This window comes from Gossypium raimondii, chromosome 2, assembly GCF_025698545.1.
Source record: "Gossypium raimondii isolate GPD5lz chromosome 2, ASM2569854v1, whole genome shotgun sequence".
Taxonomy (NCBI): domain Eukaryota; kingdom Viridiplantae; phylum Streptophyta; class Magnoliopsida; order Malvales; family Malvaceae; genus Gossypium; species Gossypium raimondii.
The window spans coordinates 30,558,611-30,630,699 of NC_068566.1; the positions used below are offsets into that span (position 1 = coordinate 30,558,611).

At 32.4% G+C, this 72,089-nt stretch overlaps 3 protein-coding genes, 1 non-coding gene and 2 pseudogenes across 5 annotated transcripts; 2 read left to right on the forward strand and 4 right to left on the reverse strand.

The window, feature by feature from the left end:
* The first annotated feature begins 3,056 nt into the window (after nt 1-3,056).
* LOC105788159 (bidirectional sugar transporter SWEET4) lies at nt 3,057-6,674 on the forward strand. The gene is made up of 5 exons (XM_012614915.2): nt 3,057-3,510; nt 3,725-3,761; nt 4,432-4,813; nt 4,895-5,014; nt 6,231-6,674. The coding sequence occupies exons 1-5, from the start codon at nt 3,315-3,317 to the stop codon at nt 6,408-6,410; spliced, it is 915 nt and encodes a 304-aa protein (XP_012470369.1). The 5' UTR covers nt 3,057-3,314; the 3' UTR covers nt 6,411-6,674.
* Nucleotides 6,675-6,843: 169 nt separating this feature from the next.
* Nucleotides 6,844-11,038, reverse strand: LOC105788158 (protein NLP6). Of its 2 annotated transcripts, XM_012614914.2 has the most exons (6): nt 10,633-11,038; nt 9,580-10,151; nt 9,395-9,442; nt 8,351-9,284; nt 7,250-8,199; nt 6,844-7,174 (listed from the first exon to the last, which is right to left on the reverse strand). In XM_012614914.2, the coding sequence occupies exons 1-6, from the start codon at nt 10,904-10,906 to the stop codon at nt 7,067-7,069; spliced, it is 2,886 nt and encodes a 961-aa protein (XP_012470368.1). In that variant the 5' UTR covers nt 10,907-11,038; the 3' UTR covers nt 6,844-7,066. The 2 variants fall into 2 exon arrangements, with proteins under 2 accessions (XP_012470368.1, XP_012470366.1); XM_012614912.2 differs by having other exon boundaries at nt 6,844-8,199; nt 10,633-11,037.
* Nucleotides 11,039-33,330: 22,292 nt separating this feature from the next.
* On the reverse strand, nt 33,331-35,805 carry LOC105788157 (protein ABIL2-like; annotated as a pseudogene).
* A 3,196-nt stretch (nt 35,806-39,001) lies between these two features.
* TRNAS-UGA (transfer RNA serine (anticodon UGA)) lies at nt 39,002-39,083 on the reverse strand. Its single transcript has one exon. It is a non-coding gene; the product is annotated as a tRNA-Ser (tRNA).
* A 2,724-nt stretch (nt 39,084-41,807) lies between these two features.
* LOC105788155 (subtilisin-like protease SBT3.5) lies at nt 41,808-45,342 on the forward strand. Its single transcript, XM_012614910.2, has 10 exons — nt 41,808-41,963; nt 42,074-42,165; nt 42,256-42,353; nt 42,433-42,588; nt 42,659-43,329; nt 43,404-43,495; nt 43,583-43,825; nt 43,915-44,029; nt 44,123-44,315; nt 44,413-45,342. The coding sequence occupies exons 1-10, from the start codon at nt 41,877-41,879 to the stop codon at nt 44,961-44,963; spliced, it is 2,298 nt and encodes a 765-aa protein (XP_012470364.1). The 5' UTR covers nt 41,808-41,876; the 3' UTR covers nt 44,964-45,342.
* A 1,029-nt stretch (nt 45,343-46,371) lies between these two features.
* On the reverse strand, nt 46,372-48,166 carry LOC105788154 (myb family transcription factor PHL7-like; annotated as a pseudogene).
* Between the last annotated feature and the right edge of the window lie 23,923 nt (nt 48,167-72,089).

The window sequence follows — 72,089 nt, forward strand, 5'->3', positions numbered from 1 at the left end:
TTAAAAAGATGATGAATATTATCCTCTTTTTCTAGAAGAAATTATAGGTTAGGTTTTAGATGATTAATATTCCTTGTCTACCAAAAAGGAAGAAGCAGAGGAGATGTTTTAGTAACAAACGTTTCCACGTTTTATTGCAATTTAGTTTAGAATTAAACTCTTGAGGGATGATTGAAATATGTCAAAATTAGATTCCACCGACTTATTACTCGTGTTTTTATTTCTAAAAAACATCTGTGAGTACAAAATATTATAACTTATATTAACACCCATTTATCAAAATTCTCCTCTCCTTATTTTTGTTTTTAAGGTTACTAAATTATTACAAACTTTAAAATGTTACAAAATAGCCATTAAATCATTTCAAAGTTTTCTTTTAAATCGCTATTGTATGACCACCTCTGGTAGCACCACCTATGTCAAATCAAAACTTTTTCTCTCATTCTCTTCTACAATTGGCTTTTTCATAAAATAAATTTGAATGTCACGAACTTGCGAATCAAAATCCAAATAGTTTTCTTTTCCAATCCCCCACATTGACTGTCTGAGCGATTGGATCTAATGGGTATTGATCTACTGTACCGATCGTCGAATTGTCTCTTCAAGCTCATTAGTCAGACTTTTCAAAAAAACTTAATAGCCTAATGACTTAAATAAAAAATTTTGAATGAAAATTTTTGAATAATTTAATAATTAATTTGTAATTTTTTAAAATTGAATGACTAAAAAATAAAATTATTTATAATTTAGTAACATTGACGTGTAACTTACCTTCTTCTTCTTCTTTTTTTTTATTTTATATTAATACAAAATCCAAACCTTTCTTCATAGTCTCTTTTAGACAATTTGTTGTTTATTCATATGCCACATTTCAAAGCGTTTCTTGCCCTTGTACAATCCAACCTTTTAACCTCAACACATCAACATATTGCATGAAGGAGAGGTGGTAGGATGCGACTGACTCACGTCTCATCTTCATTTCTTGTCTTTGCACTTTTCAATCACTCAATCAAAGTGAAGAAGAAGAAGCAAGAAAAAAGTGAGGGTCCTTATCGGAATTTGATTCATTCAGACCTTAAAAGATCACATCATCCGTAGATGACCAAAGAATATGTTCATATTGCAACATTGAAGGCTCACCATTGATTAGACGAATGTAGGGGGCAGGGACCTGTTTTATCGATAAAGACTTACACGCTTTGGTCACTTGATTATGTACAATGTGTGGTGTAACCTCCCTATTTGTCTGACAAACAAGACCCATCATAACTATCATGGAATATTATCATGGTGGAATATATTAGGTTCTGAATAGATTTTTGTTGGGTTTTTAGTGAAGATCCAATTCTTGGTGCATTGGATCTCCTCCCTTTCTTCTGTGTGAATAAATTCCCCTAACCCTAATACAAACAAAAACATGCACAGTACTAATGAAAAGATGGTATAGATTGTGAGATATGAAATTACTATACAAGTTGGAGCAATTTTGCATCTCAAAAACGGTAAAATAATAATTAATTTAGTAAATTGCTCCATATTGCTTTGAGGAAATGGATGACCTTTTTATCTTGAATTTAAAGTAAAAATATCATGGAGGCTCTTGTATTAAAAGTTAGATTATATTTTATTTTTTATTGAAAATTAAGTAAATTAGTCATTATACATTAAATCAAAGAGTAAATTGATCATTTCTCTTAAAATTTTATCCATTTGTACGATTTAAAACTGATATGGCTGACAAAATAATTAGATAATGACACATGGCATGTTATGTGTACTTCATGCTGACGTACGAGGATCAATTTGAAATAGCAGAAATGGATGCAATTTTTAACAGAATAACCAGTTTGCTCTTTGATCTAAAGTAAGTGAACTAATTTATCTATTTTTTGAGTGAAATGAACACAATGTAATCCAACTTTTAGTACGTTACTAAGGAAAACCGTGTGTTGAACGTGTTTACTGAGATCCAAATCAGCAAACTTCTTTATGTTCACTCTATATTTAGCCCAGAAATTTAATTAGTCTGTAGCTATAGCTTTGCCTTTTATCATCTCCACTATTTCAAAGTCTTACAAGGCTCTTGAATGTGTCCATATCCAATGCAATTGATTTTCTGGAAAAAGGTTGAAGCCAATTGATACTTTGCAACTGATTTGATTGATAGAATTGCGTAAAAGGTTAGCACTATAAGTAGCCAATCTATACAAACATGCCAGAGCAAAAAAGAAGGGTTGAAAATGAAGAGAAAATAGTACCAATATAACAATGAGATGTGGTGTAGTGATTGTTTATCTCATTCCTTAATTATAAGGTTAGGAGTTTGATTTCCATCTATGAGGATGGAGCATATTTTATAATTAGCTGTTTACCTCTTTAGAGAATACTCGTGACGAGGAGACTAACCAATGTTATTGAGTACATTTTTTTTTTTTTGACAAAAAAAGACACAACAATACCAATATATCAATATCAGTATACTACTACATTATCTGCCTAATGCTGAATCTTTTTGACTTTGGGTTTTCTTTGTCTTCCATGTCTGTGTCATGTTCATTGTTAGCTGATCTCTGGAACATTAGAAAGTGTTGAAAGTTCATGGTGCCAAAATCATGTACCTTTTCAAGGTATATTTGCAACGCGATGTTGTGATCATTATTTTAGGATTTATATTTTTTCATTTTTGGTATTCGCATGTTAAAACGACATGATCAATAACATGTAAGGTTAATGTTAGGTGATGTACAACACAAAATGCATGTCCAACTCATATACTTACCATGACTGATCTGTATTGACAGCAATATCAGTCCCAAGGTTGAAAATTGTACTAGTTTATTAATTTATTACTTCACTCAGCCTGATAATTAAATGCAATATTCCCTACAGTATAAATGAAATGAATTGAACCATTATATGAAAAGCATATTTGTCATTCAACCCTTGAAAAGCTTTTCATTGTGCTTATATAGTAAAAGGTTCCAATTGGGGTTTGTTTCACTTATCAAAAACGTGGCTGGCCAAATGTCTGCCTAAGATCTCTCTTGCAAAGTTGAAACCCATATGGAATTTTTGTTTTGGATAAGCTAAGACCTCCAATTGAGTGGAAAATAGCAGTGAATATCTATCATTGGCTTAGTTAACTATTCATGAGGAAATAATTCACTGCCATAACAGTTTTTTGTTTAGAATGCTAAGTGAATCCGTAGAGCTCTCGGCAGAGCTGAAACATTTCGGATCATACATGTCATGCATGTAACCACCAGTTTTAGATACATCAACTCATTGATTCCTCTTTGTTTGTGTATATATATATGTGTGTACAAACTCATTGGTGTCTCATCCAAATCTATTCTCTTCTGAAAATATCCTATTCCTTTGGAACTCTCTCTCTCTCTCTCCCTCATTTTTCTTCTCCTTTCTTCCCTCTTCTCTCATTCATTTCTCTACTTCTCTCCGCCATGGTTTCGCACCTTGTCACCACTATCCGAAATGTAGTTGGAATCACAGGTACGTTCATATGATATATGCTTTTTGGATTGCATCGTATTGATCGCTGTTATGAACTTAATGAAAAAAAATTATAACGATTCGTTGTAATAGCTATTTAAATTCCGAATTTCCTTAAATTTGCATATAGGAAAGGAGATTATTATTATTTTTCACTTTGACTTCCATGTATTTGAAGGCTAAACTAATGTTGTTTCTTCTGTTTCTTTTCCAGGGAATGTAATCTCCCTCTTCTTGTTCTTGTCTCCTGTGTAAGCTTTGACTTTAGCATAATCTTTCCAAAGTATCATTGAGTTTTTTTTTTCCTTAATTTTTGAGATTTTCTCTTGAAGTCAAGAAAAAGAAAATAATCTTTTAATGTTTTAAGTTCCAATCTGAGGTATATTTTTCTTAGATTTATTTTAAGTTATTATTGTGTAGGTGTGTTTGAATTTATTTTCATTTAATTTTATATTTATGATTTTTGAAATCAAATCGATAATCAAACAAGTCAAGCCATCGATTCTTACCACCAACCTGGTTTCAATTAAATAAATTTTTAAAAATTTATAAAATTTGGTTCAATCATTTTTTTATCGTGGTTTAACCAGTTCAAAACGATGCATAATCTTATAAATTCAAACCTTGTGTCCAAATTAATATACGGATTAATCTAATTCAGTTCGAACAACCGTGTCGAAATATGTTTTATTTTTAATTTTATATTATTTGGGATTGTGTTTCTGAATTCTAGAAAAAAGAAAAACAAAAGGGCATTGTTGGCTTTTTCACTGTGAAGGGTAACATAATTAAAGCCAATAATCAAACCTACCATAATTAGTTTTGCTAGTTACAAAGGAATTAGATTATTTGGGTTTTGCTTAATTAACGTGTTAAGTTCATTGCATTATTTTGGCTAATGAATGAGAATTATTGTGGCAGGCCAACTTTTATTAGAATTTGGAAGAAAGGATCAGTGGAACAGTTCTCCCCAGCCCCATACCTTGCAACCTTAATCAATTGCATGGTTTGGGTGGTTTATGGGCTGCCTATGGTGCACCCCAACAGCACCCTGGTTGTAACCATCAATGGCACAGGGACTGCCATTGAGATTGTATACCTAACCCTCTTCCTCATCTATTGCCATGACAAGAAAAAGAGAGTGAAAGTGATGCTAATAGTGCTAGTTGAGATGATTTTTATTGCGGGTGTCACCGCTCTGGTTCTTATCATAGCTCACACTACTCAACGTCGATCCATGGTGGTCGGAATTATAGCTATTTTGTTCAATATCATGATGTATGCTGCCCCTTTATCCGTCATGGTTAGTATCAATGGAAATCTATATATTGATTACCTATTAAACCAATTTTATTATATGATGACGATGATGATGATGATGCAGAAACTGGTGATCACGACGAAAAGTGTGGAGTATATGCCATTTTTCCTGTCACTAGCATCCTTTGCCAATGGTGTTGCTTGGACTGCATATGCTTTCCTCCCTTTTGATCCTTTTATTGCTGTAAGTTACACATTGGGTTTTCACCTTTTTCTTTCTCTTTTCATTACTCTTCATCTCTACTAACTCAACAAGAAAATTAATTATATATCAAACTGAAGAAATGAATCAAAATTGAAAGTGGTACCAACGAGTTTTAGTTGAACTAGTATGGCATATTACATTTCAAAGAATACAACACAAGTTTAAACCTTAAAGATGATATTATTAAGAGAAGTGGTCATAAATCTCAAGCATAGACCATAAAACAGAAATAAAAAATACGGAAATTAAAATTTGAAGTGGTCATACAATCCATTATAATAATAAGTACATAATCTTTAGATAAAAAACAATTACGTGAAAGAAGACTACCTCAAGTTAAGAGCAAAACATATCAACGATCTTATAGAATGTTGAAAGTGATACATACGAATCATTTACTAAATGAAATTGACAAAGAAACGTAAATCTTGATATTTACCAAAACACAATCAACTTATAAATGTTTTTTTGGGTTAAATAAATACAAGAAAAGAAGAATTATCAAAATGATACAAAATAAATACAGTTTATTTTTCTTACATTGAATCACCAAAATATAAAGGCGATTTGGCTTTGTTTTCCACATTTTCAGACACCCTATGATGTAAGATGATGTGATAAGGTGTCTGAAAAAAGTAGAAAATAAAGAAAAATGGTTTTTACAATTAGCGAAATAAGACCTCTTGGATTGGTATGGGTTTAAAAAAGGAGATATCATGTTAATATTAATGTAACCGACTTTCTTACCCAATATATTTAGTATTAGTGGATACATTGTACAATTCAAATAATTGGCATCAAATTACCTCTTTTGCAAAGCCCAACAAGAAATGAAGTCTAGGAGGGAAGGTTGGTATTTTGTGTTGTTTTGGAAAGTTAGGCACCTTTCATTCCATGTGCCTTCTAAAAGAGAAAGGCAAAGGAAATAAGGCCCTTTTTCACTAGGTTCACAAAATCAGCTAACTACCATGTGGGAGGTTACATTAGGAATTTATATTGAATCATATCATGTCATCTGATCAAATGTAGAGTTGTTTGTATTTACTTTTAAGGTTTAGTGATGAGATGGTCCAGTTCATAGATTTAAACACTTGATCTTTTATCAAATACAAACTTTTATATGGGTTTTGAGCTCTGAGATAGATTTGGTTTTGCAAATGATTTAATAGGGTTTGGGGTTTCATAAAATTTGCAGGTTCCAAATGGACTAGGGACATTGTTTAGTTTAGCACAGCTGTTGTTGTATGCCACATATTACAAGTCCACAAAGAGAATAATAGCAGCAAGACAAGAGGCCAAGATGGAGATGCATCTCTCGGAGGTGGTGGTCAATGGTGATAATAATGATCCCAAAAAGAACTCCACAGCACCTTAGAGACCCATCCTTCTACTATATATAACTAGAGAGGGTGTTTAATTTTGTTATGAACATCAATCACCATAAACATGGTGCCATGCAGCAGCTTGTTTACCTAATCATTTTCCCTTTCAAGTCTTCTTTTTCTTTTGCGGGGTAATGTGTGGGCTGAACTATCAAGTTTTAGATTTTTGCAAACTTATTATTATGTGGCCCAACTTTTATGCATATGGTTTTCTCCAATCCAATAATAAGAGGTCCCTGCAAACTTCTATGTTTAAACCTCAGCTGATTTCTCTCTCTCTTCCTTTTCTTTTTATATCACACTAAAAGAAAAACCTTGATAGTTTCTGATATAATAATTATGTTGATTTTTACTTCACTAATTTTAAATTATTATCATTTGACTTGTGATATCAAATTCGCCATCATATCATCATCTGAAAATGAGTGCTTTAAAATGATATGCTAGATTTACAAAGAATTTATGATACATTACAAATAAAACGTCCTTATTCATTAGCAAAGATGACAAATTGGATTCATGGAATTTTTTTTCTTAGTTTCTTACAACTTGAGAAAGCTATTGGAAATAAAATCTTCAGTTTCGCTCGCCCAAAATTCTAGGACTGACTATAAGAATTACACTTTAAATATATATATATACAACTTAATCACAACTCTCCAGTGCTCTCACAGGAACTCCCTAAATTGGCCACCGTGTCGTGAACTGATAATCGAATGATATTGCTGCCTGATGATCTTGAAACATCTAGACATTCCTGAAGGTCAGCATCACAAGCTATCAAAACCCATTCATTATCATCATCCAAATACTTGATATCAAAAGTACCCACCTCCAGTTTCAGCCTCTTGGCCACTTCCTCTTTCAGTTCCACTATCCCACTACTTAAGGAGATCCGAAATCTGATTATATCTTCCCTGTATGTAGCCTTAATGGTCACACTCTTCATTCCATGCCGAGCTGTTACATGGGGTGTTGTCTGAGTGAATGTATGCATTGTGTGCTTGATACCCAGTTCGGAACATTGAGGCGGTGTCCAACTAGATTCTGGTAATCGTTCATCGGCACCGATTTCTGCTACTATTGGACATAGGTTTCTTAAGTCTTTCGAACTTCCAGCATCCTCCACTAACATGCCTCCAAATGGTTCTCGAGGTTCTGCTGTCACAGGGGCTTCAGGCATTGAGAATGAAGTAGATATATTCAGTTCCTCTAAATGGAAGGCCAATTTGGGGGAGCATTGGTCGTGGCTGAAACCAAGTGGATCCTTAGTAGCGGCACTTTCAGTTGCAGGGCTACCTTGGCATGATCCATGAGAAGTAGGTGTCCCAGCACTCTCGTCTCTAGAACCACTCCCTGTTTTGAATCTGTTTGCCCCTTTATCCAAGCTTGGTGAAAGCCCATTATGGTGAGAGAAAAGTTGTTCTTGGATCAATGTCCTCCCTCCCAGCAACTGATCATCCACCAAAACTTGTGTGTTACTTCCTGGCATCTGACATGTGGGCAAATCGTTTTTGTCAACTTGAGGCTCGGAAGGTTTGGAATTTGTTAAGTTTTGTTGATGGGAACCATTCAAACCGGTTGTCCATGAAATGGAACCTACAGCAACTGGGAGTGGACTTGTGGCAAGTGAAGTTAAATCAAATGCTTCATCAGCACCTTGGACAGATTCAATAACATGCTTTAGCTTAGTGAGGGAACGGTTAACTTTGTTGATCTTACGAGATGGCCATCTGGAGATCCCATGCTGCCTGCAGATTCGCTTCATTGTTGTAGGGCAAACTGTAAAGCAAGAATCTCCCTGAGCATAGTCCATTTCAATAGGTATCGGAAATATATATATTCCAGTTTATATATAAATAAATCGGCATCTTAAATAATGCAAGTTAAAAAGGCAAAAAAAAAAGTTTCGGAGGCAGAGCATAACACATACCACCAAGGCTCTTTGCAGCATCTTTGAGACTCCCTGCAAAATACTGTTGGAGCACCTCTAGACTAATCGATTTCTCAGTTTTCCCACGTTTTCTCTCGGGTTTTTTTAGTTCTTCATTCTTTGGAAGACAAACAGGATCTTGGCTTCCACTAGCAACAACCTTGCTTCCATCAGTGGCAGGGTCATGATTATCACTTAATTGCTTTCTCAATGAATCTATTTGCAGATCTCCTCTATTTGGCGAGCTGTTAGTCCCAGGTGGCGACTTCACAGATGGTGAAATTGGAATAAATTCGAGCCTTGAACTAAGCCTTTCATCTGAAGATGCTATAATGATTTCTATAGATCCTTTATTCTCTTTAAGTTTGGTTCCAGGAGCAACCTTAATACACTGGAAATGTTGCTTTATTGTTGACAATATGGAACCCAACAAGGTCTGTTGTTCATTGAAGTCAGCAATAGCAGGAGGCAAAAAAAATTCAAGAACATAATCATCATCTCCAGTGTAAGTACTCTGTAAGCAGATTGCAAAACAGCTGGTTAATCCAAACATGCGTGCATAGTGTACTAAGGGGTACTCAGTTTTGCAGAATTGGGTAATATCAGCACAAAAGCATGGATTATGGGATAAAAATGCCCTCCCAGAAACCCCCTGTCCCTTTTGTAGGTGATGTTCAAGACAAGCCTCCCGGAAACCCCACATGTGAGCATCTACAACATAGAATGCTACGTCAGTCGTGGATATGCAGACTTGTCCCATGCAGCTACCATCAAAGCTCGTACAGTATTTCTTTGAACCACCACCATGGGCTAAAACATTACGATGCCTGCAAGGGACCCAGGTTTGAGCCAAAGGTAGTTTGTGTGTTTCACAGACCATCGTCAAGATCTCCAGAATTTCAGCCAGTGCATTTTGACGACTTTTATTGCATATCTGGTATAAAAAGCATTAGTTTGTCAGCATAGATATAAGAAATGGAGGACCACCACAATAAAATATCAGAAAAGGATAACAGATTTGACACAATAATCAGTGCAGTCAACCTTGGTGCTTGGATGATCCAATATTTCTGAACTTTTCAAATTAGCTGCCTGCATAAGAACTGAAATCATGTGACTGAGGGTGCTTAAGAATGCGAGAAATAAGGTTCTCGGAGAAAGGGGTAATGATTTAGCACTAATCAAATACGAAACTGGTAAGAGACTAGGTAGGGTAAAAGAAACCCAACCTCAAGTGCTTTGCATACTTTATCAACCTCAGGTGCATAGTGAATCATCGGTGAAGTCATTATGAGTTCAAGTACACCAACACAGGACTGTTTAGAAGGTTCGAAGACTGGCAATGCCAAGGTTCCCTGAACGTTGTAATGCAGAGCATGATCACGCCGTGAATACTCTCTGCTGGAATAATACTGCACATTTGGAGTCCATTCCGGCAATTTTTGCCTAAAAACACGGCCAGGAAGCCCAAGCTGTACATCACTCTCTCCATCCACAGAAAACATGTACATCAAAGAAACCATCCTATACTGATGTAACCCACTGCTATGTGGATCAAGGACAAAAGGTTGCCCAGACGTTGTTAAAACGTAACGGCCCCCGTTTTTTACAGGTGCCCAAACCTGAGCTAGAACATGTTGTTCAGTTGATTCTTTGAAGTAACGTAGTGCCTGAGTCATCCTTTGTTTAATTACACAATAACTATCCGGGTTCTCAAGGGGTAGCTGTCCCAGAAATGGAGAAGGCATCCCTCTATTATCATTCTCCTCCTTTGGATATTCATTTCCAGGATTGGGAATACCTGCATTTCGGAGAAATATCAAGGCAATTAAATATGTGCAATTTCCAGCATGAATTCAGTGTTTCAAGTTACGGTTTATTCAAAAGACAAAAAAACACAAAAAGACATTCACTCTCCATAAACAAGTGCTAAAGAAATTACTATAATCATATGGTTTCAAGTTCTTCTTTATGGGGTTAGTTTGGTTGCCAAGAAACTTGGATTGGAACTTAATTATATAAGCGTTATATTCCATTAACAAATTATCTTACTCTCCAGGTCTTGAGAAACCAAATGGAGCTTTTTAAATCCAGATACCAGAAATCATGTTAGAGAGCCAGCAACATCTTGAAAGAAGAAATTTCCTAAGTTTTCAGGATTATCAAATTCAACCAAGGCAGAACAGACCAAAGTTCAAGCTCCAAATCAAGCAAAAAGTCAATAGTTTATCTTAATCAGGAGAAAAAAAAAGAAAGGGAGAAAAGAGTTGAAAGGGACTAACACGTAACAAGAAGATTGCAATCGACGGGGTGAGAGCCAAGCTTATTATTATCATCATCGGAGAAAACCCAGAGAGGAGAACAAGGCTGTTCAGAAGAAGAAGCTAAGATAAAAGGAGAAGTGGGGTTTGAAAGGAAAGACTGATGATCCAACGGCCATGAACTCTCGAGATCGAGATCATCCAAATCCATAATCCCCTGACTTTGTTCCAAGTGGTGGTGGCGATATTGTTTTGAGGGAAAAGAACACGCGTTGCCTTCCACTGGCTCACACATTTTCTAGGAAACCAAACAGGGAAAAAGAACCGGTTATTTTTTCTTAATATTATTTTCCTGTAGAGGAAAGTTGTTGGGTCGTTTGGTGGAGAAGAATACAATATCGAGACAGACCTGGAAATGGAAAAAAAGAAAAAAAAAATTGCAGTGTGATTCATCTTTACTTTAATAATATTTTAATCGGAGGAATCCAATACAACAGTGGGGTTGTGGGCAAGTTGCTCCCATTTGGATTATATTTTATTACCCTTCCATTATCACCTCCTCTTTTGGTCTAATTTCGGTTTAGTCCCTCTATTATACTCCCTCTTTTGGTCTTTATTTTAATTTGGTTTCTCTATTCTTATAATGTTTATCAGTAGGTCCTATGTTAATGGAAAAATATTTGAAACATTGTTTGGTAGGATTAGGTTGATGACAATAATATATAGGGTACGGTAACAAATTAAAAAATAAATATATAAAAGAAATGGAATATACGGCTGTAAAATTGAACATCGATAATGGCAATATAGAACGATCGTAAAGCAATAAGGAAAAAAAATAAAACACACAGATTTTACGTGGAAACCCTTTTGGAAAAAAACCACGGGTCGAGGAGAAGAAAATTCACTAATGATGAAAATCGAATGATACAAGAGGAGTTGTGACTACATCTATTTAAAGGTTGAAAAAACCTTATTCAAATCAATGTAAAATAGATGAAGTGTAGTTCTATACGGATTCTACTCGGGCCTTCGGCCGTCGGCCTTAAACCCTCCACAAATCCCCTAGTTTTACCATTGTATCATTTTTTTAAGAGGAATTTGAGTCACACAACTCAAATAGTGCAAAATTCTAACTATGCTTGTAGACTTAAAAAATTACATTCATAGTATACCAAATACTCACCTATTTTTTTATTAACTTTCTTATAGTAAAGATGATTCGAATAACACTTTACAGTAAAAAATCATATTATAAATGTTACATTTGGTAGGAGTATTTTTCACTTATTCTGGATAGGTCTTATTTTTTTTTTACAAGAATTTTTACTTATCTTTCAATTTTCAAGTTTAAAATTGTATTGGTCATATCTGCTCTTTTTGACACAATATCTAAAACTATTCATAGTCCCTCCTCAACCCATAAATAAGAGGATAATGCAGTTCAGCACACTCGAACTTACGTCCTCTTATATTGACAATATGTCCATATCAATCGAGCTAAGAGACAATTAGTATGATGATGAAAAAATTAAAATCAATTATAATCCTCCAATATTTTTAATGGTTATTTTGGTGTGGTATGCTAACCATCATCACTCTATTGCTTCCGCCAAGCTGGTATATAGATATGAGCAATTTATTATAATATAAATAATAATGTCATTTATAATACTCTTTGTATTTTGATTTAGTGGGAGTTTATGGATTTCATAGGTTAATATGAGGCTAATAAACTTTTACATTTGGAGCAGCATTTAACGCACAATTTTACTCCTACTGCAATCTTAAAGAAAATCTATATAAGTGGAGTGTTATTGGCATGAGATTTTGTTGTTTATGTAGTTACTTCCTTATTTGAAGCATTTAACATGTTTAATTAGTTAATTAATTTTGTTATTAAATTTAGACAAAAATAAGTTATATTTGTCCAAAATATTAAGATATTTGTTAAATTCTAGTATTAGTCCCTATAATTTCCAAAAATTATGAATTTTGTCTTTCTACTTTAATTTGATTAATCTGTCCCTATACTTTCTGCATTGGCCAATTTTAGTTAATTTTGAAATTTTGGTCTCGACCCAAACAAAAGCAGTTAAATCCATTTGGTTAAATTCAATTACTAGTCATGTACTATGTGTATAGTTGTTCATATTCTCCAATTGGATAATTCTAAATCTCTATACCTTTTAAATTTAGAAATTTCAGTTTTGACACAAACAACAGTCGTTAATCCATTAACTAAAATTTGTACTAAGTAATATATGAAAATAACACATATGATAATATATTTGTTGCATCAACTTTTGGAAATCTCATAACTTAATAAATTTAACAAATACGAGGGTTGAAATTTTAAAATTAAAAAAAAAAGTAGAAAGATTAAAATAGTAGAGTTTAACCTTTGTTACTTGACGAATTTATCATATTCTATCCACAGTTTAAAGCCTTTTACTCAAAGTGGTTAACGACTCATCCCCACAAATAAAATAGAAATGAATATTAAAAGTAGGGTTAATGCTTTTATCAAAAGGGAAAATAAAGTAGGGTTAATGCTGCATTTCACTAATTAACAATTAACAACTTGCTAATCTTCTAATTTTTTAATTAGCTGATCAGTACATCATTATTCATTGATTATGTTTTTGACTTTTTATATGACGATTCCATGGAAAAGGAAATTTAATATTGGAAATGTTATAATTAATTCCTTTACATAAACATTATTTTGTTTTTTAAATATTAAAATATTAAGTATTACTAAATTTTGGTAAATTATAAAATATAAATAGTGAATATAATTATCTTTTTATAAAAATAAATATTAATTTTAAAAATTACTTATTTTTTTAGTTTTAATCTTATTATTTTGAATAGTTTTGGGTAAAAATAAATATGATGGTCTAAATATCTCATTTCTGTAGAAATTTCAAATTTTAATAAAATAAAATATAATTTAATATTTTCTTAATAAGTTATCTTATTTAATTATTTTTTGTTGAAAATTGTATATTAAGTAAAAAAATTAAAATGATTATCAAACACATTTAAAAGTCAAATATTATTTAAATGGTGTATTAAACACCTACTTAATTTAAGAATAAGATAATAAAAAATGACGATGGAGGACCCACGACACATGAAATGACACAATTGCCCCTAACAATATTTATGTCGTTCGCAAGAAAATCAGAAAATTTGTTGGTCAAAACATTGACATATCGGTGAAATAAGTGCTCTAATCATGCCATATTATTATTATTATTATTATTGAATATTACAAATTATGAAGGTTATCAATGTCAAATCTAGTATTTAATATTTATAGGGTAAATTACACCAACAGTTACTCATTTTTAACCTCAATGACAAAACAGTCACTCAACATTCAATTTAGTTATTCAATTTTCAAAAAATAACAAATGAATCCTACTAACCATTTTCCATTACAGACGTAACAGAAAGCTGACCTGTCATCTCAGTGGGTAAATGACCCTAATTTAAAATCCTAGTTGGGCTAGACAGTAAAAGAAAAAGAAGAAGCAAAAGAAAAATAAGAAAAGGAGGAGGAGGAGAAGAGAAAAATTCTATAGTGGTAGCAGTAGCATAAGGTTATGGATCGCTGCGACGACGGTGGGGCAAGCTTCACAAATAATAGTTTCAGTGACGAGAACGGTCGAGAGTTTTTCTTCGTTGTATCCAGCCAAATGCACCATCTCGACCATTTAGGAACAAAGCAAGATCCTTTGCTACAATACCCAGTCCAATTTCGAATTTGGGATCTTTCTAATTACTGTCCCGACCCGAAATTTCTCTTGCCGGCATTTGGTTGCCCCTTTGGAGGAACCGCTTCTTTTTTTCCCGAAAATCATGGTTTCAATCGATTGTTTGGTTTGTTTGGATGTTCCTCTTCTTTTGCTTTTGATTTTGTTTTATGCAACTTGATAATATTGGCAATGGAGTTAGTGTTGTTTAGCTTAATCGACCCTTTTGTTTATATCATCATATCCCATGAAGATCTCGACAAATTTGAGTTGTTTTGATTCTTAAATCGCTTGAATGTTTCTTTGGAGGATTTTATCCTCACCGGTTTGGTTGTGGGTACTGATAGTTTGACCCCAAATTGCCTCCAATCCCATTTCGATATGGTTTTTCCAGAGTTAATGGATTTGGCAGTAGCAAAAGACAGTCGGATCCCAACTGTGGTGGCTCCTCTATTGGGGGTTGAAAAAGAAAAAAAGGATAGCGTGGTGGTTTGGAGGTCATCGATGGTGATGCCAAAGATGGTTGTGGCGGAGGTGACGATGGTGAGATTGTTGGGATGGAAAAGAAGAAGTATAAACATATTGGGCCATTTAAGCAAAAAAGTAAAAATATTGAGCCATTTATTAAAAAAACAGAAAATGAAGGATGAAAATAAAACAGTCACTCAACTTTGCCTTGTCCAACGTGGCAAGTTAATTGGCCACGTCACTTGTCCCGTTAGACCTATAATGGAAAATGTTAATGGGTGACTGATTTGTCACTTTTCGATAACGTTAGTGACTGATTTGTTATTTTTTGAAAGTAGAGTGACTAAACTGAAAGTTGAATTTCTGTTTTGTCATTGAGGTCAAAGTTGAGTGACTATTGATGTAATTTACCCATATTTATATATTTTTGTCAATTTAAATTTTTTTAGCTCAATTTGTTTTTAACATTTAAAAAAATCAAATTTGACTATCGAATTCTTGAAAAAAGTCAAGTGATGTTTTATAAACGAGAATACTAATTAAAATATTTAATTTTTAAACATAGTAGCACGTGTGACAATCCAAGTCTACTCCACGCTAATTTTTTTTGAATTTTATGAACTTTTTATATTATAATTTTGGTGTATTTTTATATTTTTTGAATTATTTATTTACTTGACATATAAAACAAATGGTGTTATATTAACATGATGTGCACATGGACTACCATGCAAGTTGTCACACCAATAACGTTAAAATTTAATATTTTAGTCAAGATTTTTATTAAAAACGATTTAACTCTTTTTTTTTAATATTAAGGGTCAAATTTAGCTAAAAAAATAAGGATCAAATTAACAAAAAATGTAAACGTTGGGCTAAATTTATCATTATTCCTTTAATCTTAGTTAATGAAAGTATTATGGCAATCCCTAGATTATATTTTGGATTGCATTTTGATCTCTTTATTGGAAAAATGAACAAATTAATCCCTAAATGTTAGATGAAGGAGTAAAATGATCCCTCCATTAAAAGCGGGATGTTAAATGCTTATTTTGGCCTTTTATTTATAAGGCACAATAAAAATAGCCCTTGACCTTTACTAATTTATTCAATTTGACATTACTCTTTTATTTGAAGTAAATTGATCCTCAACTTTTATTATTAACATGACATTATTTTATCTTATATGTTATGTCAACAATAACTTAAAAATTAGTTAAAATCTAAAAAATAAAAAAATACAATAAATCATAAATAAAATTTATTATTCCAAAATGGAAAAATATTAATAAATATTAAATTTTACATAAAAATTTAAGAATTTTTAAAATTAAAAATCACTCTGTTGTTCGTTGTTCATTTAAATATTTAAAATAAATATATTTCACAATGATAAAAAATTAATAAATAAAACAAAATTTTATCTCTTATTAACTAAAATAATTACTATAAGGTTTTTTTTTAATAATATCATTATAAGTTCTGATCATATTTGTTCTTTTTGACACAATGCTTATAATTACCAATAGCCCCTCCCTAACCCATAAATAGAAGGATAATACGCTTCAACGCCCTCGAACCCATGTCCTCTTGTATTGGCAATAATACACATGCTAATCAAATTAAGACTTAATCGACAATCACTATAAATAATTAACTTGAAAGATTAATGAGTTTCGAATTACTGGTTAAATAACTATCATGTGAGATATTAAGTTGTATTATATTATTTTTATACAATCACTTTTAATATTGTGATGAAGGAAGATCAAGAGATAGCTACACCATTGTCAATGGAGAGTGCTAGGTGGCTTTGAGTGTTCCCGTTGCAGTTGCCACCATAGCTTAAACTCTTGCATCATCTTTTTGAGACTTTAATTATTTTTTTATTTATGTTTTCAAGTTTTGTTTTGTTGGTTGATTGCTTGAGACTTGTTTCGAATGCAAATTGTGGAATTTATTGTTCTTTTCTAGCAATTAATTATTATTAGTTGTTGTAATTTACGAAAGTTATGAATTTAGTCTATGTACTTTAATTTGGTCATTTTAATACCTGTATTTTCAAAATTTCTCATCAAACAATAAATATTAAATTCATTAAATTAAGTTCTATCATTTCCAAAATCGACATAACAAACATATTATCATGTGTAATATCATGTCACTTATTATTTCCTCATATTACTCACCAAAATCCAAATAATGGATTAACGATTGTTGTTTGTGTCAAAACTCAAATTTCCAAATTTGAAATTTATAAGGACTTATAATGATCCAATTATTGGAGAATATGGACTAAATCTACAACTACATGCATGGTACATAACTAGTAATTAAATTTAACCAAGCAGATTAAACCGTTATTATTTGAGTCGGGACTAAAATTTTAAAATTAGAAAATTAAAGGATTAAAATGACCATTTTGAAAGGTATGTGGATTAAAATTGATCAAACCAAAGTATAAAAACTAAATATTTTATTTGAATAGAAAAGTTGATCAAGCCATTAAGAGTGTGTTTGATTATCACAGAGGAATTGGAGGAAAATTTATACTAATTACACCTTGTAATTATAAATAATTCTAATTCTCTAGATTTGTTTGATTAGTAGAGGGTGCTTACATCGTAATTCTCAAATTTATATTTGATAGTATAAATTGTAATGACACAACTAAATAATTTTAAATTCTAAAAGATATTAATTATTATAAAATTATTAATAATATTTGAGAAAAAATCTCTAAAGAAGTAACAAAACCTAAAATCAAGCAATTGTATATAATTCATTAGTCCAAAAAAGTATCCTACAATTCGATTTCTAATAAAATTAGCAATAAATGAATATCCTAAGAAATTTTATCTAATTACTCTAGCAATCCATATTTGTTGAGTTATTCTATTTTTAAAATTAAACATATATTCATTGTTATTATCGATTGTGTAGCCTCCCCGACTCAGCCTGAACGTTAGGCCCGAATCAAGGAGATTACATCGATCACCGAAATGGCCTAGTAGCTATCGAGGTTTATAAAATAGTCATTTTAAAACATTTGCTTGTTTTGATGGAAAACTTTAGTCTATTTCCAAAATAACTTTACAACTTTAACAAAATCCAATTTGGCTTAACTTTCCTACGTAATGGTGACTATTTTTGAAAACTTAATTAATTTTCTATTTATTTAATACTTAAAAATTTATGATCTAGCAATGGATAAATTGATACCTAATCTTAGTTTTAATAGAAGCTGTATTTTATGCATAAATAATTAAATTCCCTAATTTTAATAACCTAATCAAAATCAAAGGTAATGTATGCTGAATAATCCCTAAAAACTTAAATCTCATGCCATAGTTTAATAAAACATTATAGTTTCTAAACAATAAAAATTTTCAAATAATAGATCTAAAATACTATAAAAGACAAAACTAAGTCAATTCCCTCCGAATGTCGTGTCCGCATCCTAACTTGGTGGTTTATTTGTAATGATGAAGAATAAAGGGGAGTGAGCTATGAAGCACAGTGTGAGTTCAATCACAAGAAGATCAGTTCAAACAGATGATACGTCATACTAAATAATAATGCATAGTATATTGCAATCAAATAGCAAATCAAAGAATTAGTTTCTCAAATTAACCATCAATAGTATCACAGAATTCACAATAGTAGTTTCAAAATATTGATTTTTCAGGTCATCTCATCGCTACAACATCTCAATGTTCACCACAATGCCTATGATTATGCATACAATGCAATTTCAATTATCAGAAAAGGGTTCTACCCCACCGTTACACACCACAGTAAGAGTTCCCTAGAACTCCTCTACCTTTAGACCATGCTGTGAACGAACCACTCGTTGTGGATAAACCACTAGTAATAAAAAGGGTGGATGAACCATTGGGGTTTTTGATAAAAACTTATTGCAGACAAGTTGTTAATAGGTTTTGAATACACAACATGTTTGCAGATTAAAGCTGCTAGTACGGTGTAACATAAGGTAGACTGTACATATCATCACAAATACAGATACAATAGACATATATATCATTCACAATTCATGCAATTATATATAACATTAATTCAACCAATCAGGTCATGGATTCTAAAGTTATTCATATTATCAAAGACTTTATTGAAAAAAATAAAGCACTAAAAATAGTTTAGAAACCATTTAGGGACTAAACTGAGCAAATCATAGAATTCAGGGGAAAACTGTAAAACAAGGGCACATGTCCCTATAAAAGGGCTACACGGTCGTGTTGCCAGGACATGTAACAGACTGAGACTGTGTGGTGATTTCAAAATCAAGGTATAAGGAAGACACGATCTTGTGGAAGGCTTTGGGCCATGTGAGATTCAAAATTCTTAGGGTTTTAAAGGGACATGGCCGTGTGAGGGGCCCCGTGTGGTCTACACGCTGTGTGGCTGGCCATGTGGCTCTATTTTGAGGCAAGGTTTGCCTCGATTCCCTTGTAAAAGAATACACACCTGTCACTAGGATCTCAAACAATATTCCTCGTGCTCAAATCTGGTTTGATGCATCTAAAACGAGTCATTCAAACAATAATTTCCCATGGGTTAACATTTATTTTCTAAGATTTATCAAGATTCAACAATATTAACGAAATGAAAGATTGACAAATTGATTTGAAAGATCAAATATCATATAGAAGTTTTACAAAATTTGGGGTCTAAACTTTAGATCGAGATGCACTTACGGAACTTGATGGAATTACAAAGGTTATCAATGATGATTTCAACAATCGGTAGAGAATCGATTTATCAGCGATTGATTTGATATTGAGAGCAAAGATAATTTTAGCAATGGAGCGAAAATTTGATGCAAAGAAGATGATGAAAAATAAATAGGAAGAGAGAAGAGAAATTCAAATTGGAATGGAAAAAGAAACATAATCCTAGTGTAATTAGGGGAAAATGGACTAAATAACTAGGATTTTCAAATTTGAAAAGGTTGTATGGTAATTTCCCTATTCTGTTGAAATAAAATGAAAGAGACTTAGGAATGGAGTGGTTTAAACTTAGTTGTGCTAGGAGAAGGAGTAAGTGCTTAACTATTGGGTTGCTGCCCATTTCTTAATAGGTTTCTACTCCAAATAATATTTATTTTGGTATGGCTTCTATCATAGGTTGCTAGAAATTTAAAAAGGAAAAATATTAGAGGTGTGGTTTGAACTTAAGACCTCTAATGAATGTACAAGCTACTTATCCATCAAGCCTAAGGCTTAATTCTTGCTTATTCATTACAACTAACCCCATATATTTTGGGGTGTGACAAATCTCCCATCCTTAAAGAAATTTTATCCTTAAAATTTCAATCACTTAGCCACAAATCCATTATTCCTTTTTTCAAAACAACCATCACGCTTTTGCTATGCAACTCTGATTCCTATGCAGTTCTATGCAATATTGGGTCTTATGTCTAATACAAAAATATACCTATGATAGTATCGGATGTATCTTGTTCCTCACGACTTCTAACGACATAAACAAGGCGGGTTATCTAGCCTTGATTCCGTTTTCATTGGTTGCTACAATATTTGTGGTCCTATTTTGACCACGACCCCTTGGAGGTAAGTGATACAATCTCTAGTTTTGGGTCTGATTTGTAGCAGGAGGTTGCGCTTGCTCGATCTGCCAAGGACAATCCTTATACCTATGGTCTATCGATCCACATTTCAAGTAGACACCCAATTCCTCCAACACTTGCCCAAATAGTGTTTACATAATACGTATAGTTAGGAGTCTTACCCTTAGGATTAGTTGTAGCAACCCCTTGTTGTGGACTACCCTCCCTAACTCGTTTGATGCAACAAGAATTCGAGTTAGTAGAACTAAAATCCCTCTTTCCTGAGGCCTTATTCTTCTCCCATTTTTCGTGTTCCACTTGTTTGGTCTCTTCCACAATTTTAGCTTTTTCCATTATGGTCTCAAACACCCATTCCTGGTGTGAAGCGACCTATATTTTAAGATCGTATCGCAACCCATTTTCGAACCTTATACACTTTTCCTACTCTATGACGACCATTCCTTGGGCATAGTGGCTGAACTTCAAAATTCAGCCTCATATTCTGACACAGTCTTATCTCTTTATTTTAACTCTATAAATTCAAGTCTGCGGACTTTCACATACATAGTGCCTAAGTATTTCTTTTGGAAGGCCTTTTGGAAATATTCCTAGGTTATACATTCAACATGCGTACCTTTTATAATAGATTGCCACAAATGATAGGCTTCTTCCCTTAACAAGGACACGGTTCCCTTTAGTTTTTATTCTAGAGTACAATCTAAAACTCCAAAATCCTTTTCATCGACTCCATCCAATATTCGGCCATAATAGGAGTCTTCCCAGTAACGCCTTTAAATGTTTCAGCCCCATTCGATCGAAGTTTTTTTGCAACAAAACCCACGACTCCCATTCCAGTTTGGGCTCCAACAAGTATTTGTAACACTCTCAGCACTGCCTGTGTCACGACATCATCGTCGTTCTCATAACCTCTACCACTATTGGCGGTAGAATTTTTAACATACTCCTCAAGAATCGGGTTCTTGCCCTAAACAGTGGATGGCTCTACATGTGAACCCTACGCAGCCTACCCCTACCTCGTCTACCTTGGGTGTTCATAGTGATCTATCAAAAATCTAATATTTAAAGGGTATCTACATGTTTCAAACAAAGAGCTTCAAACATTAGTTATTTCCTGAGTCTTTACAGTCTAACAATCACAGTTTATCTACAGTTTCAACAATGACAGTGACTAAAGTAGGACAGACATCAGAGTCTCGAATTTAATTTTTTGCAAAAAAATCAATTTTCAAAACTTGTGGCATGATTTTTCCAAAATACCCATTTTTGATGCATGCATGCAGACTTATTCAATTTTTCACAGTCCAAGTTTTGTAAATATGTAGCTCTGATACCACCAAATGTAACATTTCTAAATCGATTTAGATGTTAAGCCCAAATCTGAGAGATTATATTGGCCACCAAAATATCCTAACAATGATCGGGGTTTTAAAATAATCATTTTAAAATATTTGTTTGTTTTGGTGGAAAACTTTAGTCTATTTCCAGAAAAATTTTACGAGTTTAACAAAAATCGATTTGGCTTAACTTTCCTACATAATGGTGACTACTTTTGAAAACTTAATTAATTTTCGGTCTATTTAATACTTAAAATTTATGATCTAGCAAAGGATAAATTAGTACCTAATCTTAGTTTTAATTGAAGCTGTATTTTATGCATAAATAATTAAATTCCTAATTTTGATAACCTAATCAAAATTAAAGATCATGCATGCTAAATAATCCCTAAAAACATAAGAATCATCTTACAGTTTAAATAAAACATTACAGTTTCTAAATAACAGAAAATTTCAAATAATAGATCTAAATAATTATAAAAGACAAAACGAGCCGAGTCCCTTCGAATATTGTGTCCGCATCCTAACCTGGTGGATTATTTGTAAATATGAAGAATAAAGGGGAGTGAGCTATGAAGCTCAGTGTAAGTTCAATCATAAGAAGTTCAGTGCAAACAATCGGTAAGTCATATTAAATAATAACGCATAGTATAATCGCAATCAAATAGAAAATCAGAAAATCTTTTTTTCAGATTAACCATAAATAGTATCACAAAATTCACAATAGTAATTTCAGAATATCAATTTTTCAGTTCATCTCATCGCCACAACATCTCAATGTTCACCATAATGCTTATGCTTATGCACGTAATGCAATTTCAATTACCAAAAAATAGGTCCTACTCCATCATTACACATCACAGTAGGAGTTCTCCAGAACTCCTTTACCTTTACACCATGTTGTTGATAAACCACTAGTAATAAAAAGGGTGGATGAACAACTGAGTTTTCTAGTAAAAACTTTTTGCAGACAAGTTGTTAGTAGGTTGTGAATACACAACATGTTTGCAGAATTAAAGCTGCTAGTACTGTGAGGTTAAACCACTCAAATGATACAGATAAAAGTTATTCAAACGGTATGGATAAACCACTCAACGGTGTAGATAAACTACTCAACTTCCTCCATTCATATTGTCTCGCCAATTCTATGCATGTTCAAAACAAATCAATACAATACCATTTAATATGCTTTTAACAAAATTTTATAGTAGCAATCATTATGATTATAATAGTTCGATTTAGTGGCAAATATTATGCTTATAACATATTGATTCAGTGGCAAAAAACATGCTTATCATGTGTTTGGTTCAACGATAACATAAGGTAGGTTGTGCGTACCATCACAAATACAAATACAAATACAATAGACATATATATCATTCATAATTCGTGCAATTATATATAACATTAATTCAGCCAACCAGGTCATGGATTCTAACATTATTCATATTATTAGACACTTAATTGAAAAAAATAAAACACTAAAAATAATTTAGAAACCATTCAGGGACTAAACTGAACAAATCATAAAATTCTGGGCAAAACTATAAAATAGAGGCACATGGCCATATGGGAATTGCAAAATCAAGGTAAAAAGAAGAAACGGCCGTGTGGCAAGTTGTGTAGAAGGCTTTAGGCTATGTGACATTTGAAATTCCTAGGGTTTCAAGGGGACATGGCTGTGTGAAAGGGCTGTGTGGTCTACACGTGTGGCTGGTTGTGTGACCTTATTCTGAGGTACGATTTGCCCCAATTCACTTGCAAAAGAACAGACACCTGTCACCGGGATCTTGAACAATGTTTCTTGCGCTCAAATATGGTTCGATGCACCTAAAACGAGTCCTTCAAACGATAATTTCACACGGGTTAATGTTTGTTTTATAAGATTTATCAAGATTCGACGATATTAACAAAAGATTTGTCAAGAACCGTGAAAGATTGATTAATTGATTTGAAAAAATCAATATGAGATAGAAATTATACGAAATTTAAGGTCTAAACTTTAAATCGAGATGCACTTACAAAACTTGATGGAATTACGGAGGCTTTCAACAATGATTTCAACAATCGTCAGAGAATTGATTATCGGGGATTGATTTGATATTGGGAGCAAAGATAGTTTCAGCAATAGAGAGAAAATTTGATGCAAAGAAGAGGATGGAAAAGAAATATGAAAAGAAATAGGAAGAGAGAAGATAAATTCTAATTGGAATGAAAAAAGAAACATAATCCTAGTGTAATTAGGGGAAAATGGACTAAATAGCTAAGGTTTTCAAATATGAAGGGGTTTCATGGTAATTTCCACTATTCTACCAAAATAAAATGAAAGGGACTTGGGAATGGGGTGGTTCAAACCTGGTTATCCAAGGAGAAGGAGCAAGTGCTTAACCATAGGGCTACTACCCGTTTGCCAATTTCTTGATAAGTTTCTACTTTAAGTAATTTTTATTTTGGTGTAGCTTCTATCCTATGTTGCTGAAAATTTAAAAAGGAAAAACGAGAGAGGTGTGATTTGAACCTAAAACCTCTAAAGAATGTACAAATTACTTCTCCATCAAGCTTAAGACTTAATTCTTTCTTATCTATTACAACTAACCCCCTATATTTTAGGGTGTGACAAATTGATTCATGACCAAGTATAAAAATTAACAATAAATACTATGTAGTTTAGTTAAATTTAATATAAATAATTTATAATAAATACTATGTAAATTAGTTAACTATTTAGTAGCTTATAATGTATAGAAAACCATCTCTCAATAATGAAAATTTCAAATTATTTAAGCCAAATTAGTAAAATAATATATATCTTGAATTTAAAACACTATGATTATATAAATATATATTTTAAAATTAAATCATGCACATAAATATTTAAAAATCTTTAGGGTTTGGATTTGAGTGCAATTGTTTGTAATTACATGTGTAATTACTCTGATTCTCACCCTTTAAGAATTGAAGAGTGTAATTATGGTGTTCCATAATTCAGTGGGAACCACTAATTAGAGTGGTTACCCAAATATGCCACGTGTGTAATTACAAGCAATTACACCAAAATTCAATTATTATATGACTTTTCAAACACATCCTAAAATGTCAACAATAGTAGCATGCAATCCACATATACTTCATAAAAAATCATAAATAAACATATGAAATATTAAAAAGAATAAAAAATTTAGAAAATTTCATAAAAGAGTTTTAAAAAATTATTCATGTGAATTTTCATATTAATGTCATTAAAACTTAACACTTTAGTCAATTTTTCCATAAGAGAGAGAGAGAGAGAAATTGGCCAACTTTAGTGCTGGGCTATTGGGCCGCGCGCCGGTCATCGTGTCGGTGAAGTCCTTAACAATGCTTTAAACTCATTTTTCATACCCTTTCCAAATGTGACCTCATTAAAAACCATCACTGATTTCCCTAAATCTAAAATAAAAGTTGTGACCTAGCTTTCTTTGATATCCCTCCATCGTTGGATCAACACACATTTTTGGTATGTTCCTCTTCCACCTTTAAGCTTCCATTCCACTGTTGAGATCTTCCGACTTAGATCCCAAACTACCTTAACTTAAAAGAATATGAAACTAAACCCATTTTTAAATGTTGTTAGCTTTGCTTAGGTTTGGGATAAGTATTGATTGGCTTTGGTTTGCTTTGGGCATAGAAGTTGAAGGTGGTAGTAAGCAGTAGACGATAAGCGATTGTAACACCCTCATACTCGATTCACTCAATGGTTTCAAGAATCGGAATGTTACATTCATTGCCAAAGAAACTTCGATAAATTCGTGTCAAATAAATATTGTATTTATGTTTAAAGTACTGTTTACCATCTTTTAAAACTTATCAGGTAATTTCCTTATCACTTGAGGCTTAAACTGTAAACTTATGTCTTAAAATATTTAGAAACATATTTATTCAAGGTTAAAGTATTGGTACCTCACTACAGATATCAGTACCTAACTTCAGGTATCGATACTAATTTAAGCTTTAATATCTGAAAAATTCAATTTAATTTAACAAGTATCAATACCTTGCTGAAGGTATCAATACCTTTCTCAAGATATTTGTACTTTGCCCCTAATATCGATACCAAATCTTGATCCAATGTTCTGGGAAAAAAAATTAGGGGCAATTTGCATTTTTATATCGTAAACATTTTATAGTCATTGCAATTTAACTCATTATGTTCAATATACCAAATTTATTATCAAAATTCATTACACAACCACTCATTTCTTAAACATATGATATTTTGTAATGAACCTTATGAACATGCCATTAATTCCAAATTTATAAAATTAACATAATTATCAATATTTTACAAATAAGTCCTTTAAAGGATTTACTCTAATAATAGTTTATCCTCTCTACAAGTCATTATTATTATTAACATTTACCAGTCAATTTGTCAATTAAGGCCTCCTTAATTCATTTTGTATCGGTCACTTAGTATTTCAATACAACATTTGCAACCATCCTTTAAAACAATTTCTTAGTATTATAACTCTTCAATTATTTTCCTTCTTCTCCTCTCCATCCCACATCCTTTGTGTACATGTGTATATATGTAAATATGAACATTTGATTTTGAGTATAGTATGCTTATAAGTAACACTTACTATGATTTTATTAGCTACACGTTTTTAGCAAAGTTGTCCACTTGTGTAACAGTCACTAAATTATTTATATCTTGGCCTACAAAACCTGAATTTATGATCTGCTTTTTATTTTTAAAACTAGACTCAATAAAAATTTTACCATAAAAATTTCAGAATTTTTACTTTAGCCAATCAGTACAGTAAATTCTTCAAGTTGGCCCCTGTTCTGCTGCTTGATAGCTTCGACCTTTCTTTACTAAAAATGTATTATCTCTTAGTACGAGGTTTGGATGATGTTTTCATTTGTTTCTCTTGAAAATAGAATCATTAAAAATTTAAACATATAAATTTCAGTTCCTAATAATTTTTTTTACGATTTTTGATGATTTTCCAAAGTCAGAATAAGGGAACTCGAATCCATTCCAGAATTGTCCCACAAAAACTAATATATCTCAAATTACTTTTCTTTCATCGTTTCTTTCATACAAACTAGACTCAATAAGGTTTAATTTCATATTTAATTCAACTTCTAAATATTTTTTTTCATGAATTTGGTGAGTTTTCAAAGTTAAGACTCTCCTACTGTCCAAATAGTTTTAATGAAAATACTTTTTTCCATGGTTCTTTGCACTATCTTTCATTCAATCATACATAATCACCATATATATTTTTTATCACTATTCAATTTAATCACTTATGTTTATGTTTATATCACATACTCATTTCTTAATCTTAGTACTTTTCAAGATACAAATCACATTCTCTTATTTACCAATTTAGTGTTTTAAGTCTTTTACTTCATCAAATACTTTCTATTTCTAGTATTTAGATTAAAATACATGTTTCATACATCTCGTTTGCAACATATTTAGCTCAATCTATTGAAATACAAGTAGTATTAGTATGAAACTTACCTCATTTGACAATAATTTCTTCTTTTTTATTCATTTCCATTCATTTATCATTTTCACCACTTTCTTTCCTTTTTCTTCTCATTTTCTCCACTTTCATCTACTATTTTCTTGCTCTAAATTGATGAACATATTCTTTAAAATCTCTACTTCATCTTATCTATTTGGCGTCTAAGAAAATTTTTAAGAATTTTGAGTGAAAAGGTACGTTTTCATGGAAAATGACTAAATTGTAGAGAAATGAAAACCTCCATTGCAAAAATCTTACAATAAAATCTTATAATTTAATATGCAATATCTTTATGCCATCATTTCAATCTAATGTTCAATATTTCTTCTTACTTTTCAATTTGATCTAATGGTCCATATTCCACCAACAATCAAGATATTTTTCTCATAATTATCTCATTTAAGTTATGGCCATTTTACCTTTCATGTTTCTTCAAAATTCCATTATTGAGTCACAACTTACTTTTAGTAAAATTGCAATTTAGTCCATCTTATTTTTCCACTTACTCAATTTAGTCCTTGTATGCCAATTCCATGTCATAAAAAATTGGATTATTTTATTCTTAGTCCTTTAACTTACTCCATTTCACACTTTGACAATTTAGATTTTGAATATTTACACTTAAGCCACAAGCTTTTCACATATTTATAATTTAGTCCTTACTTTAAATTAATGTATCACAACATACTTCTTAATTCAAAATTTTCCTTGGTATCACTCAACCTTTCTTTTACAATCCTTATATCCTTATCTCACTTTATCCGAAAAATGAATTACACTATTCAATTTAATACTACTTTTACAATATATTGATTTTAAGGGGGTTACAGTGATGAAGTGATGAAATGTGTTGAGAATGGTGGCTTGGTGGTGGAATAAAGAATTATGTTGAAAGTTGTGGGTTTTGATGGGGATGAAAGTGGAGAGGGCAAGAGTGAGGACAATGAATGAAGGTGAAAGAAGTATGGGTTGATAGAAGTTGAGGATGATGAGAGCGAAGGCTAAGAGAGAGCCATCTAAGGTGGTGAGTTATGGTTGTTGGAAAAGAGTTGGGGAGAGTCAAGAAAGAGAGGTTGGGAGAGAGATCCTCCAAAGAGCCATCTTTGGATATGTTGGTTGATTTTAGTTTTAAGTACTAGAAGGTGATAGGTAAAGAGTGGCGGTGGAGGGAGTTTGAGTTAAGGGCTTTATAGGAATTAAGAACATGGAGTAGGGTGGCTGCGTAGAGGTGACGGGGCAAGTGATAAGAGTGCTGGCAGAGTGGGTAGGGGCATTGGTAGTGTTAGGCTTGGACTAGACTCAATTTTCAGTTCAGATATTCACTTAAGATTTTTAAGATAAAAAATTAAAATTAAAAACAAAACAAACTTAGAATTGTAAGTTGAATATAAGTTCGAATAACAAGATCAAGTTGAAATCAAACAATAAAGCTTACAACATATTCGAACTTGTCAGAATTTGGTCTCAAAATGAAGCCTCTGATTAAATGTAAAACCGTCTAAAAAAAACAAATGTGAAATTGACCCAAAATGTGATCTGACCCGGACAAAATTGGGTTACAACAATATGAACAATACACCAATACACGAGTGTATCAAACACAAGAAAAATATTATGATCTAACCTAAAACCAACTATAATGTGTGCATTCATAGGGTGAATTTAACAAAGTTGTTGCATTTCAAGGTAAATAATGATTCTTGACAGCTAAGTTTTCAATGATTCAATCTGATCCAACTTCCTTAATTCAAAGGATTAAATAAGGGTGATCTGATTCGATTCAATCTTCCAAATATGTTTCCCAAAGTGATTCTTCACTGATGGGCTAGATATCATCTATATACTCAACATATCTCATAAATGCGGTTCAATAAATTGCCAACATCTCAAATACGAAAGCGGTCTAAAACAACTCTAGTGGTGAGGGAGTAGGCACTCTTTTGGCACTCAATTTGCCAGTTCCATCTTTTCTTAACATTTTTATTACAACTTATATATTAATATGTAAATAAATGTTGTTGAGATAAATATTTTATAAATCATTATTATAATAATTCATGAAAAGTAATTGCATAACCAACTAGTTGACTTTAAAACTTAAAAAAAAAATTGAAGTTGGTAAAACAAATTTATTTATAATTAAAATTATATTTTACCTTGCTTAAAAAAATTATATTTTATCTACATATAGATTATCCAAGAAAGAAGTAGTATTGAGATTACCCTTATACTGACACTATCTCCTCGTGAAATTATTTGAAATCTGAACATAGTAATCAATTTCCAAAATCTAACATTATGGTTACTAAATGATTTTATATTTTTTAAACCAAATTTCAAATTTAATATTTGCAAATGATTTTTATTTTTTTAAATTGAAAAACATTTTTATGAAAAAAAAATAAAATAAATTAGAGCGTGAGTGACAGGAGAGATGGAGATGGAGATGGAGCGGTGCATGGTTGCTTAACAATCACATAATTTCCAAGGATTTGATATTATGGACCATTTGGCAGTTGGCATGATAAAACCATGAGGCATCTCGAGATCGCACCTTCAGTACGAAAGGCTTCAATTTTTACTCGAAATTCATCGGATTAGATCAAATCACAGGAGGACAAATGTCCCCACTCACTATATTAAATATTATTATCATTATCTATACATTATCTAGTCCCTTTCAATTTCTAAATTGAACAAATTAGTCCCTCTAAAAAATTGGAGCAATTTAATCTTTGTCAATTTTGAAAGTGAGCAATTAAGGTCAATTAATCACAGTCTTAATGTCTCAATTGTGCATTGTTTTGATTGGCATAATAACAAATTTAACTCTCGATATTTACATATTTTGTTAATTTCGTATTGATTCTAAAAATTCAATAACCTCAACATTTACAAAACTATTGCGGGCCAAATTTGTTAAATCATGACCAAAATTATAGAATGCGTAAATTGTGAGAGCTAAATTTATTATTATATCAGTCAAATTTATGTAAAATTGACTAAAACATTAATGTTGTGATTAATTGTCCTTAGTTGCTCATTTCTAAATTTGACAGAGATTAATTTTTTTAAAAGGACCAATATATTCAATATTGAAATTGAGAGAGATTGAGAGGCACTTTTACCATTATATTAAATGTTTATAGAAGCATAAGTTTAAAGAAATTTTTAGTAACGTAAATACCTTTTATTATTCATAATATGACTAAACTAATATTAAAAAATATTATTCAATAAAATAAGAATAAATTCAAATAGTAATTAAAGCATTTAAAACTTATTCAATATACAGTATAACTTTACTTCATGTAATTAATGCAACATAATATTATTAAAGAATAATTACTAATTAACATAATTAAGTTATTTTAATAGTTCATATATAATGCTAATAAAAATTCTAATTGTTATTAAAGTATTTGTAAAAGCTATCTTATAAATTAAAGTCTTCATTATTCATTTTTATTTTTCTTAACAGTTAATAAATTCATCATGATAATTTGTAAATAATATTTAATCAATAAAATATCATATATTAGATTATTTTAAACTTTTATACATAAAATATAAAATTAATTATTATATGATCAATTAAAATTTGCTATCCAAAGGAATTTATTTTTCTTTTTGTTAATAGAAAATAATAATTTAAATATAAAATTTGAGTTTTATTATTTATAATTATATAAAATTAGAATTCTCACAAGCATGATAAATTTTCTTATCAAATAAATTTTGTAACCAATCCGCCATAAACTTTGTTTAAAAATATGTTTTAGTCACCCAACTTTTAAAAATTACATCATAACCACTACATTATTGAATTGTTACATTTTAATCACTCGTCCGTTGACTTGTATTAAGAAAATGACACCACATATTAATTTAAAGTGATAACATAAACTATAGCTATTGCCTTATATAAATATATATTTGTTTTATTTGCATATGCAACTTTATGAAGTCAGTTTTAATTAATTATAAAGTCTTAGTTAAATTAATTTTCAATTATGTTACTAAACCCAACTACTAATCCAGTTCATCTGCAGATGTTTGTTTCAATTAATGTTTTTATTTTTACACAAAGTCTTTAAATTTTTTAAAAAACATACGATATCATGTTCAAAGAATTGCACATTTTTTATGCTCAATAAATAACTTTAGAGATTAGGTTGCTTTCAAATGAGATTTTTGTGCCTCTTTATATTCAATACTTACAACTATATTTAAGATTTTGACTTAGTGGTGATATTATTTTGAGAATAATTTTATTTGTTCATATAAAATTTAGAAAATATCTCAAAATTTATCATTTCAATAGAAAATAATTTAATGATTATATAAAATTTTCATCGAATAAAGAGTGTGTATAATGGAGACACTCTAAACTCCTCTTCCATACCAACTCTTCAACTAGTTCAGCCGCCATGCAAATGAGAGAAATGTAGTGACAGCAAGAATACTAATATGTTTTTTAATAAATAAAAAGCAGAAGAATACAAGTTTACAACTCAATTTTGGGTTGGTTTTTTAAATCTCTGCAACTTTGGTTTACGTAATACAATTTTTATCTACTAGTTGCATAATTGACATTTGAAACCATATTTTGTGGGAATAATTTCCTACTCCATTAGTTAAGGATAAAGAGAAAGAGAGAGAGAGAGTAGAAAAGTGAGGGCATTTGTCAGCCTCCACTACCTTTTTGATTTTGTTCCTTTAATAGTAATACATAAAATTTTGAGGTTGGATTGTTATATTTGAAAACTCTTTCTCTCTTCTTTTATTATAATGTATTTATTTGCTCCCATAGAAACAAAAGATTTGAGTCGATATGCGCATGCATGTTCAAAAGCTTTATGTTTTTTAAAGTAAAACAATCATATTTGTGTTGAAAGTCAGCTTGGAGGTGAAAAACTAAATGTACGTGTGTCGCGGATTGTTGTTGGATTTCCATTACTTTTAATGTTATGTTACAATAGATTGAGAAACATTGCCAGAGCTGTAATTATATTCACCATTTTTTTCTTTTTACTTGTGTTTATCTGTTCTATTAGTTGTAGTAAATATACTATTTTTATTTGTAATGAGAAAGTAGAAGGATTAACTTGATGAGCCATTTTAGCCTTCTTGTGAGAGTTCACTTAGAAGTGTCCAATCCGGATTCAATTATAAAAATAAAAATAAAATAGTGGTTGTCAAACTCAAAAAAGAAAAGATAGGGGGAAGATCCAGTGATGTAGGTGTCAGTAAATTTTATAAGTTGGTGCTTGACAACGTCAAACAAATGAAGGGATGATAGAAAACGACTCCTAAAATGAATTTGCATGGACCACCAATGGGAGGTGGGTGGATAGACATAATTCTTCCTCACTGGGCCTGCCCATTCATCCAAACAAACAAGTTGATCAAATCTAATTTTTATTTTCCACCAAATTTATGAATATCTGCAAGGTTTCTCCGAGAGTTTTGGGTCAAACAAACCCTCATTTTATTCACCTAAATAATTTCATTATAATTATTATTAAAAATACACATTTAATAAGTTTTAAGGATAATTATTTGTTATATTTACGCGAGTTTTTTTTTTAATTTTATAAACAATGGGAGATTATTATTATTATTATTATTTTGATGGTTGAATTTTAGCTCTGCAATGAGGGAATGTTGGTTTCAACATGTTTTCTTAAGATTTCATGGTTGACAACATTGTATCGAAAAAAAAATTATTTTTAATAAAAGATCAAGATTGTCTAGGGATTTACGTCACGATAGTTTTAAGATCGCATCCATGGTCAAGCTGGTTAGGTCACCGATTTTTGATCCGACCAATTTGATTATTAGTCTAATTTTAATTAAATAAATTCTTAAAAAATTCTTAAAAATTAAAAAATTATAGAATCTGATTCAATCGTCAGCTCAATTGGTTTCTTTATTTTATCTTGATTTATACCAATTTGTAATGAATCGTTTGTCACTCTTGTTCAAGATCAATGTACTGATTAGTTTAAATTTGACCAGTCTGATTTTAACAACTATAGTCAATATTATTGTGGAATTAAAAATGAATAGAATAATATATTAAAGAATTTGTTGTGTAATACATGATGAAATATAATGGCTTAACCTTTTTTCCTCTCAATTATCGTCCAAGAATTTGTGTAAAGAGAGATCCTTTTTGGATTTGCGCAAGCTGAGCATAGCCTTGAAAAGACGTTTGCTTTTGGTAGAATATTGTTGATCCACATCTTCGCCCACCATCGACAACGATACTGTTCTTCGAGGCTCTGACGGGTACTGTTCCAATCAAAACCCATATATGTAAGCAAAAAAATCCAGTGTTAAATATGTTAAAAACTCTCACAATTAGTCCTTGGTTCGTGGCCCCTACCCTTTTTTTAGCGTTGGGAGAAGTGGATCTGGGCATAAGAGACACAGTTCGTGGCAGCGGAATGTGTCGAGGAGAGCTTGATCGTTTATCTGATTTCAAAATAACCTGTAATCAGTACGTAACAAAGAATTCAGACGGGGTTTGAATCCGTATCACTGTTACCTTGTCTCGGGTTCATTCAAACACTGGTCAACAACTGGGGGCGTTGTCTTGGAAAATGCCGTGAAGACCGTAACATAAAGTATCCATCACTACATCACGATTGTAATAACATCAATGGTGAATCCTAGTATTAGGAACATACAATATATTGATACTATTAGATTCCAAGATTACCCGGCACGCTCAGAAGGGGTATCAGCAGGTTTTGCTTGAATGCCTGAAAATATATAACATGTAAAAATAATATGGAGGCCTATGTATTAACATTTAGATTGTAACTTATTTCTTTTATTAAAAAAATGAGCAAAATTGTCATTGTATATTGGATCAAAGAACAAGTCGGTCCTTTTGTTAAAAATTCTATCTATTTTAATTGTAAAAATTGTCCCTGTACATCAGCATAAGGTACACATGATATACCACATATTAATGCCTGATTTTTCCATCAGCTACACTGGTTTTTAATAGTCTAAATGGATGAAATTTTTAATAGAAATGACCAATTTATTCTTTGATCTAATGTACAAAATGTATAAGGGCTAATTTGTCCATTTTTTAGTAGAGGGGGAAATGCAATCCGGCTCTTAGTACAGGAGCCTTTATGTTACTTTTACCAACAACACCATCAAAACTTCGTCTGATATGCCTTTGGTCTGAAAATATAAGGACTAAAATGTAAATTTGAGTACAGTAAAAGGACCAAAATCAAATAATACCAAGATTCTTATACAGGTGCAAGTCTAATCTAGCAAACATGCTAGTGCGGTGGGATTTCAGCCTAGGGTTGGCAATGGCAACATCAGTAAGTGTCTCATTAACTGCAAGAGATAACATAAAATTTCGATCACATGGATTCAGAAAAACAAAAAGTTTCTATAACAACATACTTGCCTGGAAATATGTAGTGCTTATGGTGCTTGGGTGCTTCTAACACCAATGACTGCTGGGAAAGACCCCCTAAATTAACGTAGTCTTGGCATGTTCGCAGTCTCTTAACAGAACAATGTCAAACAAGCTCAGTGTAATAAGATTTTGAGAGTAAAGTTAACTAAGCATTTTACCTGTTCCAGGCAAAACAAACGAAGCTCCATTACAGAATAGTCATTAATCTTTTCATCCAAGAAAGTGTTGATCTTGTATGCTATAGAGCCCAAGTGATCCACTGTATTGACCAAAGCTTTAATGGCATAATCTTTCAAAGTGTCTTCCACTCTGCTCATTGTCAAAGAGAAACAGGATTAGGGGATGTTCCTCATCATAAGTTTCAAGTATATGATGACTTACATTTGTTTCTGCATTTCTTTGGTGTAGGCCATTGCAAAATATTCTGCTGCAGAATATAACTGTTCCCTCAGATTCTTCAAATCCTAAAGTATTACTCATCAATGCGGTTAATTTAATCCATATGTAAATGTCTAAAATCGAAAATGAACATGATGGTCAGTGTAAATTTACCTTAAGATTATCTGCAAAAACCAAGCTCTGCTGCATTAAGACTTCATCACGGTGGGAAGATTGCTGAGGAACTGGAACTGAAGTGGGTGAATTCATATTTTTCATAAACTGAAAAACCAGAAGATTGTTAAAAAAACTGAAGAAATATTTACTCAACTAAAGACTGACAGACTTTGTTTCCACAAAAAAAGAGAAAAAAAAGAGAGCAGAGAGTGAAATCACTTTACACTAAAAACCAAACTTGAGGCTGGGTTTCAAAAGATATTTAGTGGTTGTATTTTGTTTCAAAATGTTTGGGGATAAAATGAAGAATCTCACACGTTAAAAATTTGATATATTATAGGCCCCTCTTCTGAAAGCAACATACCCAGAAATCGCTTTGGCTCCTTTCAGTAGTTGCAAAGATGATATGAATTCCCTAGTGTTGAGGACAAGGTTTTTGTTTTCTGTTTATATTATTTCCAAAATAGCCGAACCGAATGCTGGCAATGTGATGGTTATTGGGGTTGGGGTTAACGAAACCAGAAAAAGATGTATTAATTTCATAACACGACTCAAGCATTTAATTAACTGCCATACATAAATGAATATAATTGGGTAGATTGCATGCAAATGTGAAAATGGAACCCTTTAATTTGGTCTATAAATCTCAACTGTTACCAATGATGGTTTCCACCACACCCAACTGTGACCTTTAATTGCAATAATGACCCCTAACTTACCTCTCGCATTCACTCTCACTTGCTCATTATTGTATTTTAGTTGATTCTGTATTCCTAATCCTATTGTTTTATATTTGTGTTTGAGAATATATATTCATATTATGTACTCGCATACTTCAATTTTTTTTTTTTTTTATAATGGGTGGGTTGTGAAATAAAAAAAAAAAAGCAGCCGGGACTTTAATTTTGTGTCCCATCTAGAGGATTTGAGTAAAAATGTAGACTTAGAAAATATGTTTGGATAAAAATTTAAAGGCTGTTTTTTAAATGGATCAAGTTTTGAGTAAGTTTTTTTTTGTTCGGGCCCAATCTAGCTTGATTTGCAAAAAAAAAAAAAAAAAAACAAATTTGCTGCTTCTTGCTACTTTTTGTCACTGTTTTGATATCGTTTCGTTATTATATTGTTACTATTTTATTGTTATTATTTGGAGATTGTATAACTTTTGTTTTATTGTTAATTTTATTACTATTTTAGAGGTGGTTGCTTGCTAAGTTGCACCTATCTTAGTGTTAATTAAGTATAAATAATTTTTTAATTTATTTTCAATTTGGTGTGAAATATTTATTTTAATGTTTTTAGTATATTCGATGTATTATACTTTTTAAATTTGTTTTTATATAAAAAAGAATAATATAAAAATTAATCTGAATCGCCGTATTAAGTTTTAGTATTTTTATCTGAATCGGGTTTGAACATAAAATTTTGTTGAGGCCCAGCTCGGCCCAAGATCACATTTACATGTAGGAGTGAGCATTCGATCGAATCGAATCGAATAAAAAATTTTCGAGTTAATCGAGTTTTCGAATATCATTTTATCATCCTAACTTTATTTGAAGTTTTCTCGAATCGAGTCGAGTGAGATGGAATTCGAATCGAATTGAATCGAATATATTTGTTCGAGTTAAATTTTAAAAAATAATTTTGGGTCATTGTAACCATTGTCACCCATCGTAATAAAATTTGTCCACCTTAATCAAAATTTTTATTAACTTTCATCACTTCATAATTTATTTATTAATTTTTTATATATTGATTAGCTTCTTTGCTTGCTTAGTTGTTTCAATTATCTTGATTTTTGTCACTATGTATTTTAGAATTAAAAATATATTAAATGTAAAAATATGATTTTTAATAAAAGTTATTTTAAAAATAAAATGTGAAATTGATACCAATATAAAATTTTAACACGAATATTTTATGGCATAATTAATAATTCAATTTTAATATAAATATTCAATATGACTAAACAATTTAATAATATAAATAATACAAAATGTGAAATTTAATTTAATAATATAAATAGTAGATATAAATAAAATTATTACTATTTATGTTTAGTGATTTTTTGGATAATTTTGATTTTTATTTGAGAGTAAATGGTGAGAAGTAAAAGTGTAGGGGAAAATAAAAGTTTTGGAGAATAAAAGTTTGAGGAAAGTAAATAGTTTGGAGGGAAAATATTAAAAAAATTGGAGGGGGAGGGTTTGGGATAGATGGGAGGTGGGATGGGAAGGGAATAAAAGTTTTAGGGGAAAAGTGGGAGGAAGTAAAAATTTTGGGGGAAAATAAAATGTTTTGAGGGTTTTTGGGAGTAAAATTTTGAGAAAAATTAAATGGGAGAGTAAAATTTTGGTGGGAAATGGATTTTGGGTAGATTGGGGGGTTGGGAGGGGAGGGGAATAAAAGTTTTGGGGGGAAAGTAGGAAGGAGTAAAAGTTTTGAGGGAAAAGTAAAAAGGTTTGGGAGTTTGGGGTAAAAATGTAAAATATTATAGTTTGATATTCGAATTATTCGAATTATTCGAGTTATTCGAATTCGAAAACTCAACTCGATTCGAACTCGAAATTCGAAAAAAAATTCGAGTTGATTCGAATAACTCGATTAACTCGAATAACTCAAAATTTGAATTTTTTTCGATTTTTTAGAGTCGAATCGAGTTTTGCTCACCCCTATTTACATGGAACACAAGATTCAGTTAAAGGATTAATTATTTTTTGGAGTTTATAGTTGTTATTTTAATAATGTTATTTTTAGATTTTAAATTTGAGTTTTTTTTAGGAGTACAGTGTGATTTACCACTCACTCTATAAGATTTTTATTTATTAATTGGCTGTGTTCGAACACCACAATGTAATTGCAAAGAAGTGTAATTATATATTATTGTAACCGAAAAAACGAATTTTATTTTCTCAAGTTTCAAGTTTTTTCATTTAAAATTGATATAAATAATTAAATGCGGATCTATTAATTTATACAATTATTCTTTTTGTTTATATAATGATGTATAAAATTAGCCTTTAATAAATACAATCATTTTTCTGATCTCAACTTAAATTGAACGGAAAGACATTTTTCTAAATGGATAGTCTAGTAGATTTGATAAAAGTAAGTAATGCTATCAAGCGTTGAAAAATTTTGAATTTTCTACAAAAAAAATAATATAGAAAATGATAGGTAGATAGGGGCCTACTTAGAGAATAAATTCAATAGTTTCTAAATCTATTAATTTCCTTTAAGATTATATTATCTTCAAATCATATTTAATATTTAATTTTAAATAAAATACTAAACATGTTTTATGAATTAAATTCAACACTTAAAATTTTAATTTATCAAACATAGCGTAAAATTTAATATAAAATTTACGACATAATCCCAAATCAAATATACCTATTTTTATAAAAATATTATATCTTTCATGTTAAATATTTGACATAGAGGTCTTAGTATTTAATATTTTTCCTATAACTAATATTGCTACTTGTATATAATCATCAATTAATACAACCTTTTAAAAAAAATCATATATTCATTTAATAAGATTTATATATAACTTATTTACAATTCCACTTATAATAAATTTTACATAAATTTAGTAAAACATAACATGAATTTGACTTATGTTGGGGTCAAAGGTATTAAGGCCCATGAATGGAAGTCTAAGAAGAAAATATAAAAATAAAAAGCGTCGACAGCAGGGTTCGAACCTGCGCGGGCAATGCCCAACAGATTTCAAGTCTGCCTCCTTAACCACTCGGACATATCGACTATATACTTCGCTGTGGATTTATATTATACTTGAATATATAAAATTACTGAAATTAGTCCGACTTTCACGTGCCATTAGTGTAGTTCGACAAAATTTAAAATTTAGTCCCTGTACTTAAAAAAGTTAAAAATAAAGTTTTTTTACTTTTAAGATTTAAAAATATTAGTTCAGTCATTAACATTATTCGTATTTCTCATCAAAATTTGCGTACTTGACATGTTGAATAGACTGATTCATATAGCATTGTATATGACTACCAAAATATGAACATTTTAAATTGATAAATTTTGACTGAAATTATAAACAAAAAATAATGATTAGGCTAGAAATTTTAAATTGAAATAGTAAGATGTTAGTACTAATTTCGTGTTTAATTTTGGATGGATTGTTGTATTGTGAATAATGGGAAATCACTTTCAAACTTCGGCCTTGTGGATAAATCAATATTGAGATTGTCGATGAAATTGGGTAAGATTATATATCTATTCTCTTGGGCAAATAAGTCGGCTCAAATGGAAAATTGGTGGACAAGACCACAAATTTTACAAAATTATGCAGATGAAAATTAAACACTTCCACTCTTTTTAGATATTCATTGAAGGGAAATAATAAAAGAAAGGGATTACAGCTAAATAATGAATATTTGATGTTTGAAGATTTGTGGGGACAATAAATTATCTTATAACTTTGTGATATACAAGTTGGATCACCATCTACTAGTGCATGATTGTATCTCTTCATCTTCACATTGATTCCATTTTTAAAAGTTGGAATAGGGCAACATCTGGTCCATCATGACAAAGTTGTTTATGGTGCTTTGGACTCTTATTCTTTCACGTTCTTAACGTCCAATAACTTTTTTTTTGTTACACAACTCAATACCTATAATAAGTATACCATATACAGATGATTTTTGCGACTTGAACTCAGGATGGGAGTTTAGAGGTGAACACTCAATGTTAATGCATATTGAGATATAGATATGGGAATATATAGAGATGTTAGTTATGGCCATTATCAGCATATCACCTCCAACTTGTCAATTCTCTCACAACAACTTTCTTCAAGTCCTCCACTCTCGTAACTCCAATTTGTCAACCCTTTTTTACATCTTTAATCGTTGTGTATGGCTCAATTGCATTGCTTCCTTTCCTCAAAGCAGTGCTCTTTTGTTTCCCTTTAAAGATAGTACCTCCAGAGAAACAAGCAAAAGCAAAAGCAAAAGCACCACTTTGAAAATCATGGGCTTGGAGTCTAGAAAGGATGTGGATAGGGTCTACATTATTAGGGAGAGTCCAAACTTTCAATCATTCATCAACCATTCATTGGAAGGCTAGCAGAAAGTTTACTTATACAGGTTTCAGAAATCTATACTTTTAGGTAACAAAATCATCTTCATTACAATCGGGTTTAGTCTAGTTCGTTCATGTAGACATCTTGGTGCGAGTCTCAAGGCCCAATTTCAAGCACATGAATGTGATGAATTGACGTTACCTTACCAATAACAAAGTTAAAAGGTCAAGCAAATCAAACAAATATTCGATCAAAGACAATATGTGAGGATGAAACTTTTTGAGGAAAAGGGGAATGATACATGCACGTAATGAGTGAAATTTATTAAAGTCAATTCAACCAAATTGCCAAATATTTTTTTGGGATCCAGACATTTATGGGCTTAGATGTCTATATAACGTTTGAAGACTTATTTCTTAGCTCCAAAACGCACTTTGAATCACTCAATTTCGAGTCCGGAGTTCAAGTTATGACCATTTTAGTGACGGGATAATTACGGAAATTATGAGTTTTAGACTTTTTATTCGAGTTTAAATCATATTGAGTTCGAGTTTCAGGTTTTTATTTTATACAATCCCAATATTTTATTTATTAGGTTTTATTATTTATTTATTCTGAATTTTAGATAATTTTTAAGTATTTTAAGTTATTTAAGAGTTTTACGGCGACAAGAAAGTTTAGCTTAAAACTACTTGTTGTTTAGATTAACTAGAATTTTAGTATACTTGAAAGTTTTATTTATATGTATTTAGTTAGCCTATAAAAAGGCCTCTGCATTGTACACAACAATAAATTCATTCATTATTCAACGATTTTCTCTTTTGAGTTAATAAATTCTCTTTGAAATTTTCTCTTTAAGAATTTCTCTTGAATTTTTTAAAAAGTTTTAACAATTTTTTAAATTATGGAGATTATCTTCAAACTTTTATAGAATTGAGTTTCTTATGCATGAAAAATTATTTATAAGATTGGTCATCATATACCATAGAATAATTAAAAGCATAAATGTGTACGTTTTGGCCTACAATGCTATCAGCAGCTTTAACTAGAAGGAAAAAGATATAGGATAAAGTAGAGGAAGCTATCATTTCATCTTTTAGGAAAGTTTTCCATATAAAAGTGATATTGTCCAACTTTATGGAAAAGTGAATAAAAAAGTTATGTTATTTAACATACTATTCATGATTCCCAGTTTCATATAATTTACACCGTAAATTAATTTTTACTCAATTAAGCATAAAGATCAGGACAAGTGTAGGTGTAGTAGTCAGGAAATACATGTTCGAACTTTAAAAATGATATTTTTGAAAAAGATAATATAAAAAAAAAAATTGAAAGTTTGGTCTGAAAAGTACGGTACCCACTTTCCACTTTGTGTTGGGGAAGCTTTGCTCAAGGATACAGGGATAGCTAACTTATTTAAACTCCTTATATGTTGTAATAATAAACAAACTTAAAACTGGAAACTCTTTATATTGTTTTTCTTGTAAGATTAGTTTATGGATACCAAATTAAACTTGTTTGTTGTTCTCACTCTTGTTTCAATTCAATTTTTGTCAACCTTTCCAAAGGCAGCCATAAGTAATGTAAGTATATATCTGCATACAACTTCAGAAATTAAGTTAGGTGTGGCTTTTATTTTATTTTGTTTTATTGCTTAAGTTTGGTGTTGTGCACATAAATGCCAATGTCACAGGTGCATATTGTGTACATGGGAGAGAAAGAAAATGAAGATCCAACTGTTACCAAAATGTTTCACTACAAAATGTTGTCCGACTTGCTTGGAAGGTATTATAAATTTACATTTACACTAAATTTCAATAAAAAAGAATAACATAAGCTTTGCTCCTTTTTTTTTTTGTTTTGGATGAATCTCAGCAAGGAAGCAGCAAAAAGTTCAATGCTTTATAGCTATAAACATGGCTTTTCCGGGTTTGCAGCCAGGTTGACAGATTCCCAGGCAAGGGAAATTGAAGGTGATATAATTTCCTAGCTTTTGTTTTATTTTAGCATCTAAAACTTTAAAAACTAAGAAAAATTACTTACAAATTGCAGCATTTCCTGGTGTTGTCCAAGTGATTCCTAATCAAGTTCACAAGTTTCATACAACTAGAAGTTGGGACTTCATGGGGCTAAATGATCATTCTACAAAAAATCTTTTAACTAAAAGCAACATGGGTGAAGGGATAATCATTGGCGTAATAGACTCAGGTAGTAAATAAATCTCTACACTTACAAGGCTCAATATAAAGGCTGATAAATTTGGAAACCGTGATTGTAGGAGTGTGGCCAGAATCTGAGAGTTTCAATGATAGGGGTATGAATCCAATTCCACCTCATTGGAAAGGTATATGCCAAGAGGGACAGTTGTTCAACTCCTCAAACTGTAACAAGAAACTTATCGGAGCTCGTTGGTTCGTCAAAGGCATCTTGGATCAAAGCCAAACACCTATAAATATAAGTAATGGAGAGGATATTCTATCAGCAAGAGATAGCTCAGGGCATGGTACTCATACAGCTTCCATAGCAGCTGGTAATTTTGTAGTAAATGCAAACTATGAAGGACTAGCTGCTGGTTTGGCTAGGGGAGGTGCTCCACGAGCTCACTTGGCAGTTTACAAGGTTTGTTGGTCTTTTGGACATGGAGGGTGCACTGATGCTGATCTTCTCAAAGCATTTGACAAAGCCATACAAGATGGAGTTCATATCCTATCGGTGTCCATCGGCATTTCTATACCTTTGTTCTCTTACGCAGATCAACGTAATTCGATTGCAATCGGTTCCTTCCATGCAACTGCAAAGGGCATTACTGTAGCTTGCTCCGCAGGGAATGATGGTCCTACTGCAATGACAGTTGAGAACACTGCTCCTTGGATTATCACTGTTGCCGCTACTACCATAGATAGGGCCTTCCCAACAGCCATTACACTAGGAAATAACCTCACCCTTTGGGTAAATCTTCACTTAGCACTAGATTAATCAAACAATACAGTCCTTTTTAACATAATAATCTTATTGTCTTGCAGGGACAATCTGTTGACACTCGAATGCATAACCGTGGATTCACTGGCATTACATTCTCTGATCGCATTGCCTTAAATGACAACGATGATTCAGCGTTAGGCCTTTCTTTTGATCTAGTCAGATGATTTTTCATATATGTTCTTTTTTCATACATCTGGTGTGATACGTTTACTTTTTCCAGCTTGGGGTGCAAGCGAGGAAGTCTGAATGCAACATTAGCAGCAGGACAGATCATACTTTGTTTTTCACAATCAAGTACTCAGAATATATTTAGTGCTGCAATTTCAGTGGCGGAAGCAGGAGGGGTAGGGCTTATTTTTGCGCAATATAGGAGTGATGGACTTGAGTCATGTCATTATATACCATGCATTAAAGTAGATTATGAAGTAGGAACTCAGATACTTTCCTATATAAGAAAAGCAAGGTACACATAAATTAAGAAAGTGAAGAATCAATATATATGGCATAACTTTAACACTTAAATTCCTTTACCTTTTCCACCTCTCTTTTAAGGTCTCCAATTGCCAAGTTAGGTATTCCAAAGACAATTATAGGGAAATGGGTATCTCCTAAAGTTGCAGATTTCTCAGGCAGAGGACCTAGTTCAATTTCCCCAACAGTGCTAAAGGTAAATTTAACAAGCTATAAACTCCCAATTTCATCATTCTTCTTTTAACTGCAGTAAGATTTTAGTTTTCCTTTGTCTAATTTCGGTATATAGCCCGACATAGCTGCACCAGGCGTGGACATCATAGCTGCATATATACCATTTGGCGCAGAAAAAAGTAGTGGATTTGCACTACTGTCAGGAACTTCAATGTCTTGCCCCCATATTGCAGGCATAACAGCTCTAATCAAATCTGTACATAAGAACTGGTCTCCAGCTGCAATAAGATCAGCTCTAGTCACCACAGGTGAACAAATTTTACTTCCCATATTGACATTTTTTCATACACTTTAAGGGTGTAATCTTTTCTTCCCTCAACTATAACCATTAGTTCAACGCTGCAGCTTCCCAAAAAGGAACCGATGGATCAAACATAGCCGAGGAGGGCTCAACTCGCAAGGTAGCTGACCCATTTGATATGGGCGGTGGAGTAGTAAATCCCAATAGAGCTATCGATCCAGGGCTCATCTATGACATTGAAACAAACGATTATGTCAAGTTCCTTTGCGGCACTGGGTTCAGCAGCAAGTCTGTGAGTGGTTTAACCCAGACCAAAGCCAATTGCACCAAAAATAGACTAAATGAGTTGAACCTCAACCTTCCATCCATCACCATCCCATACCTGAAAAGAAAAGTAACAGTGAGCCGAAAGGTAACGAATGTCGGACCCGTTGAGTCAATGTATAAAGCTGTTGTGGAAGCTCCACAAGGTGTAAACATGAAAGTAGAACCCCAGATATTGAGGTTCAATAAAACCACCCAAATTGTACCCTTTAAAGTTACTTTCTTCACGACTGGGAAAGTATATGGAGATTATAGATTTGGGAGACTAATATGGAGAGATCCGAAGCACACTGTGACGATTCCTATATCAATGCGAGCTATTTTTGTTTGAGCCATACGATGATGTTGAAACCGTTGCTATTAAAAATAAAATTGATGAAATAAGCTTTAATTTTATGCCAGGAATCATTGAAAAATGGTTTGTGGTGCCATTTAAAATAATGATTTATTATTTTTGTATGGTACCAAAATCGTATGAAGGTTATGAGAATATTGGCAAATGTTAGCCAAATTATTAAAATAACTTAATTCTCAAAAAAAAAAATCATAATAGTAAAATTTAAGGCCGGAAGTTACATTATGAGTACGTTTGGTTCACTGTAATGGAATAGAGCTGTAATTGAATAGAGCTGAATAGAGCTGTAATGGAATAAAGCTGTAATCAGTAACTCAATTGTTTAGTTGAATGGAATGGAATAGTTATTCTTGTATTTGGTTGAATGAAATGACGTTGTAATAGCATAAGGAAAAAAATTAAAATGACTAGAATACCCTTTGCATAATTTTTTTTAGGTAGATGATTATTGTTATTGGTATTAAATTTTAATAAGATTATTATTAAAAATAATTTAATAAAATAATAAATAATTTAACCATATTTTAACATAATTATTATTAAATATAATTTAATAAAATAATATATAATTTAATAAAATTCTTAATATAATTATTATTATATGAATTAAAAATCATAATATATAATACTATAAAAATAATATATAATCTAATTTATTATTTTTAAACTGTAATACATATTTAATGTACTAAATTATGTTTTATTATTTTCCTTTTTCCTTTTAAGCAATATCTACGTCAACTATCATGGGTTTTATTCTAAACACGGCAATTATCACTTAATTTAATCTTTTATTATTTCTTTTAAAGCCGTAATGTCCATTTTAATATGTAAATAATCCCTGGAACTAATTTGAATGATAGTTCTTGCCTAAAAAAATAAAATATTATTTGCAAATATGACGTAGAAGGCCTGCAAGTTGACATCATGACTACCTGCAGTATCCCATGAACAAAGTCGACTTACTAAGGGTGGGTTTGGATGGGCGATTGGGTGCGGTACGGTGCGTTTAGCTTACTTTTTGTCTCACGCTACAGTATCGCTGCAGTATCTAATCTCACCGCCACCGCTATTTTTACACTAACCGCAGGTAAACGCACCGCCCATCCAAACTCACCCTAAGTTATTGAAGGATTAAAAACAACAGTAACAGTGCTAATCCACGTTACCCACTTAAAGCCAGCCATCAAAGTCTTTCAAAAACCTTTAGCCAAAATACACAACAATCACAGTACTCTAATACTGATAGACATGGCACTCGAGCCAAGTCCCTAGCACCATTCACTGTAATTAATTCCACTACACTATATGGATGCTACATATATTAGGACAAAGGGACACATTTACTTCAGTCTAATTATCTCATACAACAGACATTAACAAGTTCTTTTTTTTTCTTTTTGACCTAATCAGAAATCTCATCAGGAATACATGGCCAAAATGAAACCAACAACATTTACCATGTAGCACATAAACTACAGCTCCGTTCCTGAACCCTTCCCTGATTGATTCTCATTTCTGATCGATATTCCAGATGAAGGATTAAATTGCTCTCCCATGAAAACTAACAACGATTGTTGATATGAGGCATTTATGCTCGAATCTAGTATCTGGTGTGGAAGTACCATATCTAGTTTAGCAAATGCTCTAGCCATGCTCACCCGTTGCTTCTTCTTCAACATCTCCCTTTTAGGACTCCCTGCTGGAGAATCCACATGGCAACCAGAATTTGGGGTCAAAGATGAGATGAGAAAGACTCATCTACAGAGTGGCTCTTCGCAAAAGTTCCTTCTTTGGCAGCCTTATCCTGCAAAGGAGATTCTGAAGTTGGGGTTAGAGTTGCAGGGTCAGTCTTTTTGTCAGATTCCAGGCCATTGTCACCCAACGCTGGGACTGAAGCTCCTGTGCCAGGTGCTTCTGCAAGGACTCCACCAAGGCGCTGCTCTTCAATAATCTTCTTTAAATACTTTGCTTGAGCCTCTATCCGTAATTATAGCTGTCTCTGCACCTATTGTATATCAGAGGTGAAATCTGTGTTTTGAGAAGACAAGTAAATGCAACACCAAAAACTCAAAGCATGTGTCACTGCACAGTGATTTAACAAATTGCACCGGTTTCTTAACAAATACAGAGAAAAATACTGAGCCCGAATGTTGTTGACACTCAATATCATGCTACTCTAAATAACAAGTAGAGCCAAACAAACAAAATAACCAAATTAATATTAAATTTGCATTGAGAATACATGCCTCCAGTTGTTCATGTAAGCGCTTTTGCATCTCCATCTGCAACTTTAGAGCTTCAGTAATTTGCAACACTTTAACATCTCTATTAACAACATTTATACACCTCAGTTACAACAATAAAACATCTCAATTTCCAGAAACTAAACAATTCAATTTGCGATACTTAAAACACTTCAATTTACAACATTTAAACACTTTAATTTGTAGCACTTTAACATCTTTATTAACAACATTTATACACCTCAATTACAACAATAAAATATCTCAATTTCCAGCAACTAAATAATTCAATTTGCAGTACTTAAAACACTTCAATTTACAACTTAAGACAGAGTTCATCATAACTAGAAATGACTTTGACAAAAATTTACTTGATTTTATCACCCTGAACTATCCCCTAACCAAAAAGCTAGGGCCAGCGAGCTAATATGTATTAAGGGCCAAGCTTGAGATTCCAAAAATAGAGGTTTTTATTCAAGATTTAGAGGTTCAGGTACTACAAACGACAGACAGTATCACAACATACTGAACATGGAACTCCAACCCAATTTTACTAAAGAAATGTATTATTTGAAATTGAGCAAAACAAATTCAAAGAGCACGAGGAATAGAGATAGAAATGGAAAAACAAATCATAATGATAGCAAAATATATAGCTGAGAAATGAGGAAAGAGGAAAATAAAAGAATACCTTGGAAGCATTGGCTACGACTTGGCTATGAAGCTTGATGACATTGTCCTCTGCACTGTAGGTCCCCTTCTGATATAATAAAACATACATCAAGCAAAAAAAGAAAAACGAAGCTTAAAGACAAGGGAAGAGAGAAAGGGAGAAGAGAATACGAGAACTTTCGCAAGGCCAGTGCTTTGAGCAATGACAACTTCAAGAGAGCCATCAGGTTTAAGACACCAATAACCGGACTCGGAGTGCATAGGCTGACCAGAATCTAGTTGTCAAGTCTTGTGAGCGTAGGCTATGACGGGCTTCCCAGACGTAAGATGAAAGAAGTGAAGCTCTTCGCCAGACGTAGGCTTTAATGGGTGAAGAAATACAGGGTAAAATTGTCTGGGGAAAAATTTACTATTACATCCGTCGCTGAATGGGCTATTCTTAGCCCCCTTCGACGAATAATGATTTGGTAAATCAGAAGAATAAGAGAGGAATTCCCATTCGTCGAATGAGGAAAATAGTGAACCAAACGTGGTAAAAAAATGCTTAACTGTTCATCCAAGAATAAGGAGGGAATGGCTATTCCATTCCTTCCAACCAAACGTGGCCTATTTCTTTTGGCTTGTCATTGCTTTGCTCTTATGAATGTGTGTTTATGATGGCCGAAGGTGTTGATAATATTTTTGAAGTAAAAAATGAAGCTGTAACACCCTTAGCTCGGCCCATCCATCATATACGGGTATGGAGTGTCACAAATGTATCGGGTTTACCTATACTTAATTTTTATCAACTAAACTATTATAAAACAAACTATATTGAATTAATAATACTTCTTACAGTAAAAGCCTCAAACTTATCTAAAAGCTGGGTCTCACAAGGTTTCTGTTTCTATACAGATTATTTGTTTACAAGGTACTCTTAAAATTTAGCTAAAGACTATTGGTCCAAAAAATCTAGATTTTAGAGATGTTATCTGGCTTCGTTGATATTGATCTTGAGGCGAAGCCTCCAATGGTACCCCCTTCCTATATGCATGACTGTATCTGCTTGGGAACCACGATCTCCACTCCATCTAGCTTGGTCCCTCATCTAAGTCCTCGATCAATCTCGTAAGTCTTATGAACATCAATGAAATTCGTAAGTTCAAGAGAACTTAGTGAATTCCTTCACGAGGCCACTCACACATAAACCCTAAAGCACAAGGGTAACAAATATAAAATAAATTAAACTTAAATTAACTTTCTACTTGCTCATGGCGGGTGTTTTTTTATCAGGGTGGCAGACGTCACCTGATTTTTCGAGCTATTTAGCTCACTATAAGGCTTCCCTTTGGTCGCACTTTCCACTCGACCATATACCAAATACCTCATCATATCAGCGAGCCCTATCCTTACTTCTCGTCTTTTCTTCCTTTCATACACATCACTTTTCTTGACAGACTTTCCCGATCAAACCAATCCTTGGCAGATTCCCTTTTCCTATCCATGGTCCTAAAGAACTTGTTGACATATCCATATTATGTTGACTTACAACAGACCTTGCCACTCTGGCGAACCTATTTTCGCTCCATCCTACTAGTAACAATGGAGGGAATTACTTCCAGTAATCTGCCCATCACTCCAGCTTTTACTTTGAAACTCACCCGTCCCATAAGTGATTGTCGGTCTGACTTGTTGATCCAACAAGTTATCATCTTTATGACTATACGAGCTTGTCATCCCATTTACTTGTTCCCTCCCTACGGGCTCTGATTATGGTGGTGTACCCGCATTAGACTTTCCTCAAAGAGGAATTGTCTTAACAGACATTCTATCCCCTAGACAGAATTCTTATCCTGGGAGTGGAAATTCCCATCCCTCTCATAAGATTTGCTTCTCGCGTATAACTTTATTGAGCTACCTCTGGTGGTTCTTCATGGCAGATCCTTACTTGCGATCCTTGGATAATTTTCTTTCTTGCATCTTCATAATTAGGCTAGCTTTTGCACAACCTATCTTCCTCTAATTTTTGTTGGGTTCTTGCTCATTCAATGTTGGCTTTCGCATCTATCCTTACCACTTTTATCAGTTTTGGCAGATTCCACATGATCCGCTTACCATACATACGCTCTCCCTTAACTCTTCTTCCACCTACGTGGTTTCTTATACTTGACACATTGGTATCATATCCATCACTTGAGATCTTAATAAATTTTCTACATTTGTTTCCTGGCAGACTCTATCGGTTATCGTATTCGAGCTATGGTCTTATACCTTTCTCACCATATTTCTCATATTCTATTGGACTTAACTCTTATTTACTGTCCTGACGGACTTAACCTGTATTTACTGTCTTAACGAACTTTATTTGTTCTGTGTTTACTTTCCTAGTGGACTTTCTTTGTTTTATGGATGCCATGGAGTCTTTCGTCCATGGTCTTACTCATTATACCCAACTGTCATAACATCTTTCATCTATGATTTTACATCGTATACCTTATACCTTGTACCATGCTGCCATGGTGTCTTTCATCCATGGTCTTACACTACGTACCTCATACCAAATTGCCATAGCGTCTTTCATATATGGTCTTACACTATATACCTTATACTAGACTACCATAGCATTTTTCATCCATAGTCTTATGCCATATACCGTCGTCATGGTGTTGCCTTGAATGAGCAGTCGATACCATCGTCACGGTAAATACCTTTCCATAATATTGATTTCCTAAATTCTCCTCCCATTCATTTACACCACCTAACCTTGATGCTCGAACACTGCGATGTTCCCTCTACAAGTCCTGGAGCTTTGCTCATGGCGATAACTAACAGGATCACTCGCCATTTCCTTTCCTAATTTCATCTATCCTCTCAACGGTTTTTCCCACAGTTTTCATGCAATACATGCACATATCATCATATTTTATGTTTATGCAACATGGCATACTTAGATGGCATAAATCATAACAGCAGGTTTGGAGTTTGGAACTCACCTGAATCTTCATCGTTTCCACAACTTAGCTTTCTCGAACGCCAGATCTTCCATTCTCCTAGCAGTAAGTATTTCAACCAAAATCATAGTTTAAACTCAATATTCTTAGCTTAACCCCATACATGTAAAACCCTAAAAGCAGTCCTGAATTCCATAACTTTATTCACTTATTCTTACGCACACAAAAGGGATAAGAATCTTACCAGCTTGCTAGTTTTCCTACTTTTCCAGCTAAATCCTCATGATGTATGGTTCATACAGAACCTTCCATAACTATTCCTTTTTTGGGCTACCAAAGAAGATGAAGAACGAAAGAAAATGAAACAGAACTGGGAAGAAAATATCCCTGGGAAGCCATTTTTAGCTATTTATAGCCCTTTCTGTGCTATTACCAACCTCATGAAAACTATGCATTCACAATCATTATGTCTCCCACAATGGAATCACTTGGTTCCTTTCTACCCGAAACAAATTTGGTTCTCAACCATGTCTAATTTAGTTTCAAGCTTTCTCGTTTCTTTCAATGGAGGTCGCCAGCTTATGATCTCTTTCGATTTAGTCCTCCAATTATTTTCAACTTTTGGGTTAATTAGGAACCGGGTGTTACAGAAGCTTCATGAAGTATATTTTAAATATGAACATCAAATCTAAAAGAGAGTTCTTTAATTTATTTTTACAATTATTGTGTAGGTCCCTTTGCAGCTCTTTGACTAATCACCTCCGTTGACCACAACCAAGATCGCTAACACACCTCCAACATGAGTAATATTATTTTTAACACTCAAACGACCACTAATAGAAAGCCTATCATGTTAACATGACGGTCATTATCCATTTTATCTACACTTTATAATGTCACACCATCAACTTTATTTAAGGATAGTTGGAAGACCCATCCATCTATAGGAATTTATCACATGACTCCTCGCACTTTTCATATGAGAACCATGAACTCCCTTAAAGAGAGGATATACACAAACATGCGCGCGCACGCGCGCGCGCGCACACACACACACACACACACACACACTATCTTCTTGATGACTCTTAATTTTCACTAGGTGAACCAGCCTCCTATTTTCGCCGCCCTTCCTCCTAGTCGATCTTAGGTATCAACAATAATATTTCACTTATAATCATTGGTTTGATTTTTTTTTTGTTATTTCTACCTTGCTACATATAAGTTTGATTCTTTGGTGTTTAACTTTTATTTTTTACATGCTTTCTTTTTAGTCCACTATCAGTTAAAGATCAATTATTAATTGAAACTATTTATTAGGAAATAAAAAGAACTTATTTATTCAAATTTTATTGTGGTTTATGAGAAATAGAATGATTTTAAAACAAATAGAGTAACAATATTACTTTGTTTTGCTTTCAATTTTTTAAAGCTTCCAATTTGATATGATGTAATAATTTGATTGTTTATCTTAGTATATTTAAGCTTTTATAAAATTTTATACATTTTATTTAAATTTTATCTTTATAATATTTTCTTCCTCAAATTTTTATCTTTAAATTTGTTGTTTTATGTTATTTAGATGGTCATTCTCTACATGTCCGTAATGAAGTGAGAACATCATTATGGTATAAATAAAAATTTAAAAAAAGTATTTAAATATTTTTTTTTATGATTGAAGTATTCTCATGTTTGCATGAAAACTAACATTTTCATTTAAATTAGGGTTTAAATTTCTTACATTAATGAAAAAAAATAGGTAAGGTGAAAAAAGCATAATATGAGATATTTCCTGTCAACCAGGTTGGTTTTCTTTGTTGATTATTTCATCAATCTCACTGAGCTTGATCGACAGTTGTGTCTGCTTTTCCTCTGTTCAATCTTTCATCATTGGTCATCCTTCCTCTTCTCATCTTTTTTTTTGTTTGGTTGTTCCGTGTTCTTGAGTGTTGTTTCTTCTCAATTTCTAACATCATATATTTTCTGCCTTGTTTTCGATTGACTTCTTTAGTATTTGTTGGTTTATGTTAATCGTTATTTTCCTATTTGGAGCATGCACATGCTTCAACTCGATTTTGTTTCATTCTTTGGATAAAGGATTTATTTTCTGTCAGCTGCCGTCACATTTTATTCTTCTAAGCCAATTACTTTCAATATTGTGTATTTAAATTCTAATTTATATCTACAGTCAACTGGTCTATTTGTATCTTGAAAGATGAGGCGTCCAACTTCATGTGATGAAGATTTGATACCTTTGCCTATTTATATTGGATGTATGTTTGATAAAAGGATCACAAAGTTACTTGTAACACCTCAGAAATTTTCGAAAGTTGAAAATTTGGATGTTGTTAGGAGTTCCTATATTGAAGCATTTCAAATAGTTAAATCAATAGATTTTTGGGAATGGGCATGGTGTCGGATTTGTGGTTTTGTTAATTAGTTATTTCTAATGCTAAATTTCTTAATTTCGGTTGTAATTAAAAATTAGAATTAATACTTATGAACTAGATTGTAAGAGTGGATAAATTAGAGGGTCAATGTCTTAAGGTAAGAAAATAGGATTTAAGCTAAGGGAGGTTGTAACAATCCAATTTTTCAGTGGTGTTGGAAACAGTGATTCGAGGCCACCAAATCCGGCGAGTAAGCTCCTAAATATTATTACTTAATATTTACGAGTCAAATATGGTTTTAAAAAGGTTTTTGAATTGGTAATTTACATTTTATAATGCTTTATTAGGTTCGAGTGGTTAAAATCTAGGTCAAGTGATTTTAGAAAGTGATGTATCGAGACCTTGTTTCTATAAACCGAGCCATAAATATTTTTTATAAATATTTACGGAGTGTCATTAAGGTGGTATTAAAGTTTCGTTAAAAAATTTTAACGTTTCGATAGTTAATTAATTAAAAAAAGACTAAATTGAAAAAGGTACAAAACTTGCTAATTATAATAATTAAGTGATGAAATGACTTGATTAATAAATAAGGAAGGACTTAAGTAATAAATACACCTGAATCAAAGTGATGAGGCAACATATGAAGGAAAAATAATAAAATAAAGCCATCGAATGGAAAAATGGTAATTTGGAAAGTTTTCTAGGCATTTCTTCTTCAATTTCGGCCTAAGCCATAGGAGAGAGAGCTTAAGCTGGTTTTTCATATTTTTGCTTCATGTGAATTCAATTCTTACTCGTTTTTTTGTAATTTTTATGTTTTTGAGATTGTTGCAATTAGGTCCAACTAAACTGTACCTTCGTTTTTGATTTTATTAAAAAATTTTGGAAGTTTCCATTGATAAATATTAGATGTTTTGATGAATAACATGGATTTAGAGTTTTGATTATGTTTTATGATGATTTTATAAAGTGATTTTATTAAATATTAATTTTAAGATTAAATTGTGAAAATGTTAAAATATTAGGGTTTGATAGAGAATTTTGGGTTTATTAGGGGCTGTATGAAGGCCTAGAATATTTGGATAGATTATTGATTGAGAAAATTAGTTAATTTGATAGATTAACTAATTAAGGGATTAAATTGCAAAAATTGTAAAAGTTTGGGGTAATTGTGTAAATTTTAAAAATAAAAGGATATTAATTGTAAAATGAATTGGAAATGAAATATATGCTAATAAATGAATAATTTTATATTTTAGATCAAAATCCCATAGATACTTGTGAAAAAGAAAAATAGCGAAATAGTCTCTGAACTTCTATAATTACTACAATTCAATCTAGGTAAGTTCGTACGGTTAAAATTTAATATTTTGTATAAATTAATGAATGGTATTATGCATTTATTCTATTGTTAGAAATGAATTATAATAATGAATTCGATATTCGGTTTGAATTGAACGCGGGATTTGAGTACATTTGTAATTTGGTGTATGATGGTATTGGAGGGAGACAACGACATTATTTCCAAGTAAACCGGGGTTCAACATTTGTTTCAAACTCTCGTGTTTTACTTTCTGTTGGCGTAATTGGGTGAATTAGCTCTTATGAGCTTCTGTTTAGCTCTTACGAGCTACTGTTCAGCTTTTACGAGCTTTTGTTTAGCTTTCAAGCTTCTGTTGACATATTTGGGAGGACCAGCTCTTATGAGTTTCTGTTAACGATGTACTCTTATCTGTAAGTCGTTCTTCGAATGGAAAATTTTTTGTAAGGTGATTTATTTAATGAATTTGAAAGACATGTTATTTATTTTTGTATTGATTTGAATACAAATGTATTTATCAATTGAAGTTGTGAATGATAGGGAGTTGTCATGGATAATTTTTAATATTTGATTTATTATAGTTAATTCGTTAAGATTTTCATTTAACTCGTCGAACTTACTAAGCTTCATTAAGCTTATATGTGTTGTTTAATGTCTTTGTAGATTTTTGAAAGGTTGGACGATCGGATCAGCACTTAAGTCACACTATCAAGCTTATCTCAATAGTTTTTGAAACGTTCAATACGATTTATATGGCATGTATAGACTTTTGTGCAGTCTTGGTTAAAGTTTAACATATGTAAATATTATAAAGAATATTTGTTTATATAATTAACTTACATATTGGTATGAGATTAAAGTATAATTGTGATGTTAGTATGAATGTTATATGTATGTATGTAATTGAATTGTAGTGAACTTTGGTAATTTGGTTAGGTAAATTAATTAGGCAAGTTTGGATACTTGGTTGACATGTTTTTAAGTTGTCATTTGAGGTGCCTAAGGACATATTGGTTGTATGTGGTGATAATGCATGTTTGAGACTTGATTTTTAGCTTGTTTCGAATGCCTTGTTATGGCTTATTGATTTACAATTTGTTGAGGCTAGGTTGGTGTCAACTTGGGTGAGAAATGTGGCTTAGAAAATAGCCTATTTTCGTCCTCACGGATAAAGACACGGGCGTGTGTCTCTTGTATCTTCTTAAAAATGCAAGTCAGTATGCTTACACGGCCTAACACACGGGCGTGTGACTTGGCCATGTGACCCAAGTTAGAGAGTTACACGAGAATGGACACGGGCTGAGACACGGCTGTGTGCCCCTATTTCAAATGCCCACACGGCCTGAGACACGAGCATGTCTCTTGACCGTGTGAGTCACACGGCCTGGCCACACGCAACTTTGAAAAATTTCAATGTTTTTCTGAAAATTTTTTGAGTACTAAATTTAGTCCTGACTTGTTTCTAATGCGTATTTTGGGCCTCAAGGGCTTGTTTAAGGGACAATATGTTTGATTTCGATTAGTTTCTAACATGATTGTTATATTATATGAAATGTCAGTTTATTTGACTCGTAAACCCCAGTAATGCTCTGTAATCCTGTTCCAGCGATGAATACGGGTTAGGGGTGTTTAGAGGTCCTTATTGAGTAATTAGACCAAGGGTATCTAGGCAACTATCCTTTTTGAAAAATTGGTTGGGGGAATTTTGAAGATTACATTCTCAAACATATAAAAAATGTTTTCTCGATTTTTCTCTCATTTTTTCATCAAATCTTGATTTTAAATCATTCAATTTCAATCGGTAAGTTTAATTTTTATTAAAATCTTTTATAAAACAAGATTAGAGGATACACAATTTTAACATTTTCTTTTCTTTACTTTCTAGTTCATGTTAGTTTTGAGGAGCAAGAGGAGGGAATTGGGTTTTGAGTTTCTGTGATCAATTCCCTAATTTTGAAGCAAGATAGAATGTTTTCTAACATAAATATATGAATTTTAATTTTTAAAAATTGGTTTTCAGAATTCTTTTCCATATTCATCATTTTTTTGTTATTTTCAAGACTAGAGAGAGCTTCGATTCTATCACTTTCTTGTTATTTTTGAGCTGGTTTATTAATGATTTTAAGTTTAAAAACTTATGGGAAGAGTGAATTTCAAGTTTGATTAGAGTTAGGGGATGTTCTTGAAAGATGCCATTGTTGGACCTAGAGAGAAAAAAAAGTGAGTTCTTATTAGATTCTTGTGTTTTAAGGGTTACAAAAAATTATGTTTAATTTAGGAATTAGCAAAGGAAGTATTAAATTAGAAGTTTTGAGAATTTGGAGTAAGGATCAGATAAGTGTTCTTAAGGTGGTTTTAGGAAGTGATATCGAGTTTTCACTTTATTGAATAGCATATCATCATTAGTTTTAGTTGTTTTTGGTGTCAATTAGTGATATAGTAACTTAATTTTCTTGTTTGACTATGAATTTGAAGCTAAGGACATGGCCAAAACATCTAAGGTCAAAGGGAGGTAAAGGTTCCGAAAGCATAGCTATTTTGGTTTGTGCTAGGTTAACTAAAATTTATAATATATGTTTTAATTAAGCAATTTAGCTTAGGAATGGTTGTTGATGGTTTATGTTTGATTGATGTTTAATCCTTTTTATATGTCAAATATTTGCTTAATAAAATGTTGTGAGGAGTTTATAAGAACGTATAATATCGATTGTGGTTGTTGTTAAGAATATGAGACTAATTCTTGAGATATATATTGTGTTAAATGTTAATACCTATTGATACTGATATGTTTTTAACAACAAGTTCCCTATTAAACAAAGTTGGAAATAGTTTAGGTATAGTTGGCATGCCCTTATATTGTTTATGTAAGAAGATGGTTGTGGCACTTGTGTGCATCCTTGCTAGTGCTTGTTCATGTTTTTATTTGGCACTTATGTGCATTATTGGATTTGGCACATTAGTGCCTATTTGGCACTTGTGCAAAACTATTTGGAGTGTTCAGGGATTGATCTGTATATTTGTTCTTTATTCCATATTTTGTTAATAGAGGCAGAATTTATGCTATGATTAAAATGTTGAAATGATTTACTAAAATGAATATTGATGAATATGTTATTTGGAGATATGCTACATAATTTGTATTTCATGAAGGGTGTTAGAGAAACTACGATAATTAATGTTAGCATGATTATGCTTTGATTATATGGAGATATGATTTAATTGACGATTATTTTGATATTCTAGCATATTTTGCTTAATGGATATATGTTATGAAATTGATTTTGTTAGCACCACTAAGCTTCGAAAATCACGGTGTATGGATTTTCTATTCTATGCATAGGTGACAGGATTTTGTTTGAGTTTTGATTTGGTGTTTATTAGCATCCATACTCAAGTCTCTGTAATACCATGAATTTTGTAATTTGTCCCTTTTGAACTTTAGTATTAGCATGTACCTTGGTCTCTAGATGGACTTTGGGATCTTTAAGTGATGGATTATGATATTTTGCTATTACTTGACATATATGGTATTGATTGCAACTTATAATCTCTTTTCATTTGTAATTGTAATGCAAATTTTGTTGGAAAATCGAGTTTGAAAAACGCAGCGGAAAATAAATTTAGGGAAAAACTAGAGTTTTAATTTTTTTTCCAAAATAAGAACTTGGTTGTGATATCTAAAGTAATAAACACTTAATCAAAATTGTACATTTTTTATTCGTTTAATATGAATGCTTCGACCGAGTAGTCTTATCCGTCATCCTTAAGCTCACGTCTGCCGAGTATGGGCTCACTTCGAATTAGAAAATTTTTCACAAAAATTACCAATAAGGTAATTTCGCAATTTCTCTAAACTTTTAGGCCAAATTGTAAATAAGAAAAATATCTTTAGAAATTTTCTGAGATAATTTATTCAGAGAATTTTCTCTCTACAAGTTTATCTTGAATTCAAGTGTGTGTAAATAATGACTCAAGACTCTCTTTATGTAGAGAGAGTTTAGACAGTTAAACTACGATTAAACTTAATCACTTTAATATTGAATTAATATAATATTTATAAATATTAGATTAAATTTAATATCAAATCTTATTAAATTAATAGAATATTTATCTACAAGATAAATATGAAATTAAATTTAATATTAAATCTATTAAAGTAATATTATTTTTGGAATGGTTAATCTAAAATCAAATTCTCTGGTAGAGTTCCAGTAGGAGTGTAATTCTTTCACTGCTTAATCACCAAAGACCCACTGCCGCTGACCATTTTTCGGCCATTGAAATGCCACCATTGCTGCCGCCAACACCCTGAGCTGGTTCGATTTCTATCGGTTCGGTCCAAGCTAGTGACAGCTTGACCTGTTTGGTCCAACCATCAGTTGGACCGTCGGTCCAATTTCACAGACCAGGCCTGGTTTGACTAGTTTTTGGGTATTAGTCTCAGTTTTGGACTCTCGGGCGCAATTTATGATATGAGGTCCAAATTTCAAGTTCAATTACCAATTGGGTCAATTATTTGACTTGAAAATTAATTTCTAAAAATATCATATTAATTTTAATTAATTTGATTAAATTAATTTTACTTGATCAGAATTAATTTTCTAAAAAATCACTTAGATTTTCCAAATTAATTTTTCAAGAATTTTTTTAATCAAATTCTCTAATTTAACAATTCTTATGACCGTCTAATTTAATTCACATCGAATAAATCGGCTCAATTAAATTATTTCCAAAGGCGTAGAATTTACTTCTAATTGAAATGCAGTCCGATCGAGCTTTTGTTGAGCTAGCGGGGGGACCAATCGGACATATACAATTAGACTCTAGTAATTGTAATTATGTCTAGAAGCATCATTTCCATAATTCACAAGTACTTAATCATGGAATTAGTCCACAATAAGTACCATGATTAAAAACTCCTTATTGTATACTATTTACAAAAGCAATTCATCCAATTGCTTTGTCCAATGATCTCGTCATGTGTGTGTTACCCTCATATGATATCCCTTTTTCTTTTTAGTTAAATCTATTCACTCAATACAATCTTATTTTATCTTACTGTCACCATTGTGTCTTCTTAATAATTAATATGATCACTGTCAACAAATGACTGTAATAAAGTACTCGTTCGAGAACAAGTAGGCCGTGGCCACGTTCTATATTTATAAATCCACACAATGCTAATGGGAGGATATCGTTAACACTTTAATTGAGCTATGGATTCCACTATTGCTAGTAAAGACATGCCATACACAAATCATGTACCCAACATACCGCTATCGGCTCAATCATCTTTAGAGTATAAGCCTCCACTTATATCAAAGTACATGAGTTACATACGCATGGTCAGTCGCTAACTTATGATTTAGGTAAATCACATCATAGATGTCACAAGTGAATTAATTCACAAACGGATTTAGAATTAACTCATTTTGAGTCCAGTCCAATATATCATTTTGCTAATGAATGCATCTATGTCTCTACCGGTGAAGTCAACTGCTCCGATAGCTAAGACTAGTCATCTCCTCAATTGGAATTGTAGACAACATAATAATCCTTCTCAATATTTGAATCAAATTCCCACTTTGATTCTTTTAAAGGATTATGGACTCGTTTAGATTATCTACTGAAGTAAGTTGTCTTTCTCACAATGTAAACGTTCTTACATTGCCACTTATCATCAGTTTGAACTTAGACAATCAATGAGCTAATATTTGCTTGTCACAATTTCTCTATGCATGCAAAATAAGAAAGACAAATACAAAAGATATAATAGTGAAATGTGAAATTTATTTATTCATCGTTGAAATACAATTTTGCTTTTACTTGACATATATGGTATGTTTTGGATTGATTGCGACTTATAATCACTTTTCATTTGGAATTGTAACGTGAATTCATATGATATAAATGATAATATACTTACATTTTACTTGCCTAATGTTTTGATCCACATTTTACTTGCCTAGTGTTTTGATCCAATGTCTTAGTGGCCATGATTTTTCATGTTCTAAACTTGTTTTCATATGTTAAATATGTATAATGTATTGCATTGGTTTGGTTAAATGTTGTTCTTGTTCAGGGTCATTTAAAGCCTCATTTGCATGATTTTAAATGCTTAATTTCTGCAATTCTAGGCATTTGTCTAGAGATATCAGGAACATATCTTAAGACCCCCAGAATATTTTTATGTTGTTCATGCATTTCCAAATGCATGTCTCAAGACTTTGACATGAGGTCCCAAGTTTCAAGACATTGTGATATTGTTTCAAGGCATAAAACATTGAATCTAAGGGTCTTAGTTTAGAGGCCAATGTCTCCAAACGTAGTCCCATTGTCTAGAGATATGAAACTTAAAATCTAAAATTTGAAATCACGCGAGGCAAGTCTCGAGCCATAGACTTGCATTTAACTCATTTGTCTTAGGATACGTAACTTGGATCCATGATTGACTATCTATGACCTTGAATTATTTTATGTGGTCCCATTTAAGTTTGTTTAACCCTCATGACACGTCATAATTACAGCATTTTATTTAACTTGCTGTAATTCAACTATTTTGTATGTTTGTTAAAACTTAATGTTTGTTTGAGTTGTTTTGGCAACAAATGTAACGTCTTACCTTTGATCAAATTTTGGGTAGAGTATAGGATGCTACATTTATTGGTATCAGAACGTGTTTTGGGTTAGTTAGTTTTAGGGTTGGAATTGTTGTTGTGTTTTGTTTTGGTGACATGCCATTAGGTGATGAGTCGAATTTTGTTGATAGTTGAGACTTAGAAGTTGAATTTTCTTTGTTGTTACTTTTTTTTAGAATATGATGTCAGAACAATCTAGATATGTCATGGACGAGGAGTTGAAAGTTAGACCCTTCAGGCTCTCTAATAAGTTTAAATTATATAGGTTTTTACAACACCTTTTTACTTGGAATTTATGCAAATCCTGAACATTTTAATATCTAATTGTGTACTTTTAGTTGATATTAATACATTGGGCATAATTTAAGTAAAGTTTGTAATTTTACATAATTAGGTAGTGCTTTTACATAATTTCACTTTATTATACTACATGTTAATTTATTACTTAATTTGCTACAGTTTGGACTATTGAATTGCTAAAGGTTGGGAGCTAATAAAGACACACTTGCATGTGAGCTAATTATCCACTTCATCTGGACAACTAGATAACAATTTGGACCCAAAAGAGTTGATTAAACCTAGTTGAAAGATGTTTGCCGAGAAGGGATAGTCTGCTAATTAATTGGGGTGCCAAATCGTCCATTAGAGGGTAGAAGAGCCAAAATTCGGTAAGACATGAAGAGCAACGCAAATAAGCTTTGGAATAATTGAAATAAAGGTCCCTACATGTATGAAAAAAATAAAAAATTATCCCCCCACTAATGCCTTGATTGTCGTCCAACACATTGCATGAATCAAGCAAGAACCAAGCCTAAATCAAGCAACCAACAAACCCCTCATTCCAAAAATAATGGTCCACCATGCAAGGGAGATTATCAAGGAATGTGCATGCTATTTTTAAAAAACTCTCAAGCTCTCCCTCAAGTATAAATAGACTCTTCCATTCACCTTTCATATAATCCCTCACATCCGACACATCCCTTAACACAAAACATTCTCTCATCTTTCTCTCCTCTCTTCCACGCATAGAGGCATCCATCCTTCCATTTCCTTTTAGCTAGCATTTCCTTGAGAAAAAGTCTCTTGGCCGGTCACCTTGAAGAGTAATTTGTGAAGAAGCAACCACGAGAATTGGAGGAAGCCAGCACGACTAGTTTTCGGGAAATCACCGAATTCATCAAGAGTTTCTTCTTCATTTGTCTTTAAATTATTCTTAGTTATTCAAACATGATTGCAGATTATCTAATTGTTTTTCCATTAATGATGATGACTTAATTTGTTTTAGTTGGAATAATTGCAATGATTTGATTAAATTCATTCGATTCATGTTTATGTTGTTCTATGCCTTAGTTGTTCATGCTTCTAATTAAAATCATTCATGTTATTCATGCATTAAAATTTGTTTGGAAGCATTAGAATTAGTTGCTTAATTCTAATCAGATGGTTATTAATGGACACGATAATTGGAAGGTGCATGCTTAATTTATATCCGACCCAGAATAAATAAAGTGTTCGTAATAATTCGAGAGAACACTATTACCTTGCATAAATTTAGGTTTATGTGATTAAATTGTTTCAAACCTAACCCGTCCCTGTTACTTCACATAAATTCTAGGGAATCCTTTGTTAAATATGGATATAGAAATATACATATTTTTCTAAGTATAAGACTTCGAAAGAACTCATATGAGATTACAAGTTAATGAATGATCGAGTTGCCATGGAATATTTTCTGGGACATTGTTTGTAACACCTCTAACCCGTCTCTGTCGTCAAATTAGGGTTACGGAGCATTACCATACAATCAAAAACATTTATCATCATAATATTAAATAAATGAAAACTTATTATAAACCAATCAATCATATGCATTTTGTTCCTAAATCGAGTCTTCGAGGCCCTAAATCAAAACAAAACAGAAGTTTTAAGAAAAATATACAAAAATGTAAAAACAAGGGTCACACAACCATGTGACATATCCCAAGCCGTGTAACAATTGAACTTGGAACACACAGCCGTGTCCCAACCCATGTCCTCACCCGTATAACTCATTGAGCAAGGTCACACAGCCGTCTCGCAGGCCGCGTAACTTTTTGAGTTGCCACACACGCCCGTTTGTCAGGCCGTGTGCTAGGCTGTGTAACTCACTGACTTTAAACATTAAAGTTTTAAAAATGACACACGGTCGTGTCGCCAGGCTGTATGAACCCAAAAAATTACCTAAACTCAAGCCATTTCAAGTCCAATTCATACCCAACCATTCAAACCATTTAGGCACACATTTAAGGGATTCAAACATCATTCAAACACACATAAACATGTCATTCCAAACATCCTAAATCACCTAACCAATATGCCATTCAAAGGCACCACAATTGTATCAAAACATCACTTACCAAAAACAAGTAAATATTGCATATTCCCAAGCATAATAACCTAGTTCAATTAACTACCATACATGACCATTTGAAAGCCACCAAAATATACCAAAAGAACCTTATTTACAAGCACTTAATAGTGACCAATATGACATATCTTGGTAAGGCATTAAAGTACACCAAACCAACGTAACCTCAAAAGCTTAAACACACCAAAACATACATTACAAAGATCCTATACATGCCATTATTAACCTTGGCAAAAATACACAAAATCTACCGAAATGATTGCTAGATAGTGTGATAGGTCTCTGAAGAGTTTCTAATCGATCGAGCTTTTGATAATCTATAAAACAGAGGAAAGTAACTAGATAAGCAATGAGTGCTTAGTAAGCTCGTATAAACTTAAATATAACTTTCCATTTCATTACTACAATTCATAGATTAAGCATAAATCATTACCAATGCCATAAGCTTAGTATAAGCCTATACAACATCATCAAACTCACAAGTTAGTACACTTTTCATGATACAAATGAATTCAAACATAAGATAAGTAGATTTCCATATGTAAATACATCATTTAGCTCATAAATCTTTTCATAAGGTCATGATTCATTCCATTTGAATACTTACCATTTCATTTCCTTTTCTTACCCATTGAACCATCAGATACTTGGGAAAACTCACACATAGTGTGCCTTTACATATAATCGTAACCTTTTCTTTACATCAATGCTCACACGAGCTGTGAAATGGACCTGCATACACGAGCTGTGGGTCGAAATGTAAGCTACACAATGCTGCTTACACGAGCTGTGGAGAATCCGCAAAAAATGCAGGACCTCAACCACCGGTAGGATATTCAAGACCAACACCTGAAACATGAAATCCCTAATGACATGTCATTCGTATCCTAAGAATTCTTAAGGTTCAACCGGAACTACCGTCAATTTATCATAACATGGATACATTTATATATAGAATCATTTATTTTAAAATAACATAGTGATTAGTCAATTTAGCTAACATTAAAATGATCATAATTCATATGAACTTACCTCGATAACCAAGGCGTAGAAGTAGAATCGAACACTAATCCGAAGCTTGAACTTTTCCTCGATTTAAGTCTGAATGTGGTTTATCTTGATCTAAATAGATAGTTTCAATCTATTAAGTACTTCTAGTATTCAATGTAATCCATAGTTCATATTTATGCAAAATTATGAAATTACCCCTAACATTTTAACTTTTCACATTTTAGTCCTTAAGCTCATACCTTGAAATTTAACCATTTTAATCCTCCATACTAACTAGCCGAATTTCATAGGGACTTATACCAACCCACTTAAACCAACATTTCATAATTTTAAAGTGAAATTTTACTATTTTCACAAATAAATCCCTAAATGCAATTTCATAAAAAAATCACTTAACAGAACATTTTTATTTTGCAACCAAGATTAATAATCTATCAACTAACATAGAAACACATTCAAAGACATCCATGAAAAGTCCCTCAACCTTTAATAGTTCTACAAATTAACCCTCGGGCTAGCTAGATTAAGTTAAAACGAACTCAAAAACATAAAAATAAATAAAAACAGGACACAAAATCATACCATGCGAACACAAGGTGTTGGCGGAACCTTCCTTCTCCCTTAATGGCTATTTTAGGGTTTGAAACTAAAAATGATAAAGACAACACCTTTATTCTATTTTTTATTTAGTTTTTCTTTTATTTATCAATTTACTACTTTAACCTTATTATTAATAAAAAAATAATAAAACCTATCCATGCATATCCACTAACTTTAAATATGATATATTTACCACTAAAGTCCATTATCTTTCCTTTCCAAAGCCATTTATCCCTTTTAACTAATAGAACTCAACTTTTTCACCTTTTACGATTTAGTTCTTTTTACCTAATTAGCCATTTAAACATCAAAATTTCTCAATGAAACTTAATACGACCTTAATATAATCTCTTAGACATTAAATAAAAAATAAAATAATAATTCACTCATTGGAATTATGGTCTCGCAATCACTATTTCCAACGCCACTGAAAACGGGCTATTACATTGTTAAACATGATAAAGAATGAATTGAGTCAAGTGTTGTAATTGTTCTAGTTTATTCATGTTATTGTTATTAAAACTTGTGATTTGTTGCTAAATCATCTCATTGCATTTTTCATTGCGTTTATGTTAACTCATTTGCATATAATTGGTTAATTTAATTTTAACATCCATCACCTTAAAAATATTGTGTTTTCTTAACCAACTTGTAAATATTAATTTTACAATAATTGATTTAAACACAGTCCTTGTGGAGACGATAACTCTTTTTACTTACTTTCTCACATCCCGAAATTCGGGTTAGTAGAATTGGACATTAGATTATGGGTTGAGAGAAAAATCAAATTTTGTGTCATAGGAATTAAAATAGGATAAAATAAATAATTAGTTAATAATAGTAAAAATAATAATTAAATTAAATAATTATGATATTAATAATCGGGACATTAGTAATAATAATAATAATAGAGACTAAATTGGGAATAGTTGTTAAAGTAGAGGTTAAATATGTAAATTAAAAACTAGTGGTTAAAAGAGGAGTTATTAGAATAAGAGAGAATAAGGGAGAGCTTATAGGGCAAATAGACCATTTTTTAAAATGGTTGGTTGGCTATAAAAAGCCACACCCATCACTTGTTGCTCTTATTTTGTTTCTTTCCATTTCTTTTTCATTTTTAAATTTTGTTAGATCTAGATTGGAGTATTTCCTCTAAATTTTTTTTTGCATCTCTTATATTTTCTTGGCATCTAAACACTTTTTATTCCTTTAATTTTACAAGAAAACCACTCTTTCTTCTCTAATTTCTCACCTAAACTTAGCTCATGTTTTCTCAATTGGTGCAAATTCGTGGAGGTTTTCGAATTAAAGGTAAATAGATTATTTTCTTATGTATTAAATTTTTATTAGGTGTTTTTAATTTGAATTTTCATAGATCTAAGCAAGAAAATTAAAATCCATGGTTTTAAAGCTATCTTTTGCATAAAAAATTGCGAATGAAGAAATAAAGAGCTAAAAGGAGTTTTAAAAATAATTTTTAGTATATTTTGACAAAATTAAGTGGTTTACAAATTCTATTTAGTAAAATCTTTAAGTAATTGAATGAACTAAATGGTTGTCTCTTGAGAATGAGGATGAACAGTGGATTTCGAGAAAAGTTGTGTCTAATAAAATTGAGTTGAATTATCGGTCTAGAGCTATAATCAGACACAAGTTAGGGGGTTAGGAGGTAGAAATAAAGGATTTAATTAAATTAAAAAAGAATAGGAAATTAAGCATAATAGATTGTATGAAATAAGTTGAATAATTATGTATGAGTAGATAGCTGTTGTATAAACACAAATAAATAAGTTAGATTGTTTTTGAATGCTTAGTAATATGTATATTTTTGTGTGAAGTTGGAAACGTTGGTGGAGCCTCAACAAACCGGGATAAAGGCAAGTAAAAAGTTCTCTAATTCGACGAGTCATGGTGAGTTATAAGTGAGTGCATTTGTATGACGTGTTTTAGCATGAATTACTAAATCTACTGTAACACCCCAAACTTGACCTAGACGTTATGACCGAATCTGGCGATGTCACATGGAATGAGATTTGAAGACAAGATTGTCGAGTTAAAACCGTTAGAGTTAGTTAACTTTTATTTAATTCAAAAAAAATATGTACTAGTTGATTTGCTTTAAAACTTTTCTCTTAGCGGAAGCTTTTGTAACCAATTAATTTAGAGAAAATCGTTTCTATTTACGAAAACCTTAGTTTTTAGAAAAATCGTGTTTTGTTGAGTTGCAGTTTAAAAAAAATCCATAAAAATAGTATAAAGTCCCAAATTTAAAGCCAACTAGTCCATAGTCTAAAAGTTACATCAAAAACTCCAAATAAGTAATAAATTCTAGACATTAACGGAAAATAGTCTAAAATTTACGTGTGGCCACCGTCGAGTCCTCCGCTGCACCTACCTGTTAAGTCTAGGGATTACCTGTATACAGATATTCAACAGCATTTAGTTAGATACAATCTGGGGCCTGGGCCCATCACTGAATCAGTTTGGGCCTTAGCCCGTTTAGATACAGTCTCAAAAATACATTAGGGCCTTAGCCCATATCAGATATAGAATGCAGATACAGTAAATTAGAATCCTACCCACCAACCTTTACACACCATCTTCGTCCAACCCTACACACCATGTGGGGATTAAATCAACCCACCCATCCCTACACACCATGCTGTACCAAAATGCGACACATAATCAAAAGGTTGCAGCTAAGCTGCCAAATAACAGGTTTAATAGCCTTTTAGACACTTCCTCCAAATATCATCAACCCACTCAGATGCAATGCAACATGAAAAATATTTATGCCATTATACAATTAATATTACATACATTCAGATATCATAAGTCATGCTCAGTATAGAAATCAGACAGAAAGATCACACATATAGGGGTCTAAGTAAAGCTTACCGACCCTACAGTAGGTCTACGGTCGACTTAGGCGACCCGTGCAACCTTACAGAACTTTTCAGAAAAATAAGCTCACATGCCCATGTGGGCCCACACACCTGTGTGGCCCACTCGGCCCAAATTGGCCTTGGCCATGTGATCCATTTTTAATGTAACCCATGCTAGCTAAATATTCATATATGTTTTCACTATTTACTTATATGTTCCTTCAAAGCAGTCTACTTGCGTCACTATTACGAAATTATTTATATATTGAGCTACAGAATTCCAAATTAAGGTTCACTTGATGTATTTGTAACTAAACTCAAATACTTTTCTACCATAAAATTTTCAAAATTTTTGGTTTAACAAATAAGTGCAGTAAAATCTTCAATCTTACCCTTGTTCTGCTATCTCACAGCTTCGACCTTTCATTGGTAAAAATTAATTATCTCTTAGTACAAAATTTGGATGATGTTACCATTGATTTATATTGAAAATAGACTCATTAATAATTTAAAAATATAAATTTTAACATCTAATTATTTTTCTCCAATTTTTGATGATTTTCCAAAGTCAGAACAGGGGAACCCAAATTCATTCTGACCTTGTCTCACAAAATTTATTATATCTCAAGATTTAGAATTCCTTTACTTACACCGTTTCTTCTATGAGAAACTAGACTTAATAAGATTTAATATATATTTTTTTCATCCTCTAATTTGATTTTCACAATTTATGGTGATTTTTCAAATTTTGCCTACTGCTACTATCCAAACAACAAGCAATTTCGGCTTTTCGTCGAATCCCATTTTCTGCGTTTTGGGTACACACCTGGTTTTGTTTGATGGTAAAACAGTCCCTGAGCACTCCAAAGCCTATAATTGAACAAATAACACTAATTTAACCTCACAGAACGTGATCCCAAATCGAACTCGTATCGAGGTTTTAACCCATAAGTGACTAAACCTTACCTTCAATCGATGAATAGTAATTCCCACACAAACTAAGACTTTGATTGGTGATTACGAGCCCTTGAATCCTCCCCTAATTGGCATAAAGAAAACACATCAGAAGAAAGTTAACAAATAGAGACAAATCACTTATCTAAAACTTACCGAGCGATCGCAGACAAATGTTGAGTGACACGAGGTAGAGTGGAGAAAGAAAACTCAAGAAGATGAAGGGTGAAAGCAAGCAGAAATTTGGCAGCAATGAAGAAAAAAACGGCAAGAGGGTGGAGGGATTTTGGGGAAAGTAAAAAAAATTAAAATAAAAAAAGATGAATATAATATTTGATAACCACCCCAATCCCTTATTTCTCTTCATCAAACTCCCCACTAAATCTATTACTCATATTTTTAGTCCATCGCAAACTCTCCTGAACGCACTAGCAAAAATAATACCCACGCCAAGATTCAAACATATGACCTCCTTCACACCAACACTCCACTTATCCACCAGACCAGCAGGCCAATTCTATTAATTATTTGCCAACTTTTAATGAAAAGCCTACTGACCAAAGATATGTCTTATTCATAAAAATACCAAAATTTGCCCAAGTCTTAGCTTGAACTTGGGACCTTCCAAACACACCCAGAACATATAACCACTAAAGCAGACATATATTTTGTGTCACAAATTCACAAAAACCAAAATCTAAATTTTGGGGCGTTACAATTCTACCCCCTAAAGAAAATTTCGTCCTCAAAATTTACCTGATCAGAAAAAATGATGACACTGCTGACACATCGCATCCTCAGGCTCTTATGTGGCCTCCTCAGTGTTACAGTTACACCGTAGAACCTTTACCAGTGGAATGAATTTCCTTCTTAGAACCTTAACGTCATGACCCAGAATCTGAACTGGCTCTTCCTCAAAGGTCAAATCTGGCCCAACATTGATCTCTTCAATAGGGACAATATGAGTAGGATAAGAGCGATAACTCCTCAACATGTCCTCCAATATCTGAATCACCCTCTCAGACTGACCATCGGTCTGAGGATGGAAGGCAGTACTGAAGTCCAACCTTAAACCTAGAGCCTCATGTAACTTCCTTTAAAATCGAGATGGAAAACGAGGATCCCTATTAGAGGTGATCGAAACTGGTACTCCATGCAGTCTCACTATCTCAGAAATATAAAGCTTTGCTAGCTTCTGTAGAGAATAATCAGTACGAACTGGTATGAAGTGGGTAGACTTGGTCAATTGATCCACAATGACCCATATTGAATCCTTCTTAGTTGGTGTTAGAGGCAACCCATTAACGAAATCCATAGTTACGCGATCCCATTTCTAAAGAGGAATATTAACCGGCTGTAGCAAACCCGAAGGTAACTGATGCTCAGCCTTAACCTGCTGGCAAGTCAGACATCTGCCCACACAATCAGTAACCTCACGTTTCAACCCTGGCCACCAATATAACTTACGGAGGTCTCGGTACATCTTATTTTTGCCAGGATGCATAGCATAAGGGCTACTATGCGCCTCTCTCAGTATCACCTGTCTCAAGTCAGTATCATTCGGAACAAAGATTCTCCCACGAAAACAGAGTACCCCATCATTGTTCAGTCCAAAATATATAGTACTACCACCCTTAATCTGCCGGAATCGAAGACCCAACGACTCAACCTCCAGCTGCTTACCTTTAATCTGCTCAATCCATGACGGCTTAACCTGAAGCTCGATAATAAACTACCATAATCAAATAAACTTAGGCAAGCTAATATCACCCTCAAATCAGTCATAGCCCTACGGCTCAGTGCATCAGCCACCGCATTGGCCTTACTAGGATGGTACACAATGGTGCAGTCATAGTCTTTAAGCAGCTCAATCCATCTACGCTGCCTAAGATTAAGTTCCTTCTGAGTGAGGAGATACTTGAGGCTCTTATGATCAGTGTAGATGATACACTTTTCACCATACAAATAATGCCTCCAAATTTTCAGTGCGAATACTACAACAGCCAACTCCAAGTTATGTGTCGGATAATTCACCTCATGTGATGCATCACTATAAACAGTGAACTCCTTTCCTGGCTCTGGCTGTATCAGAACAGGGGCCTCAGTCAGTACAGTCTTGAACTTCTCAAAGCTCTCTTGCAAGGCATCAGTCCAGTTAAACGGCACACCCTTACGTAGCAGCTTCATCAAGCGTGCTGCAATCAATGAAAATCCCTCTACAAATCGTCGATAATATCCCGCCGGTCCTAGAAAACTGCAGATCTCAGACACGTTCCTAGGCTGCTTCCACTCCAACACAGCGTTAATCTTTCGAGGATCAGGTTGAATCCCCTCAGTGGAAACTATATGACCAAGAAATGTCTCCTCACGCAACCATAACGCACACTTACTAAACTTAGCATAGAGCTATTTTTCCTTCAAAGTCTGAAGAACGACTCGAAGGTGCTCATCATGTTCATCCTCAGTCCTCTAGTAAAACAGTATATCGTTGAGGAATACCACCACAAACTGATTCAGATAAGGCACGAACACTCGATTTATTAAATCCATAAAAGCTACCGGTGTATTAGTCAGTCCGAATGGCATCACTAGGAACTCGTAGTGACCATAACGAGTCCTAAATGCTGTATTTTAAATGTCAGCCTCCTTAACCCTTAATTGATGATATGCAGATAAGAGGTCAATCTTGGACAAAACCAAAGCTCCTCGAAACTGGTCAAACAGATCATCTATCCTCGGTAGGGGGTACTTATCATTAACGGTCATCTTGTTCAGTTGCCGCTAGTCGATGCACATCTGCATGGATCCATTCTTCTTCTTTACAAATAGTATCGGTGCTCCCCACGGAGACATACTAGGGCGGACGAACCCACGATCCAATAACTCCTAAATCTGAGCCTCAAGCTCTGTAAGCTTCTTCGGTGCCATTCGGTAGGGGGTGATAGACACCGAAACTGTACCAGAAAGGAGCTCTATCCTAAACTCCACTTCACGATTCGAAGGTAAACCCGGTAGCTCCTTAAGAAAGACGTCTGAAACATCTTT

Coding starts and splice junctions, on each gene's coding strand:
- LOC105788158 (XM_012614912.2), bottom strand. CDS start 10,906: ATGTGTGAGCCAGTGGAAGGCAACGCGTGTTCTTTTCCCTCAAAACAA. Junction 9,285..9,394: donor TGGATCATCCAAGCACCAAG/GTTGACTGCACT, acceptor TTTTTATACCAG/ATATGCAATAAAAGTCGTCA. Junction 8,200..8,350: donor TGCTGCAAAGAGCCTTGGTG/GTATGTGTTATG, acceptor CTTGCTTTACAG/TTTGCCCTACAACAATGAAG.
- LOC105788159 (XM_012614915.2), top strand. CDS start 3,315: ATGTGTGTACAAACTCATTGGTGTCTCATCCAAATCTATTCTCTTCTG. Junction 3,511..3,724: donor AAATGTAGTTGGAATCACAG/GTACGTTCATAT, acceptor TTTCTTTTCCAG/GGAATGTAATCTCCCTCTTC. Junction 3,762..4,431: donor TTCTTGTTCTTGTCTCCTGT/GTAAGCTTTGAC, acceptor TTATTGTGGCAG/GCCAACTTTTATTAGAATTT.
- LOC105788155 (XM_012614910.2), top strand. CDS start 41,877: ATGGATACCAAATTAAACTTGTTTGTTGTTCTCACTCTTGTTTCAATT. Junction 41,964..42,073: donor CAAAGGCAGCCATAAGTAAT/GTAAGTATATAT, acceptor CCAATGTCACAG/GTGCATATTGTGTACATGGG. Junction 42,166..42,255: donor TTGTCCGACTTGCTTGGAAG/GTATTATAAATT, acceptor GATGAATCTCAG/CAAGGAAGCAGCAAAAAGTT.